The following is a 72,089-nucleotide window of genomic DNA, read 5'->3' on the forward strand; positions in this document are numbered from 1 at the left end:
GGCAAATGGCCCCAGACAACAAGCATGGAGTTTCACGGCCAATGGAAACACGTTTGGTGCCCATGAAGGTTGATGGTCCACTCAGCAAAGGGAGGAGACTCATTTGTTTGCAGTACAGTTCTAGCTCAAGGACTGAAGGCAACTTCTCAGCAAAGTGTAAAGCTGTTAAGAAAATATTAGAAAAAGACAGCTCAGTGACCACATTTTTCAGTCTTAACTGGCAAGTGAAAAGAAACATTAATTGTCTGTTTATGTCATCTCCTCCCACAGGTGCCTGTTGCAGAATACAGTTTAAGGTGGCATTAAAATGGAAGGTGGGTGTTATAATTTGCCTGAAGTACTTAGCAGTTTTTAGTTTTTGTTCCAGAAATTATCTAAAGGGTGTCATTCTACCAGTGTCCTTGTAAGTCATCTAGATCTTCTACCATTGAGTAGAGTGCATAACCCAGTGATTTACACAGTGTTTCTGGCAATGACAGTGCCTTAATAGATTATGTTTGTTGTTTTACATAACAAGTGTATCATAACCAGACAAGTACCAGGGACCGGGCTCTACAAAACCCAGCACCAAATTCTGTCCTGAGTTCATAAATGCCCCCACCCCCTGTCCTGCTTTCACTGCAGTGGGAGCTGCACATCTGCAGCAACGCTTAGATTGCATGGGCTAGGGCTTCCCATTACGTTTTAGAAGTAGATTTCTGGATCTGTATCTAGAAAACACAGGAACTTGCTTGATACCCCTTAAACAGGCGTGTTTCTGGTCTCCTGGCTTAAACTGATTAGTACAAATCAGGCATCCCCCTGCATTTTTCACAGCAGTGAATAGTTCCTTTGCTGCCTTGAAAGAGCTCTCCCAAGGACGAGTACGATTATGCCTCCTACTGCAGCACTCATTGAGATGCTCTGGCTGAGTGCCCCAAAACCGTTCGCACCACCATGAGTGCAGGCGGCTACAAAAAGAGCGGCTCACACTCCACTGAATGCAGCAGCAATCTTTTTCTGTACGTGAATCACCACTCATGGCTGTGCACAGACAAAGGGAACAGCTGTGACCACAAATCAGGCAACTTAATAGGTCAATACACTCTCCAAGTATTTCCCTTTGAGCTTTTCTCTAAACAATATAGAAGAAATGTCTGATCACATTGCTTTTATTAGGGACATAAACAAAGTGAATAAATCTGCCAAAATATGCTGCCCACTCATTGACCAGTGAGGTGTAACATCCACATCCTGTTAACATCACTTACAGTAATGTCACCACCAAAAATCTTCAAGTTAATCTCCAGGCTATGCGAACAGACTGTTGTTTTTTGTTTTTTTTTCCAGACAACAGTTTCCAGTTCATAACTGAGGTCTGCAAAAAAAAAAAAAAAAAAAGCCCTGCCGTATGCAAGCATAAAGACAAGTATATTTTATTGTCTTGGTGGTAATGGCTATAACCTGCTGTACACAGAAGCAGAGGGAGTTGTCACCCTGAGGATCACCTGGGTGGTGCCCAGCGCAGCTCTGACTGACGGTGCTGTGCCGACCGAACTGGTGCTGATGGGCTGCATCTACTACATCCACCCTGAAGCTGTGTAAAATTTACTTGGGGCTCCATGTTAGGCTGCATTTCATCAGCTGGCTCAGGTGGGAGGAGTGTCAGCTTTAACAATTCCCTCAGCCATAGGAACAACACAGACCACTGTTTGAATGTGCTGGCCTCTTTACACCCTTCCCACTCCTGGAAATGCAGCATTGACCCCATGCTTCACCCGGCTTCTCTGAAATCCCCCCGTTTGGCAGCCCCTGAGGTGTCAGTCCAACTAGGGACTGAGGGATGAAACCAAAATTTCTATCCCTCTCCATGCACACGCTCCTCTGATAGTTTGCATCCCCTTACGCTTACAGTCAGGACCCTGCAGAGCAGCGGCGTTGTTGAAACAGCCTCACTTCTAGGGCTGCAGGCAGAGCAGGTCCAGCTCGGTCACACTGGAGCTTTGGTCAAGGCAAAAAAGGAGTGAACATTGGGTGTTACCCATCCCTCGTAAAAACGTAAAAGGAAACAGCATCAGTGTGAAACACTGTGTAAATGAAGTTCAAGTCTGTAATTTCTGAGACTGGGAGCCCTAACAGGTTCTTCCACAGAAAACCCAAATGCACTACATGCCAGGGGAGTTTGTTCTGGTATGGGACTCTCAGACTGACTGTTATTGAAACCTTTAGGCTTTCAAAGGGGATATCCTCCACAGTATGCTGTGCAGTTTCATATCCATTAGGGTCCAGCAGAATGCTGAACATCCTAGGGCATGCAAAACCATGATAAAGTGGCTTTTATATGCCATTACACCTGTTTTTTGGAAGCATCTCTTCATCATGGAAATGTTCCCGGTGACATTTATGTTGCAGCACGGTGAGAGGTTTTCTCTTTATATTTTTCTCCTGAGCTGCACTTTGCAAACCAGAGCTTATTAGAGAGGGAATGGGAAGAAAGCAGGGCCTTTTACACAGTACATTTACAGTATTAATGAAACTGTTTACCCAGACAGAGATAGGAATTTCCACAACAAGACAGACAAATGGTCAATTGAATTCAGTACTATGTCTCTAATATTACACTAGATAGATTAAAAGGAAGGCATAAACCCCCTGAGGTGTGTCAATATGTTTTCACATCCTCTAGCCAATTCACTGAATGATTCCACTGGTGTTTTATTCTTTATTTTATTAAACAAATTTTTTTTTGTAAACAAACAATAACATAAACAAAAAAGTAAACATCCCATTATTTTATATTCCACCTTATTAACATGAAAGCCAGCTGCATGAGATCCACAGAAGAAAGAAATGCTCTTTTCAGGACATACATACAATTGTCCGGTGAGCTGTAGCTTTTGGTTTTGCACTTTTCAGGACAGTTTTTCCTCTTTTCTCATGACTTTTATACCTATCTTCTTCCACAGGTGGTGTCCTAAATCAGGACCAAAGATGTGAAAACATGAATTGGTATTAAGACTACTAATAAACTGTAGGGATTCAACAGTGGTTCTAGCTCTGGACACTGAAGGTCCCAGGGTGATCAGCTGAGCCACTTTGGTGAGGTCAGAGCTGTGTACTACTTCCTCTAATGTGTTATGACGGATTTGTGAAACAAAAATTCCTTGGATCCTTTCTTTTCAACTGACCAAAAGCCTTAATTGGTGGAGGGGGAAGAAGACAGACTGTAAGCCTTTTTTTCTAAGACAATGCAAAGGGATATTGTTGGCATTCCAGCTCTGAGCACCCAAAATCCATGAATCAGCTCCCTTCCCCCATTTTCTCCATTCATTCTATAGAATTAAATATCAAGGTATTTTAGCTAGTAGCATGTAGGGTCTCTTTAAATGACTCTCCTGTCTAAGCATCTGGGGGCACATTTTGCAGTTTCTTTCACATCCATGTGAGCTAGAAATATCCTCATTCAGAAAGGAAGGTGAAATGGTGGTTATGTTCTTCCATTCCTTCAGTTTTGATATAGCCCCATGACTGTAGACACTGGCACTTCTAGGAAAAAACCCTAAATATCATACTTTAGAGAAGAGCAATATCATCATGAAATCTAGCAGCAAGAAAAGGTGGTAACTGAAAATCAGTATCCTCTTTCCTCAGGAGTCTGGCCTGACATTTTCTCTTCCCTTTTATTTCCTTCCTTTGCCCCTAGCTGACCCCATCACGGAAAGCTGGGGAAAGCCTGAGTTTCCCTTTGGGGCTTTGCCAACACCATTCCTCCACAGCAGAGCTTGTGCTGGAAACGGCAGCCTCCTCCCCAGCTCAGCTGCTTTTAGCTGAGCCGTACAGTGTGGGAGGAGGACGGAGATGCAGGTAAAGAAGGACAAGGAAGGAGCATTGCAGAGGAGGAAGGGAAGGGGTCCTCCTCCAACTCTCAGACCAGCCACTCTCCAGCCATCTCTGCAGCCCCACCTGCAGCTTAGGGGCCACCATGGGGACCCGGGAGTCCAACCCACACGACCCCGCAGACCAGCACAAACCCTTCCCATGAGCACCACGTGCCATCAGGAGTGGGGTTTGACAGGGGAGGTGGGTGGCAGCCGTTTTGCCTGATAACCTGTACTTTGCGCTCCACGTTGTCCCCTGCCGCATGCCAGCAGTAATTTGGACTGATCAGACACCATGGGGCAGCTGCTTTGTAGAGGTGCAAGCAAACATTTTCTACAGGTAGGTCCATACAGAAAATGCAGCCCCCAGTTCCTATTTATTCTCATTTTCATTTCCAGTAGCTGCCTACTCTTCTTTTTTATGACATGTCTCCCCAGGCAAAAGACTTGTGCTCCCTGAAAATCAGAGGATATTATGGGTTCTCAGGTTTATTTTTTATGAGAATATTCTGTCATATGCTACCTCATGGGCTTTCTGTGAGCTCCCACATGGTTTTGCTTACACTGTTTCCATGACCTGCACAGTTGCTGCTCAGAGATGGACTGTGTGTCATATTAAAGCTCAGAGGACTTTTGCCAGCCCCCTCCACAGCCTTCACTCCAAATTGGAAAGAACTGCTAGCAACCTACATTTATCAAGCTTATTCGTCTACCTTTCCAGTGCCAGCTGACTGAAAGTTGTAGTTATCCCCAGGAAGACTAAGCCAAAATCCTGGTGAGAAAGTAAGGACGCCATCTTATGTTGATCTAGTACAACAAGGACTTGATCTTCTGCTACAGCTAGCAACCATCACAACTCTGTATTCAATTTATAAGCCACTTTTCACCATGGTGAAAAGGGGTCAACACAGTTCCCTAATAACATATTATTGTTTGCTATAACACATGGTTTTCACACAGCACACAGACTTCCACTCACACAAGATCCATAATAATCCTCTATGGCCTCTATTAAAAAAAAATTTCCCATAAACTCATTTATGCCCGATATTTGCAAATGACTAAGTTTCTATCTCATTTAGATTTGCTTCATGTTATCTAATTAGATCAATTACTAGGAATTATCATTACAAAGGAAGCTTGACAGGGAGATGTCGTAGCGAAATCTCTGAGCAGAGCTACCAAAGGAGAGACACAATCAGGGGTGTAAAAGTACCAGGCAAAAGCTCCCCCTGTTGCACTGCAAGTGGAGTGAGGAACTTGCAGAATATGGATCTCCTATAAGTACCTGTGTGGCTGGTTAAATCACATGATCAACTCTTCTAAATTACATTACAGGAAGTTAAAAAGTATAGTAGAAATATACATTTTACATACAAGCAACTGCCTGCTTTGTCAGCAGCCATGTGCTGATGAGCAGGAAAGGAAGCAGTTTGGGCAATTACAAATTGGAAAGGAAATGCCTGTAAGGCAGCCTCTCTAGGAGGTAATTACCCAGCTGGTGAGGAAATGAGAACCTTTGATCTAAGGTACCTTAACTAAATTTTAAAGCAGAGCTATACCTGTATACCCTCAGGTGTTCTTCAAGGGGAAGGGCTTGCACGTTTTTGTGGTTGTTCGCTTGTGGTGTGGCAGACATTTTTCTGCGTGAGCTGTTACACTTGTTTTTTTTAATATCATTTAATTAGGGCACCAACCCCAAACTTCAGTCAATGGCACTTCGAAAAGCTCTGAAGTTTGGGGTTGGTGCCCTAATTAAATGATATAAAAGAGAAAACAAGTGTAACAGTCTAAGGAGAGCAGGAGGGTGACACAGAGAATCAACAAAATTGAGTGACTAGAGTTTTCCTCTGAATACCGGAACAAAACGTGAGACACCTGGTCAGAAAGAAATATGTTTAAGAAAATTAAAAGATAACATCACATTTTCTCAGCCTAATTCCTTGGCTGAACACAAGACCGAAACTCTTTTTTGTTGGTGGTGAATTTTTTATTTTTAAGAAGATGGTAAATCAGAACAGTTAAATGAAATGAAAAATGATTTCTTCCCACTTAAATGTAGCTCATTATTAATAACCAGGTCTGACTCACTGTACAGGATGTATATTTGAGTCCACGTATGCTATTGTGACAGTCACCATGTGTGCTACAGCACAAACACTCTGACGTCTGCGGGCTGCAGCAGACCCGGGTACTACCGCTTGTGTGCGAGGGAATGTAAAACATACTTCTGGCTAAGACAGATAAGGGAGCCAATTTAAAAAGCGTTTTTTTTAAGCAGTTCTAAATGCAATTCATCTTTTAAAAGTAGGCTTATATGAAGGCTGTGGTGCAGCAATGCAAAGCTTCACGTCAAAAGTCAATAATTTTCTGACGTTGCTGACTGCTGATTTGAAGGCAGTAAATGACCAAGGTAAAAGTTAAAATGTTTTAAATATGTATCCATTAAAAGCAATTTGCCATTTCTGATTGATTTGATTGTTTAACTTTAACTGTCCCTGCCTAGAAAGTACTGGAGGAATTGTTTTTAAAAAAGTGTCTGTGTTATTAACACTTCAACAGGATTTGTAAAAGGGTGTGTGGAAAGAAAGGGATGCCACAGTAATCACCATGGTAAAGTACATGAATGGATAAATTCAAGAACACCATCCCTGATTGTAAAAATAATTTGTATCATAAATGCAGAATAATCTCAAAATTACAATCCTTTTTTTCCATATAAGGGAAACCAAACCAAACACAGCAACTAAAACAATATTTTTAAGGGGAAAGAGGCTTAAAAATGGGACAAATAACAAGGATCTCATAAAGTTACCTACTTAACACAGATTTTCTTAAACCCTCATTCTTAACTGATACAAAGATATTTCTTTGACAAAGAGCATTTCAGACCCTTTTACCTCTGGAGAAGCTACTGTGCAAGCCAGCCTGTCAGGCTGTTCAGCGTTAGTCACTGTCAGCTAGTCCCACAATTACAGGTCGTGGCTCTCCCGCTCGCATCAATACCACTTTTGCAAAGATGGGATGCCTACAGCCACATTTCCAAAGATGTTTAGACACTTTGAGGTTCAGACCCAGAGGGCGGAAGAACAGAGGAACAAGGTCCTTGCAGGGCTCAGCGATACAGATACCTCCCGTGCTGACGGCATCTCCCACCTGCAGTCTCTGGTCAGTGCATGAGAAAACAGCATGAACAAAGAAGTTTGAAATCTTCTGACCTAACAGCTGTTCTCTGTGTGAGAGTCCATTATGCAGATCCGAAATCCACAGATCTTATTGCGGATTTAGGTGCAATCATATGGTCCAAGGTGGCTTGTGGGATTTTCCCACGCTCTTAAGCAGCCCTGACCCCTTGGGACTTTGGCAAGCGGGTGCTTGAACAACCTCCACCACTCATCCCTCTGCATGTCTGGGCACATAAGTGTGTTTAACAACCTGGTCTTGGTTCTCCTGTGAAAGTCTGAAGTAATTCAGGCATTTTGCTATTCTTGCTGTCAGTGTCTCCCTGACGGCCAGCCCTGCATTGCGCTCCCGGCAGAGCAGAATCCGTGGGTCCAGCTTGTCTGTCCTCCTCCAAGGACCTGCTCCTCCTCTCCTTCCCCACGAGCCTGCATGGAGAGCGTTTCACGTGCACGCAAAGCATTGAATGCATCAAAAATGGCAAGGACAAGAAATCAGTCTGCCCTCACACAAAACTGGACTGAGAAAAGCCAGGTTTACCCAGGATAGTGCTACACTATTTATTAAGTGGTACCAGAGGACATCATACCATTTTTTCAACAGCCTTATGAATGGCCCTATGAACTATTCCACACAGAGCCATCCCGTAAACTAGCACCAAAACCTCATCCTAGCTCGGGCCCTTTGCTTTAGTTCAAATGAAGTAAGCGTTTCACTGACCTGGAGTCAGCCAGCATCCAGTTATAACCTAGCATCCAGGTGCCTTTCCTCAGGCCTGTGAATTAAGCTTTATTAAGCTAGCCCAGTTTTTAACCTTAATTCACATTCATACCGCTGACTAACCTGCATGTAAAACACAGGTCCAACCCTGCCTTAACCACTTTCCAAAAACAGTCCTAATCCTGTTGATCAGCATCAATAATCTAGCCCCAGACTGAGGCTGAAGTTAGTGCTGGACTCATCCTGCACCTTCAAGATGGGACTTGCGTGGGGTAAATTTATAATCTTGAATATAGTCAGAGGTCAGTGTGAGTTAAGGGGCTCCAGCCAGAGCCTGGTATTGATCACTGGCAGACAAGAACCACTTGCAAGTCTGGGTTAAATATAGCTTGGAAGATTTGTGGGGCCTGGCAAGGACTTGGTCATTAGTGAGAAGCAAATAACTTAAATTATGAAGAGCTTAGCAAACATGCATACAAACTGGAAACAAGATAATGTTGGACTACATACTTTATAGCACATTCTTAATTGCTGTATTCAGAGTCTATAAAAAGGAGGCTGCAGGTGTGCTAGGACTACTATTTATCCTACTCATCATATTTTTTTGTTATCTTGAGTTCCTCCCACTTGCTTTCTTTGCTTTTGGGTGGACTATCTCTCTAGCCTAGGTTTATTTTTTTATAAAAAGACTGGAGCACAATGAACCCCATATCTGGAGTCTCCAGGTGCTGCTGTAATATAGATAAATAAATGACTGATAACAATACAGCCAGATAATAAAATACACTAGCTTGATATGAACTACTGCATTAGTTACAAAGGCAATTTCCGCTCAGTAGAAATTTCTCACACAGGGCTCTAACCCACTGAAACAAAGAAAGAGTTTTTTTAATTTGCATTAGTGATTTGTGTTAAATTACTCTTTGATCATTTATTAATAGGAAGCCATTGTTAAATATTAAAATTAAACAACCAAATCTGACATTATTTCAAATTATGATGTGATAATCCAGAGTTTTGAATTATTGACTGAGACCAGACACTGAGTTGTAACCCTGGGGCTCTCAGAGAAGTATTGCAGGCTCATATGCTATCCCCAAGTGAAAGATTTTGCATTTAGATTTCTGCCTTTGCTGAAATTCATGAGGAAACCCATTTTATTTGGTCATCCTCCATCTGGTTCACACACAAGATATCCCAGCCACTGTATAGCTGTGGTTTGCTTTTGGGGCTTTTTTGGTGCTTTTGAGATCAGTCTGTGGACTGCAGCATAGGGTGATTTGCAGGGATTGATACAGACTATTTGATTTATGCCAAATCATGTCTCCTTTAAGGGATACACTTTCACACTCATGAAAGGTGTTTTTCAGAGCTGCACATACACAAAAAGGGGCAGTCCCACTTATAAAACTTAACCTTTTCTCATTCCTCACACGCACTGTGCAGTTCTCAAGACAGATTTTGAATCTGTGACAAAAAAAAAAGTAAAATTTGCTTTGGATTTAATTTTAGAAAACATTTAAAAGCCTTGCCGAATATCACTAGAATGCTATCAAGGTCCAGCAAGGGTTGCACTAAGTTTGTGAAATACTTCAGATGTGTAGAGTGGGAAGGAATCCATTGGCATCTTTTCCTCTCAGTTGCCATGTGGAAAAGAATGTTCTGTATTGTTGAATGTCAAGTGATTTTACCCTGAAAGTAATCAAAATCTATAACGCTTTTGATTTCAAGAGAAAACACAAATTCATGAAAGAGAAGATGTTCTAGAAAACATGTCCTAATAACACAAAGTGTTTCCTTAACCCTTGAAAAATTAAAGCCCTTCTGAAAGGAATTTATTTTTATTAGATGTTTTGGTTATGTGTTTTTAACCTGGGGGGGGGGCAGTTTTAAAAAGGGAGGAGGTGCTGAAAAGCATCTGTACAAAGGAAAGAGCACCCACTCCCTGTAATGATTTGTTTTGGAAATGTCGACAGGGCACTCTCTCCTCCTGACTTCTGCATTACAAAGCCGTGGCTGCTCATTTCCCCTGTTCTGCCATTCCTTGTGCTCCAGCCTCAGCTTTTCACAAGCTGTTCATGAAAATTTCACAAGACAGCTACTGGCTGTGCCACGGTCAATTCTTGCCTCTCTCCTTCTGAATTTTGTCTTAAAAGGTTTGCTGACTTTTAGCAGTTAGCAATCATTGGGTCATAACACAGTGCTGGGGTGCAGGGAATGGATGGGAAGGGGGAAAAAAAATCTCAGGTTGTGCTTACATCGGAGCTCCTGGAGGTTGCGCAGCCATGTAAGAGCAGCCAAAATCCCGAGGGAAATGCAGAGATGGGTCAAGCACTCAGCTTAAATATCCCCCTCCCACGCATGTGCAGAGCACAGTTGGTGAGCACGAGGGTGAGGGAGGGCCAGGAGAGAGGTGGAAGGTGGTGCAAACCACTATGGAAAGCATTTGATGCTATGAAGCCTGGTATTTATTAGTCAGCTACCAGGGAGTGTTTCCATAGTGCAAGCGTGGCACAGGGCGGCTGCAGGCTGCTCCAAGCAAATACTTAGGTGAATCCTGCCAGAGGAGGTAATCTGGGAACAGGTAGGTCTGAAAGCACCCTGCTTCCTCGGGCCAGCTCTCTGCTATGGGAAGCTCTAGCCCACACACCAGCTGTGATTGATGAGGGGCGTGTGAGCTGGATTTACGAGCTGGAATACGCCCAGGTTTTCCAGGTACCTGAAAACAAGCTAGGCTCCTCTCCTTCTCCAGCAAGGTCTGGAAATCCTCCAAATGCATGAGATCTTCCAACTGTAGGCACACAAGATGATGTAGCTGAGGGAAGCCACCATGAGTAGCCTGTTGGCTGTCTAACGCTCTGGTGGGCTCCCCCAAAGTGACCTCCTGCAGACATTCTCCTCCAGAGCATCTTAAGGCACTTTAAGACCAGTACCAAGGCCCCAGGGTCTCCCTTGCCCTGTCTTGCCGGACAGGAAGCTGTGCCACTGCTGTAGGGTCGGGGTGTCCGTGGTGCCTGAAGCACAATCTTGCTGCCGTCTCCAGGCTGCCTCGCATGGCAGCTGCCAGCTCTGGCTGCGCATAAAGCCAGTCCCTTATGGCACTGGCTTTCATCAGCTCCTGTCCTGTTAGCATCACGTCTAAATCTCTACTCCCCCCCCCCCAAATACAACAAAATCTTAACTTAGTCTTTCCCCTCCCCACCAAGGGGGACGTTGACCCCTTGGACACTGGACCTAAACCATGACAGAGATTTGGGTTTTTTTTCTAGATTACTGTGTGAGGAGAGAGAGGGTGTTTTTAATTTTGTCCTCCTACAGCCACAGTGGGATACCACAACGCACATGGCTTCCCCCCCTGCTGCCTCCCTCCTCACAAAATGCAGATCTTCCAGCTTTTCTCCAGACCCTCAAATTGCAATTCAGTTGTTACACATGCTCTCCCCTCGCTGGCTTGTCTTGTGCAGGCCAGCAGTTAATGTGCCTGTCACCTGTCAAGATCATTCCTACATCCACTGCCAAAGCAATGCGCGCTTGGGCCCCCTTCCCAAACCTGCTGTGCCCATGTCATCTCCACCTCTACACCACCAGCATCTCCCAGGCCTCCCTGCACCTTCTGACAGATGACCACAGAGACTTTAATGGGGTTGTTGTCTCCTCCCTGATCAGTCACGGTCTCCCCATTCCAGGCGGTCTGGCAGAGCATAGCTGCCTGTCTGTAGAGGGCTTGTCCATGCCATCTCCCCACCACCAGAAACGGTTTCTGCCTCTTGGTTAATAACTTGCAGATGAGAAAAATCCAGCTTGACAGCCAGCTCTTTACCCTTAGCTAGGGAAGGGGAGTGGCAGCTGACCAGCAGGGCAGACAGCAGGCGTTCATGGCATCAGGTCCAACAGTGGTCACAGGGACGATGTTTCACACCACGACTATGGAGAAGGGAAATACCTATCAGAGGAAGACTGAAGAATTTGTATATTTTGTCATGGAAGACTTTCAGAGCTGAAAGCATTGTGAAAGGCTGGGTTTCTAGCTACTGAGAGAGAAAAGGATAGAGAATTTTTCCTCTCCTGACAGAGAAGACAATACACGGATTTATGGGATCATCTAGATTCCCCTCTTTGGTTAAATCAAAGTTTAGAGTAACTCAGAGACATATATTACAGAAATTGCCAAAGGCAAAGGTAGACTGTCTTTTAAATGTTTTACACCTATCTACGTACATTCCTCATGATTTCAAACCCTCAATAAATAAAGAGAATACTCTCACCTACTTCTACGGTTCTCACTTCTCATTGGTTTCCTTGAAGCACCCTGGTTTCTCAGAACCTTTCTCAGATCCTGTCATAAATTTCAGCCTTTGTTTTAAAAACAAGGTTCTATTTCTCACAGTTACAGAGAAAAAGATGAAACTGTTAATCCTAAAGTCAAAACGCAGAAGTCGAGCCAAACAAGTCTAGCATTTAGCTTCATTTCACAGGTCATTATTTTTAAGCCTATCCTGTGATTTAGGGAGTTGATCCAGTATTTTGAACAGTGTGGTGTGTCAGGTGTGTCAGGAGCGGCATATGAAGTACACGGGGAAAGTAAGCCATAAGCACATTGTACTTCTACGGCTGTTTGCCACCAAGAACACAGGAGGTGTTTCAGAAGAAAATCACAGCTCTGTATGGATAGATATATGCTGTTTGACTGCTTTGCCTTGCCTCTGCCACTCACACTTCATTAGGCAATCAACCTAGCATCTTATCGTTTTTTTAGCTTTTCTATTTCTATTTTCTTTTAGCTTTCTTTTTCTTTAAGTTCAAGAAAATTCAAGTAATTGAGTGGAACTGCACAGCACAAGCAATTAGTATACACTAATTCTGCCTTAACTCTTTCTTCCTCCACTAAGGCAAATTTGTAATGAGAGTAATAAGCAACATGAGTTTAGTTTATCATTTACCTACACTCTTGATTTTATAATTTACACAGTCATTAATGTGCCTATATATAAATTAGTTATCAGGTATTATTAGGAATTAGAGCTATTATATAGCATATAACTCACTAATCTCCAATTTTCTTCTTAAAAAATATTCCAAGCAGAACTTAATATGGACTCGAAGCAGCAGCTCCTGGCCTGCGGCTGATGGACTCCCACCAGCCCCAGAAAGCCATGGCTATCCTGGAGCCCCACTGAATGGTGTCATTTACTGCCTCGTGTGATAATGGTTTATACCAAGGGGGCCCAAAACATTCATATACTACTGCACTGTTCTTAATCCTCACAGTTTCACTTACTGTACTGTGGAAACATTACCAAACCCTCTAGTGAAAATAGCGCTGCTGAAAGCAAAAATTTGTCCATTCAAATGACACCCAGGTGTTTTATTAGAAGGAAAAATATTTTGGCTGGCAAATCTTGGGAACCTGAAAACTTTTAACACCACAAACACGCCCAAAGTGCATTTGTAGAGATCTAGAACTTACTTGCAATGATGCCTTTCTCCAGTGGGCAACACCCATGTGAACAGATTTGAAAAGCAGGAATGAGATGTAAATGCAATAAACCTTCACATTTTCTGTCTTAGAACCTTTTATATGCTTCGTTACTCAATGGCCAATCATGCCCCTGATTAAATAAAAGAAATCGCACTTAAACATTAGGAACCAATGACCAGAATTTGTGCCATGCTGTATAACAGGCCCAGGGTAGGTCCTGACCATACTGAAAGCTGAGTATCTGAGAATTAAAACCACTAAAAAATAAAGGCAACATGTGCTACCTTTACATTTTGTTAGCATTAACTAAAAAAGTTGAGGGTTTCCTGCGAGGTCACTATGTCTAAGTAACTCCACCCCTAAGCTAGTGATGAAATTCTTAAAAAAAAAAAAAAAGGCAATAGAAAATGAAAAACTGAAGGCAGTTCCCATTGTCCCTGCTCCAGGTACCTTCCCGTGGTGGAAACAGGCACCATGAATGACTCCAGAGGAGAGAAGCTCTGAGTACTCAGAGCCCAGGTATCCAAAGCTTTCTGCTTAATCCATGTGTTCCTGTGATTAGCACTGTGCGCCTTTATAAACACTTAGGCAATATTAGACATTTCCTTTCTGGCACAGATACCTGTAGAATTGTCCTGTTTTGTGAGCTCACCTCGATATTATTTTCTGCTGCTTCTTTGCATATTGCCAAAACAAAGACACTACATTTGTTTCGACTAAAACTCCTAAGCAAGCTTACATCAAAGTTTCAAATCAGTTTCAAGGAATTAGCAGAATTAAGGGATTACTTAATTACTTTGTATTTTGAAAATGTTATCAATTCTAATGCATTTGTCTGTGTAAGGAGTAAATAGGTTTTTCATATGGTAATTTTGAAAAAAACTCCTCAGAACACTCTTTTCCTAAATTCTGTAGTGCATGATAAATTATTTGAAACAATTTTGTGTAAATCAAACAGCTGAGCTGAGATTGAGGCTGCAGTGAATGACATTATTATCTCACTTTGCATGCTAATTACTGTAAAAGCTGTGGCACTACTGTTGTCCATACTACTTTAGACTGCAGGAAGGTTATAATTCAGTTTTAATAGTTTAAAACAACTCTTTGCTATACCAATAACAGGGTGTGTGTTTTCATTTAGTATGGTATATTTTGGAATGCACAAATAATTTATTTAAATAAAGGTATATACAAATACAATGAAGGAAAAACTCTACAGAATTCAGTACAATGGCTGCATGCACTGGGACTGATGCGCTCCGATTTGCCTTAGAGGAGTGGAGTATGAACTGAAAACCAGGAAAAGTTTGGCGGTGTGCTGCAAATTCCATCACCACATCGAGGGGTCTTCAAACCTGTAACACACATTATGAATAAAAACCCATTAAACACATTTGAAAGTCCCTTCTGAAAAATCCAGAGTTAAAACTACGTAAAATTTTCATTTTAATAATAGCAGCAACAAGAAATATGTATGCAAATTTGCAGTTGAAGACTGTATATGCAACTCCCACCAAAAGAGAGGAATCCTGGATAGCTAAATCTCTGCGTTGGTACTAGAACTTACCCCTCCACGCTGCTGTCATGACACCATGTCATTATACCATTGAGACTTGCTGCAAGACTGTTTTAGGTTGACAAGTAGGACTTAATGAATTTCAGCTAGAAAACTGTGACACGTTAAAATACAAATACATTTTTAAGAGCTATTTTTAGCTCTTACTAAGGAGTAAACAGTTTCCAAAGAGAATTCACTGAGCCAAACAAAACTCTGTCATGCTGTGAGGGCCTTCAAACAAAACTGAAGCCCATGGCCACCATCCTAGAATATTGCAGTGATATTCCACTGCTCAATATTGTACGTTTGAAATATTTGTTGAAGGGGATGCTGAGGACAGAATTTGATCTAAAGGTCTTCTGCTTGCAAATAGCTCTTCTGTCTAGAAAGAAACACAAGTGGGAGAACATGGAGATACAAGGGGAAATGCATTTGCTGTAATTTGTGCCATCTAAAAGTTGGGTGTCCAGTCTGCACAAAGTATCCAGGCTCCCTGTATAGTCACTGGAGAGTCACTTACATTTTGACAGGGCAATCAATCCTCCCCATTTTAAGATGAAATGATTCATTTTGCAGATGTCCGTCTCTCTCTTTGACTACAAGGGGAGTCTAGACAAGTAGGGACTAGATATCTAACTTTTGAAGAGCTAATATTGGGGGAGATGCATCCCTTTATTGAACATTAAAAGTTTTCTCATGACTCCACAGAATCCACAAGATGAAAAAAACATTCCCTCAGGTGTTTTTGTTATAAGAACTTATTTGTACTGAAGTCAGGGCTTCCCCTTTTTTCACTCCTTGAACTTTCTGTTTTTCACCTGGTTTCTATTAGAATCTACCTAAACTTCCGTCAGATGCTCAGGCATAAACCTAGAATTCAAAATGCTTTTGGGCATCTTTTAGTCAGCAAAAGTGCAATATGAAACCTGGCCAACCAAACTGAACACAGTCAAGTTGTTTCTTAATACCTCAATATTTAGTTACAAAGTTCAGTTTCAGAGAAGTCATGAAATGTGTCTTTCTACTACTGACACCAACCAGAAATTCCATCTGCTCCTTAACTGGCTGCTTGTCTAACTATTTCTAAAACATATACATCATTAATTTAAGTTCAAAGTAATATCAGCCTGCCTTTAATTCTTTCCGCCTTTTTTCCTCCAGGAGGAAGGCTTGTGCAGCCCTGCCGTATGGGCATATTCGGTGCTTGTCTCTCTGTGCCAGCCCCTCTGCAGCTCCCCCAACCTCCCTATGAGCTTTTGAACACTCAGGGCAATTTCAACCAGGTCTGACAGAGGTACAGTAGTCTCACAGATATTAAGTTTGTGATGTATCATGACACACAGGACTGTGGAGAAAGAGGATTTAATTATTTCCTCTCATGGAGGAAAAAGCTGAAGCTGGATTCAGAATCCATGCAGGCTTTTAACCTAGAAAACATACCCATAGGAAACCAGACATGAGTGCTTCCAATACTCACATAATAGTCATCAACAAATGACAAAACACCATGGTTTTTTTCTCAGTTTAAAGTGTTCTTACAGGGGGTATGAAATAAAAATCTGCTTCTCATCAATTCTTGATCTTAAATGCAGGCTAGTTTGCTATTTTGCTCATGAGTTTTAGCCCCCTGGTGCATTATAAATAGCATTATTGAAACAATAATATCAACCATAAAGTTTTGTTGTGAAGGAGGGAAAATTAGAGAGAGGATTAGACTTTGCACTACCCTGTGTGTTGCCTCAAATTCATGGCAGCGGAAATTTCCCATTAAGTCAGGGTTCTGCCTTGTCATTACGGAACACAAAATAGTCTAATACATTTCACTGCACTCCGTGCAATTTTATACATAAGCATCTGCAGAGAAAAATGTATCACACCAGCTGCAGTTAGTCATCAAGCCATAAGGCAACATTCTCCCTTGTGTGCAGAACTGCAAGTCTCATGGATGACCCCCCTTGACAGCAGTAGAAATTTTGGTTGCCTTTCCATTACAAGGTCATGCCCTAAATTCCATGCTACAAACTATTATACTTAAGTGTTTAACCAGTCTAACTGATCTTTTGCATAACTGACTAAAATGCACAGCACTTGCTTGTAGACTCCAGAGATGACCACAGCAGAAATAACTTTGAAGATGTATATTAAAGGCTTGAACTGAGCTCATTCGTGCTTTACTATGAGCAAAATTAAAACTAGTATTTTCCTTCTCCAGCCAAAAAACTTATTTTTTCAGCATAGGCACAGGGAAGTAAAATTTTTCACAGCTGTATAAATCACAGTTACTACTACAGTACCGTATATTCTAGCTGAAGTGTCTTTACCTCAATAAATATATACTACATACATTTGAAATCCCACTATTGCTTGAAACACCACTTTTCTTTTAAACCAACTTTGAACAGAAATGTAAAGGTCTTTTTTACTTTGTAAAATACTAGGTTCAAAAACAATGTGAAATATGGTATCTTAAAGAAAGTCATAGCGTTGCATCTGCACATAAGTTAATACATCTGCATATTTACCATTCACACCTCTTTAGAGGAAGAATTTAAACCTGAGAAGTAATTGAGTAGAAATATGCCACCTTTGGTGCTCCAAGATGTACGTGAATCATCATCAGGCATCAGTGTGCAATTCTGCGTAATAAAGCCCAGTAAGTGGCAAGTGTTTTGGGAATGCCTCCCTTCCAGTCAAACGGCAGGGACTGCCTGCTCCCAAAATCAGGAACCACAAAGGGTTTGGACTATAGCTGATCTGGTAAGGCATTTCTTGTGTTCATAGCATGGTTCTAGTTCTTAACAACAAAGGAATTAAAACAGTTTTTAAGGACATGTTCATCCAGTTCTTGGCAGTGCAAGTTTTCTGCCTGTAAACTCATTTTTTGATAATAAATGAAACTGTCAAATCCAAATGAAAAATTAAAGTCACCACAAAATATCTTCATACATACCTAGATCTGGGAATATTTTCTGTGTTTTCTCTCAACAAGAGGTCTGAGATCAGTGTCTCTGGGCTTGATCTCTTTCCATATCTAAAGAATGAAAAAAAAAAGTATATTTTTGCATATCTCAGTATTTAAAAATCAAGACTAACCATAGACCCACAGGGCAAATCTTTTCAGAAAAATTGAATAGAGCAGACATAAAGACTACTTTCCAGCAAGTATTTTAACTTGATTTAGTCATGTGAGAACATGTTCACGCTTCAGTAGTTCATTTGTTATAAATATTCTTCCATAATCACCTTATGTGATAGTATTGAGACACCCTGAACATTTCGTGATTTGAGGGCTGTTCCCAGATATTCTAGGACCCTGCACCTCACTGATGTGAGCGTGCAGAAAGGGGAAGGAGGCTGTCCAGGACATCGCCTCTGAAGCATCGCCTCCTTCTTTCCTACAAATCCAGTTCCATTTTCTCATTAACTTGCTCATTCATTTAGATGCTATTGTATCCTTCATGAGAAATTATGTACATGAGGAGTCAAAGACCATCTATTAAGGGAATGCAAAACAGAACTCACTTATGCCATATTATTCATAGAATGGGCCACAATTTTTCAAGGTAGCTAGTATATTTGGGGTGTCCAACACATACCATGTTAGGGCCTAAAAACTGAGCTTCCCCAAGCCACTAATCTCTCTTGAATTACTTAGCTACGGGACAGAGAGTTTTCTGAATCAGAAGTTTTTTTGGTTAAATGGGATACCTTCCACCTGCTACCTCTGTGTCTTTCATTTTGCATTTTTTTTAATCCTGAATATTTTACTATACATTGCTCAATAGCTGAAAATATTGCAATTCCAGCTTCTTGGGAAGGAATTTGCCCTCTTTTCCTCTGAAAACAGAAGCCACAATGAACACCCAGCTTGACACACACTTCATCACTACATTCAATAGCTCAGGAGTGATAACTATAAGCAAATGCTCTCTTTGTTAGAAAGAAATAACATCACAGTTTATAACTTGCATATGTAAAAGTTTGAATCACAAACTACATTAACAGATAATAGCTTTCTGAATGCCATTTGAGTGAAATTCTGGCTCCAGAGAAGTGACAGGTGTAACTAAGGACTTACATTTTATTCATTACTATCAAGATGTTTCTTCAATGACTTTATCTAAATCTTGAAAAATAAAAGTCTCAATACCAGCTATGTTAAAAAAGCTAACATTTCATGATTTTATGTCCTCCTGAAAAGTGGAAACATATCTCACTTTTTAATCATTTTACTTAACTATTTGTATTTTTGCACTGCATAAAATTCTTCATTTTAGTTCATCACCTGTGCTCCAGAAAGAGGAAGTTGAAGTTTCAGAATTTTAAAGCAAATTTTTTAATCGAAACTGACTGAAAGTGAGTATCTGAAAAGAACCAGACACACACAGTAAAATGCTGTTACAGTAATGCCATCAAGAATGGTGCTGAACTCAATGCCTTGCACTCCACCACCAAGAAGGGACTTCTTTCTAGTTCCCTACTTCACTTAATATGGGTGAGATTTGGGCTTCAACTGAGTGTGAATCTAATTTGCCTTTTTTTTAAAGAAATTGATTTAACGAATTAACAACTTGCTCCAACAGCTGCACTTGGGCAAACCTGCACTAAGCTCTGAGAAAGTTTTGTGTGCCTACGAAACAGGCAGCACCCCGCAACAGCGCAGAGGCTGAGTCAGATCAAGAGGACTCTCTTGGGAGTTGCTTTTTACACCCAGTCCCATCAGCACCTGGGCTTGGCTAAATCAGCGTGCAGGTTTGGATGGACCTTGTCCTCACAGAGCAAAGCTGTGAGGGAGGCAATCACTGACTGCAACCAACTGCGGCCAAAAAGTGCCTGCTCTTCCTATGTGAGGTGCCTGAGCCTCCAATCCACCGTGTGATTTTGTCACCTGGGAAACAACCGGGCTACAACAATAATAAAAAGAGGTCATAAACAGTCCTGAAAGCAACATCTCAACGCAGAAGTCGACTGCTTCTTACTGAAGCAAACACCTTGTGAGATGTTTGCTCCAGCTGCCTTGTGCTTTCTCCCCATTTGTCCTGCACAGCTCTGAGACACCATGGACACAGGAAGCCAGGCCTTTATTTGCTGTTTGGGAAACACTTTATCAAATGTCTTCACCATTTTAAAAGAGCAAGGCTCCAAGCTTTGTGAAAATATTTGGTCAGGTTTTATGTTCAGCTTGAGATACCAAGGCCTATTTCTCAGGCATGCTGATAACCCACAACTCCAACTGAAAAAAAAGGGATCTAGGTGTAAACAGCACTTATTTTGATTAGGGCCATGGTATTGCAGACTCAGAAGTCTCAAAGCTTCTTATGAAAACTTCAGCCTCGGGAGTCAAATCCTATCAATGCCCAAGGCTGGCAATGGGAGCTGAGGGATCTCAGAAGCATCTGGTGGGCAGATGCCAGGTGCCAAAAAAAACCCCAAGCTCTCAAGATCTGCTCCTTTTCACATTAAAGGGTGTTGAGATGAAGTCAGAGCATGAGTATTGCCAAAGTCAGATACACTTTCAGATATTCTCTGCTCTGCCTACAGTTCAAGCTGCTTTCCAGCAGGAATGGCTGTAATGTTTTGCTGCAGCACAGAACAGACACAATTGCAAGAACAAGCTGCCAGGCACATGGAAGAAAGAGGGCCTGTCCAGGACAGGAAGCACAGACAGGACTAAGTAGCAGGCCAGGACTGCTTAGGGGAAGAAGGAGGGATTCACAGAGAGATTGGCTCTGAAAAGACTCCCCTGAACAGTGCAGTAGAGGTGTATAAGGCAAGGACTGGACCACAGGATGATCAGGACAGAGGTGCAATTAAACCAAACACACACAGAAATCTACAGTGTGGGTGCCTACATCTGTGCTGATCTCCTTAGGCTCTCTTTATAGTCAGTGAAGATCTGGCACCTAGGGAATAATTGATCTCATCTGAAACTAGACGTCTGAAACAGGCCAGGTGACTTGCATGCTACAAGTACCTATTGCTCTCAATTAACCTCAAAGGGGTACTGAGATGATTGGCACAGATGTCTAAAGCTAAGTGAGATGGAGCTGAAGGGGATGGATCTGAAAAGAGAGAGGGAGTAAAGCAGCCACACAGACAAGGACTGGACACAAGAAGAAACAGAGAAATATGGTCTGGAAGGAAGAAACTTCATGGGAGCTGGGGCAAAGGCTGTGGGTTATGGTGGCTCACAGGGGAGTGACAGTCTAATACTTTGGTTAGACCAGACACCAGGAAGATGAGCCAGAAGATTACACATAGCCACAGAAACATCCAAAGAAAACAAGACAGATCAACCTGGAAAGAAAAAGCATTGACCTCCACCTCATCCTTTCCCAACTTTTACTGCTTTTACTGCTACATCTCACCAGTTGTACAGGGACCTGCAAACCCTGGGCTGGCTCCACCAGGCTGCAGCCACCACATCTGGTGAGAGGCTGAGCACAGCCTGCTCACAGTCCCCCATGAGAAGCAGGGAGAGCTGCAGAAACCGCACACCTCTTTTAATTATGTTCCAATTGTGTAGCCAGCTCTAAAAGGGGGTATCATGAAGTTGCCAGTGAAGTGTTCTCATCTGTCATCTTTCTTACTTCCAGGTGAATTCTGTTTCCCTTAAATGTGAAATGGTGCATGGAGGGGAGGGAAAGGGGAAAATCTCCTAGTTGAAATCTGGAGAACAAAAGTGAAATTCTGCATCATTTCATTCATCAGCAACAATAACTATTTTGGTTCACTTTCGAACCCCTATACACACATAAGAATAAAAGTAGTCTCAATCTCTGAGCTGTGTACTTGCGCCCCAGAATTGAGAAAAGAAGTTACACATTTGACATTAAAGTAAGCACATAAGGAATGTGAAACAAATACAAGAAGGGAAGGTTGAATAACAAAGTTATTTTTTTCTACGACCTGGTTTTGGACAGGGACTACCTTTGAAACTGGACACAACAGACACAAAAGAAGAGATGAGAAACCAGCACTGAGGTTCCACTGAAATAAAGGGAAAGGGGCTGTAGGGCAAAACTTGAGGAACAGATCATTTTAGCAGTACTCTAGAAAAAAAGTTATTAGAGCACAGACTAACCCATAGAAGCATGCCATACACATGAACAAGTTGCGAATATTTCCATAAAAGTCCAGGACTGAAGAATTGCAGTTATATCAGCCTCTTCATCTGTTTTATGATATTAGTGCCCTGGCAGACAATGCTATGGGTTTGCTGGGAAAGCTCTCAGTTACACGATAGCCTCCCTTCTAATTTAATTATTCCGACTTCTAGAGGGACAAATGAAAGCCTAATTATAGATTTCTTGTATGTTTTTGATATTGAACAAATAAAGAAATATTCCAAAGCTTTTCTGGGTCACACACTGTTCAGGGACCTCAGGGGAAACTTCTATTAATCGTATAGTCTAAATTGGACAGATGTTCCCAAACAAAAGAATTTTATATTATAATTCTTACTTTTTTCAGACTGAGCTTTTACTACTACTCTAACAAGAACAGTCATTCCTAGAAACCCAGTTTGGAGCAAGGTAGGTTTGGATTGCACGTCTTTTTCTTTTGGTTTGCACTTGAGTTTTTATTTGTGGGCTGGAGAAAGTTTTTTGTTTGGACTAGTAGGTTTTTTGACAATAACTGCTGTCTTAAGTAGCTAATGAACCATAAAGCTTCTCAACTACTACAACTCCTCAGCAAGCATAGAGAAGCACTTTCTCCGAGCGAACTCTTCAACAGACACGGTGGCTGCAATGAAGGGTGAAACTGCTCCTGCTGCCCCGTCTCTCCCGTCCCCGCTCCCAGGGTTGTCAGTGCTACTCTCCCTTTTGGGGGAATCCTCCCCACGCTGCGCTGCACTGCTTGCTGGTTCACATGCCGAGCACCCAGCCTGTTGGACAAGGGCTAGACAGGGCTGAGAGAGCCGAGGCAGTGCGGATACCCCTTCGCCAGCTCCTTCTGCCAGCTTAGATGGCTGAAATTCCCCTGCACCATCTGTATGGCTGCGTCCGTCTAAGCTAAAGGGAGACGGTCTCTCGGCCCAACTCTTTCCCCGGCGGTGATTTTCCCGCGTGCCAGCGAGCTGTCCCAGCGGAGCGGTCTCGCCACCCGGCCAGCCGTGACCCGGCTCCGCCCGGGGCGAGACCCCGGTGGTGCTGGGCACCGGGAGGGGGCGCCCCGCAGCCAGGGCCGCCCCGTCGGGCTGCCCGCGGGGCACCGCAGCCGCGAGCGGTGCCGCTGCCTACCTCTGCCTCGTGATGAGGTTGATGTAGTGCCTCAGCGCCGAGTAGTATCTGGCCATGTCCTCTGCGGGGGCGTCCTCGCCGGGGCTGTCCGGTTTGGAGGGGTACGCCTCTGCCAGCGTCCCCAGGCACACCAGCAGCGACAGCGCGAAAGTCAGCACCGACAGCCACAACCTCACGGTGCCCTGCATCTGCGCGGGCAAGGGCGAGAGCCGCCGTCAGAGCCTGCCCGGGCGGCGGCGGCAGCGCCCGCGCCGCCCCCGCGCCCCCGGCGCGACCCGCCCGCCCCCTCGGGCCGCCCCGACGGCCCCGGCGCGGCGCGGTACTCACGGCGGCGGCTGCAGCGGGGCGGCTCCGGGCTCGGCGACGCGCTCTGCCGTCGGGGTCGGGGCTCCCGAGTGCGGGCTCCGCGCCTCCCCGGGCTGTTTTAAGGCTTTCCCGGCAGGCAGGAGGGGCCTCGGGCGATCACGCCTCGGCGGCGCCGGCCCCCCCGCTCCGCCCGCGCCCGGCCCCGGGAGGGGCATCGCGCGGGGCGGCCGCGGCGGCGGGGGCCGGGCGGCACCGAGGGGGCGGCCGCCGCAGCCCGCGCCGGCCCCGCGGCCCCGGGGGAGCGCAAGGGGGGAGCCCCCGAGCCGCCCGCACTTCCCCCCCGGCTGCAGCGCGGCGCTGCCCGCCTGCCCCCGCTACCCCGGGTCCTGCCCTCGGGTGTCCCGGGTCCAGCCCGGGTGTCCCCGGTGCCCCCGGAGCCCTGCCCCGGTGTCCGAGGGCAGCAGGGGAAGGAGAACGAGTACGGGCCCTCCTGTCGTGCCCACTCCTTGCTGCACCCTCGCACCTTGGCCACAGAAAGCCTTCGGCCTGCACCCTCCTATTTCTTCTTCTCACAAGCCCAAACCTCACCAGTGGTCTACAACACAGGTTTGCCCTGCTCCTGCGGCACCAAAGGGCCCAGAGCTAGATCTGCTTAGCAGCAGCACTGTCTGAAAAAAATCGAGCAAGCAAATGAAGAGGTTTGGGACATCCAAAAATCCCAAATCAGTGCCACAGGCACTGAGATCCTACCAACTAAACAGATGAATCCCAAGGCTTAACTGCACTGGGGACCGGCAGCACAGTGGCAGCGATGGAATTGCACCTCCATAGCCACACATATGAGCCTGCACACCGCAGCATGGGGCTACCCTGCACAGGCCACCCTGCACACGCCTGCACGGCGTGATCCTGCACACCGGTGCCATGAAATCCTCACGGCCTTGCCAGTAGCTGTCCCGAACCAAGGGAACCATGGCTGAATCCGAGGACAGGGCAACTTCTCATAACAGCATGGGATTACTGGGATTAATCTGGCCAAGGTGCCACATTTAGGTGTCTGCCTAAACTTGTCCAGACTTCTTCTAAAGTCAGTGGGGAGAGATGGGTCCCCTTTGAGTGAGCTGATCCACCCTACAGCACAGGGGTCTAAGATAAGCGGTGACCTACCCTTCTCTGACCACAGCATTACCAGGTTAGACTAGACGCCTGACTTCCAGAGCACCTGAGGCTGGATAAGATGAATCCCACCCTAACAAAGTTTCGGGATCTGTTGAAGAATTTGGTTGAGTTGGAAACTATTCATACATATTAGTAAAATTAAGTTAATTTAGAAACAGGTAATTTGATTAGCATCTTGATGACCAATGACTAATTCCAGTTGGAATGACAAATCCTGGCTCTGATCGTATCTTATTTTTACTTTAATTTGAAAGTAGAATAAAAAACCACCCAAGTAAGAACATTAGGCATACTGACAGAAAGCTTTAAAACATATTCTAAAATTACATTATACACATACTATTATAAATGCAGTTATGAATCATTGTAGTTATTATATGTAGCTATTGTTTTAATAATAATCCAGCATATACTGAAAAAAAAAATTCTGGCAAGAGCAAAACCAAAAATCACTCTCATCATTCCAAAAACATAATCTTAACTTTGCCCCAAGCCCCGTGTCAAATAAACAGCTCTTGCAGCATGTGGGGAAGCTCACTGAACTGTGCCCATTTCACGTCGTGGAAGCAGAGAAAATTGCAGAGTTCTTAACGCCAAGAGATATTTTGAAATCTTCCTGATTCAGTTGTGTATTGACCACAGACCTTACAGCAGGATTGCAGGTTGCATTTTATCACATATTGAGGGAAGAATTTTAATGTGCTCCTATTCCAGCTTATTTTCCACGGCATAGTCAGCAGCTGGGGCTCCTAATTTCAGCACACCTGTGGATAGGGTGACACTGCACCCCACAAAGTGGCCCCGGTGGCCTCTCACATCCCCAGGCATGCTGCCCTGCCACCCATGGCACTCTGGCACCCAGGTGTTCATGTCGTCCTGTTGACGCTACAGGAGCAGCTGATGTGACTGTCCGACACCTCGGACACTGCAGATGCCCCAGAGAGCACTGGGGCTTTGGCTCCATCACCTTCCCCTTGCCACACTGACTCCAAATCTGGCACTGATCCAGTTTATTGGCTTTATGGGGTGTAGGGGACAAGCAGTGACAGCATTGGAGACATGAACAGCCAGGAAAGGTGCCACGATGACAGCACTCACCAGCTCCCAGCCTCATTCCGCTAAAACCTCTCCCACCAGCTCACAGAACCGGAGGCGACTTTCTGACCTTTTGGCTTTTTCACCACTGAGAACTGAGGTTGATTCTCTCCCAACAGCACCACTATTTTTACACTCTCAATCTTCAAGACAGCTGAAAAAAAAGAGGAATATGTTAACAGAATAGCAATCAGAACAAGATGTTTTTGAAGTCCGGCATCTACACGCTTCCTTGAGGTATAAGGATGATACAACCCTCCTCGCAGTCACATGTACGTTTGCTTTGCTCGACGCAGGAGCGAGCTGCCGCACGCTACACTGTCGCTCTCGGCACCAAGCAGCACCAGACCACCACCACCCGGCTAGTCGGCTGTCGGCACCTGCAGAAACGTCACGAGAGCCACTGCTTTCCTAGTGGAACGATGCAAGCAGTGAGCTGCTCCCTCCAAGGTAATGGTTAATGAATCATTTCTGCTGTGTCCTTGTTAAAAACGCTGGATCGGGAGTGGCAGCTTCTCACAGAAATAAGATACTGACTACACTAAAAGTCAGCTTGCTCTGCAGCGAGGAGGAGTGAGGAAGCCCTTCTCCTGCAGGAGGAGGACTCAAACCGGCCTCCCATATGAGACAGCAGCTCCTGGGGCTGCCCGTCTGTTTGGCAGGATCTGGGGAGAGGTTTTCTTCGCAGTGGCGAGATGACCCCTATCAACTGCTCCGTTGTGTCTTACCGACGTATGAAACAGCATCTCCTGGCCTCTGCTGAGTTTGGACTCATATCCCGACTCTGAGCAGCTCAAAGACTCATGTGATGTCAAGCCTTAAAACTGTTGCTGCTCCTTCAGAATAATGTTTCCTTCTTACAGTTCCAGCATTTCATTTAGGAAATCTAAAACCTTCAACCCAAATGTTTAAGCTATTTGAAAGCAGATTCATCAGTGGGATGCAATGACCTGGGAGGAAATTCTGATGTTAATTTCTGCTGTCGCTTTAAGTGGCAAGAAAAGAGCTCAGAGCTTCCTCACAAAGGCTGGGGATCTGGGAAGACACCTTGCATTCTGCAGTACCTATTTCTGTACCAGTATTAGGCATATGCTCAGCATTAGATGTGTGATTGTGCCCCATTTCATCATTTAAGGTTAAGCATACACCTTAGAGCTTTCTTGAATACAGACACTTTGGTGTTTGGAGCCATTCTGTCATTTATTACTAAAATTTCCTCTCTTTTCTTATGTTTTGAAACACTGAAAATCCATACAGGCTCATCCAGTTCCTACCATAAAACATGTATTAAGCTTAAATAAGTAAGATAAAAGATGCTTTGGATCCATAACGTATTCATCAGCACAATCCCAATGCAACAAATACTGGCATTTTTAAATGGATGAAAACAACTCTATACCTATAGTTAACATATGTAGGCTCCTGCATAATTCAGTTGTTCAGCGAGACTGTGTCTCTGGGTCTCATTGATCTTAATGGGTGTTTAGCAAGTGGTTTCCAGAATCCAGGTCTCCTACACCTTTGAAGACACCCATTCGTGATTCCTCCATGTGGATGCTTGCCCAGCATTGCTGGTTTTGCACGGAGCTGGCAAGCATTTGCATTCTGGCAAACAGCAGAACTGTACTATCCACAAGCAGCTTTTGGACACACTAGAAAGGCAAACAAGAAGAAGGTGAGTGTAGTTGGAAAGAAATGAGTAGGACTCAGAAAAGCTGATGAAGGAGGTCAGGAAGAACTGGATGGAGTTAAAGAGTGGCAGGTTTTTTCCAAATATTTACTTCCCCAGTGGTGCAGCCACATTTCTTCTCTGTATAGCCTTCCTGCCCTGGTCTGGATGAATCTGGCATGATAGTGCCTCTCCTCAGGGAGCAAGCTCAGTGTGGGCACAGGGCTACCGCGGCCACTGCCAATCAGGGCTGGGTTTGCAGATGTGCTACTCTTAGCGCTATAGCTAAGCACTCAAGAGCTCTAACAGTATATACAAAGAGAAACACAGGAGTTTCAAAGCTCTGAGTAGGTATCAGTGCCAGGTACAGCACTGGAGGAAAAAAAAGTGAAAAGCAACACAAGAATCAATTTTTAATCTATGTTTTAGTGTCATGACATTTAAAGATTCAATAGAAGGCTGTTAAGCCTACAAATTTCAGACTACATTAAGAACATGAATACTTCCAAGATATCAACATATTAAAAATAAGATAATGTTGCTTTGCAAGCAACATAAATGAAGAAAAAAAAAAGTCATTTATTAATGGTAATATATATGACTGCATTAAACAGGGAGCACGATATCTGTCTTGATTGAACTAAAATTTAGTGTGATTAAGTTTGGATAGAATATTATTCATAGCATGTTTTCCATGGTAGACACTGAATTAAACCTTTTTTTGTATTATTATAAATATGCATAATGTCATTTTCTCATTGAAAGAAATGGAGGCTGCATGCATCAGTGATCCTAAACTAACATTGCATAATAGCTCATTAACAGTGCTTGTTTTAAATACAAGAAAAAGATACCTCTGTTATCACAAGGCAAGTTTTAAAAGCAGGTGTCCCAGTACAAGAGAGTACATTTATGAGATCCTGGAGACCTGGAAATGGCAGATATTATCAGCTGATGCTGCCTGTGCTCTTGCAGTTAAAATGTCTCGCTAAAGGTTTCCATAGCTGAGGAAACCTTCCAAAAGTGTTGAATCTCTAGGACTAGAAGTTCAGTCAGATAAGCACTGTATAATTATTCAGTAGTCACATGAATTTATTTGAACCTACTTGGACAGAAAATTGGGCTGTTAATCTCGTAAAATCAGGCTCTCACACACTTTCCAGTATTGCTGATTTCAGTCTGCTTAGAAATACTTTCAGAAAAGCTTCTTATTGTACTCTGATTCATCATACCAATACCTACATTTCCAAACTTTTACGGTTCCTTTTCAGTGGTTTTATTTACCTACCAGTGTACAGACCAGGAAGACTTGAACAGAACATTCTGTAATCCCACAGCGATGGCTTCTTCCTATCTGCTTAATACTAGTACTTTTTTTGAGAAGCATCCATGTGAGTTCAGCAGGTCTGCAATATTCCACCAAAAGTAGGGCTTTGGCTAAATACAACCTACATGAAAACATAAGAAAAAAGAAAACCCTGCTTGATCAAGCCAAAGGCCCATCTATCCTGTCTCCAACAGCATCGAAGAGCAGATGAGAACAGGATAAGCGTGTTGGACTATTTCCCCAGTATCCTTTCCCAGCCTCTAGAAAACTGTGGTTTAGGGCCTTTTGTATGTAGCAGTAAAGGCACCACCAGCCTCCTGTGGCGAAGGGCCACCTAGCTTCCGGCACGTTGTGTGAGGAACCACCTACTTGGTTTCTCTCCAGTTGAACTTGGCAGACTATTTTTGATCTACGCTCACTCAAGCCAGCATTGAGAGCTAAGTGACCAGAGATAGCACCACACGTTCAGGGATCAACTTAGTCTGGCTGGAATAGTCAGACACCGAGGCCCTGGTTTCATGGCCACCTCTGGCCAGCAGAAGACAAAACTACTGCAGCTTTCTCCCGCAGCTGCCATGTCCCCTCCTCCTCCAGCCACCACGCACAGCTCGCACCACATACGGCTCACACGGCTGCCTAGCAGCTTGGGTGCAGAGCAACACCACTGAGCTCCAAAATGCCAGCCCTGCGTCTCCTGCTCTCTGGTAGGGAAAGAAAAGGCAACACTCCTGGAAAAGAACCAGCTGTTTCTGGTGGTGGATGAAGGACTCTGTTGGAACTACTCAGCTGTGAGTTGCAGACCCAAGATTTAATACAAATAAATGTTATACTGTTTATAGCGATGTCATTCATAGCTTCACAGCAAAGGCCCTGCAAGCATTTGACTCACAATCACAGCAACATATGACTGGAAACTGGAAAAATAAAATCTCATTTCAGTGGAATCTTAAAATGAACTTTTTTCTTTTTTTTTCTTTTTTTTTTTCTTTTTTTGTGGAAAACACAGCCAGAGAGACTTCTGAAATGTTGCAGCAAGGTCAGAGGGGCATCAACAATTACCCTGAGGATATATGGTACAATGCCTGGTTTTGACAGCAACACAGTGATACTCAAATAAGCAACAAAACCAAAAACAACATTTGCAACTGTAATGACATTTGTTTTGTCCTATACCTTCTCCCCTTTCTCCCTCCCCCAGGACAACAGTGAAACACAGATGGGTTAGTAGCATGGAGAGATCATAAAACTGCCTCTGGCAACATGTCCACAGTTGAGACCAAAGTCAGTAAGGAACAGCCTAGAACAAGGTAGAGATTTAAAGCAAAGGAATCAAAAAAAGTGTTTATATCAAAAATAAAAAATTTCTCCAATCTGGAAGAAGGTGATTTTTCATGAGTATAAGAGGAGGAAGCTGGCAAAGCTGTTTCTCCTTAAGGACAACCTGAATTACTGGAATTAACCGTTCACTTCTGCAGCATATGTCTTGACTTCAATCCTGTTAAGATAGGAAATGGAAGAAAGAGGAAAAGTGAGAGAAGTCTGAACAGGCTCCACTACAAGAGTCTGCTGAGGTGACTGCCAGAAAACGAAACAACAAAGACTTGCCTGAAATGTAAGAGATATCAGAGGCTGATGGGATTGTGCCAAGGACTGAAGAAATGCAATCACACTCATACAGAGAATTGTCACACGTCTTACCTGCAGGGAGTAAATTAGAGAGGCAGATATAAGGAAGACATCTGCAGGGGCTTCTAAAAAACCCCGGCTATGTGTGTTCATTAGTAAAACATTCTCTCTTATTGACACGTGCACAGAAATGCATTCATCTGCATCCAAGGCACAGGGCTGGAAAACATCCCTATGCTTAAAATGTGGATATTATATAGAAAAAATGTCTTCTCTCCAAGCAGATTTACAGCCCAAGCATAGAATCATATTCACTTATTGTCCTGCAACATCAACCCATCTAAGAAAGCATTAACTTCAACCTGGCTGGTTTCATAATTGCATATGTGTTGAATACTTTATTCCTTGTCATGGCACGTAACACAGGAAACCTTCAGTGCCAAAGTTGCAGCACTTATAAAAGCAGATCTAAACTTGGAGACGAGGTGACAGATTGATTAACTGAATGGCAGTACAGGATGGGATTTGCCTCTGCTATTTTTGGCTGTCTTAAATGTAGGCTCCTGCTTTAAGAAGTTGTCCAGGCTCTCGCTCTCTGTGGTCAAAAAAGAGCAGCAGGCACCAGCAGAGCAATTCACCTCATCCTAAGGTAAGTGTCTGCAACAAGTGGAACCCCTCCAGGAGGTGCTTCTCTCTTCCTATTCTCTTAAAATACAGAGAACGTGGAGCATCTGATTGGGTACAGTCAAAGGAACTGAAGAAGAAAACTCATATGGGTGGCAGGGAATCCTTAGCCATCAAAAGGGCTTAGATACCACAGAGGACAACAGCAGTTGTCTGTAACAGAGATGATTTTTCCCTTGTACCCTGACCTGCACATTTGAAATAACCAACAGGCATAGGACTTAGGGAAGGGTCATACATAGGGTAGCATCATACAGATGGTATTGATCTTACAGAAGCAGGGACAAATGGTACTGAGGATCATGGAAATGTCTTCATACACTCCTTAAAAAAAAAAAAGACCAAATGGTCCTAGCTGTGCACTGGCCTGACAGAGTTTGATTGTGTCTTAGCTAATGGCTTTTCATTTTCACTCAGATTTAGAGTCTTTCCTAAATTGAAGAGTTCCATCAGATAAATTCCATACTTAGCCATTAATTCAATAATTCTGGCAGCAGGAAAAGGAGACTCATCTAGCCATTATTTTGTTTCTTCTCCTGTCTGGTTGCCCCAGTTTGGGGCAAAAGAGCATGACAGCTGTAACCATAAGGGAAGGTTTATTTTGTGTATGGATATATGAATAACAACAATATGGATTGTAAACTCTAGCTTTGAAACATATCCCCTCTAAAAGGTACTTACAGTGTTAAAACTAATTACCGCATCTATTTCATATTTTAATTCTCATAATTTCTTCCTAATCCATTCACATGACTTTCTGTCAGGCACTGAAGTCTTGGTAAAGTCAGTCAAAAGACATCTGCAACAAATATGATTGAGAACAGACTCTGCCTCATACAAGTCCATTTACTCTTCTTTCCTTTGTTTGTGTTTTGGCAATATGTTGTTATTTATTAATTTCATAAATTATTTTCTTAGAATTAACAGTCATATTATTTATGCAAATAGAAGCAATCATGCAAGAATTGATACGGTGCTCCTCAGCCTACTGCTGTGTTGTCTATAGACCCTCACTTGTTAAATGTTGCCTGCTCAGAGAATGCATAAGTCAATATGGAGTTAGCCATTTCATAATCATGATGACTCTATTTGATGTTAAGATCTTGTGGAAATGCCTTTCTTTCTACACCCTCCCTTCAGAGACAGAACAAACTTAAATACTCTTGGCTCCCTCTATGCATTAGCCTAACTTCCACCCAAAGCAGGAAAAGACAAAGGGCTTTATTAAACCAGTAATACTTGAATGGGAGCCAAATTCTGGGAAGTATCATTGTGGGTGGGATGAAGGAATACACTGCAGGCTAGAAGCCAAAGGTGGCCTGCTGCCAGTCACGCTACAAGTATGATAGTGGGGCTCTGCCGATAGCTGGAGAGATGGTCTGTTGAGAAGACAGCAGATCAGGGGATGGCCCTGCTTTGATTTTCAAAAATTTCAAGCAATAGTTTCATGGGAGAATATTTTGATTCAGCTTTCAGCCTTTGTTCTGCAAACCACACCTGGATTCGCTGCACAGGGTGTCCATCCTTTGAAACTTGAAAGGTCTTGACATGACATAGCACTGTTGTTGTTTATACAGTCTTGCTCCTTTGATTCCCATTTGTTGCCCATGTGTGTTTTGAAGCAATTGATGGGATTAAGCTGGTTTTTGCCAGCACTTTGCCTCAAAAAACCAATGATTTCCTGGCCAACTGGCAACGATGGAGACTGTCACATCATTGCTGAAGAGTTAGTGCTCATTCACAACAAATGTTGGCACAAAACACACAACTTTTACACACAGATTAAAGAACCATTAGTCAAATAAATCTCATCAGAAATCAGTACGGAACTGTATTCTTCAGTGATTCTTACTGAAATCTGCTGGTTTCCGGCATATCAAAAGAGACTGGAAGAAAGACCTCCAGAATACCAACAGATTTTTCTAAGGTAGTTGTGCCCACAATATTTGTCTTCAACCATATAAAGTATGCATATCTGTGAAATTATCTGTGTGTGTATACCTACATCTGGGCATAGAAATACAAAGCCTTGGAAAGAACTTGCTAAACCTGTGATCATTTGCACACTACCATATGTTCAAACGCTACTGATAAAACATTGTTCTCAAGAAGCAAAATGTGAACAGTGCAGTATAATTTCCCAAACCTTATTTGTTTGTTTCACAGAAGACCTGGCAAATCTTTGTAAAACCAATCAGTATTTCTCCAGCTGTAAGAACTGATTTGATTACTGATATTGATATGTTGCAAAGATTTTCTGGTATTTGCTTGGATGACTGTTCTATCCTTAGTTGCTCAGAGAATAGTAGAGGCTCCACATTTTCCAGAAGTTCTCAGATGACATTTTTTTTTCACCAAGTAAAGGGAAGTCACATTCAAAAGAGGAACTATGAGTTAAAGGTGTTTAAGATCAAACTAATCCCTACTTTAACTTTCTCAAATTCAGCAGTGCTACTGAATTGTGACGGATTTATCACTGTGATGAACTAAGATCTCTGTGTTTAATGTGGTGCAGAATTAGTATATTACTTTTGCATTTTCATGATAATATAATAATATGAGTTTATATTCCCGGTTTTGGTGTTTTCATAGTACAGATAACAGCAATACGTGGACAAAAGGCAAACATCTTCCCCAAACCCAACCAGACAGGTGGAAACACACAGGCAAACCCTGGGGTTATAGCTTATGTTGGGGCTAGAGCTGCTGCGTGGTTCTCCTGGATTGCTTTGGGCTTCCGCGGGCACAGCCATGCTGCAGTGCAGACTGCACAAGGATCCTGTGGGATCTTTTTGCCCTCCCCGCTGGGAAAGACTACTAATTTATCTGCCATCAAAACTGTATAACTATTAGTGGAAATAATTTTAAATATGGTGTAACGGGACATGCTAGTCTGTTTAATTACCTCATGGCTAGCTGCTCAGCTCATTACAGGCAGGACTCTTATCAGCTATGTTTAAAGAACAGCCTCAAATATATTTTCAGGTGCAGCTTTAATCTAGTGTTTACTATGTTTGAAACCAGTGCTTCAGCATGTTTCTGCCTCCAGAACATCTTAACGTGCCTGTCCTGTAATGAGAAAGATGATAAAAGTATTAGTATAGGAAACAAACTAAAAGGAGACTCTTGGAGCCCTGGTTGCCCACTTTGACATATGTTCTGGAACTGGTAAATTTACAAAACAGGTCCCTGCCTTTCTAGGGAGCCTGAAGAAGAGCAGGATAACCCAAGCCCAGTTAAGTACTGAGGACGAGCCACGCAAAGTGGGATTCTCATTACAATGTAGTGTCCCTATATCAGGGAGGTTTTTAGTCCTGTGCAGCTCTTAGGGACAAGTTATTCCCATGAGGGACTCCCAAAGTCTCATTAATCAGCAGCTCTGCATGCTGATGTGGTGTAAGTGTTAGTACTGGTCAGACCTACTCGGGGTGTATTTCGCTGAGACCCCATTTATCTATTAGCTTGTCTGCGCTGCTCATTGCTAAGTATCCAAGCAGCTCAGAAACAGCAGTGGATTCAGCTTCACGGTGCCCTGTGAAGTGGGAAGGTGCTGGCCTTGCATTTGGCAGATGCATAGTTGAATCGGGGGAGATGGCGAACCTTTGCGAAGGTTCGACAGGGAGTCCTGGTGGGAGTGGGCATGGCAACGGCACCCCTCAGAGCTTCAATCTGCCAACCCCATGGCCCCACTCCCCCTTAAAAATAGATGCCCTAATGAGGTCAATGAGCAGCACCTTTCAAAGAAAGAATTTGTAACGCCTTCTGCAGGGATGCAGTAAGTGTGCCCTGTTACACCACATTCTCCATGGAAGAGAAATGCAGCGCGCAACCTCTCAGGCTGCCGCTGCGTGAACACGTGGTCCTCCGGGAGCCAGGCAGCCTCAGGGTAATCACACACCAGGGAGCTGCAGCTCCAGGAAGAAACTCCTTGGTCCCAAAGGAAATTGCCCTGCACTGAAATGCAGAAAAAGCTCTTTGTTTGAATTGATTTACTGCAATATAGCAGGTGGTATCAAAGGACCAGAACATTTCATTTCTTGTCAAAGACAGCAGGATGAATGTGCATTCACAAGGAGGAAGAAATTCTTCTGACACATGTGAAGAGTCATAGATCCTGACCCTTGCTCCACAAATGGTGCATACTGTTTATACCAAAATATATATGCCACTTAGAGCTTAAAAAAGCATTGTGCGCAACAGCCAGAACACATGGCTACCCCTCTCCCTAGAGAGTTCCTCTCCTACGGGGCTGGAGTCAAATTCTTTTATTTTTTCCTCCCTTTTCTCTTCCATTCTCTTCTGAGCAGTGGCCCAGATCTAGAAATTTGGTTATTTTAGTCCCCTTGAAGGGAATGTGTTCAGAGTACTCCAACTGTGCCTACTTTCCAGGACTCAGAAGGAGTTTAATCACCTCCCTAACCAAACTGCAATTGCTCCAAATAACAGGGGAGCTTGATGAGCACTAAGAAGTCTGCTGCTTGCTTGTGTTTCAAAATGGAGCCACCAATTGACTCTGAGTGCCTTCAGCCCTGCTGCTGAAGCACAGCACTCTAAATCTCGCCCGATGGCTCAGGCAGCCATATCACACCTACATTCCAGGTTAGGTGGAACCGAGGCAGTATGACCTGCCTTATTTCAGTTTGCTATATTAAAATTACACCTAAGATCAGCATGGACTTCAGGGTCAGATTGCATTGCTTTTCTCTGCAAGCATGAACATTGAACAGCTAAAATCACTTCAAATGAGAAGCCTCATCCTTATAGTTCTGAGGAGGGTTCTGCAATTTCCCTGTAATTTCAGATTTCTAGGGGACCAGGCTCACATTGTGGCAAGGCCACTGTAAGAGTTGTATCTATCAGTGATTTCAGAATTTCACTCAGCTGGCTTCAGCACTGCTGATAAATGTGCACTTACTCTTATCAAAAATACATTTCCGTATGGAGGAAATTGTGTCCACTAAATGAAAAAAAAATTGCTATTGCAGAGCATGCTGTACAGAAATTATCCTCCCATGGAAGGTGTCCAGATGTCAGTCTTACATCACTTTATATGAGCTACATATTTTGCAAGTGTTTAAAAACCATCATACATGCCATTATAATGTTTAAAATATCATAAAACACAGTTGAAAAAAGATCTATGTGACAGGATAGATGAAGATAATTTTCTTCTCATTGTGTTCAGACTCCAGGGGTATTGAGCTGCAGCATGCAAGATAGTATCCTAAAGCACCCTTTCCCAAGCCATGGTCTTGGTGCAATCAATCACCAGCATCTGGCCCAGCTCTCCTTGTTTTTTTGTTTAGTGTCTGCAGTCATTTTTGACTCTGTTTGAAATCCCCAACTCTTCTTATCATTCTAAAGCAGTTTAACACGTTTGCATTTCGTTCTTGGAACTAAAACATCTATTGCATCATTTATCCAGCCAAGAATTACCACTAAAAATCATCTGTCCGTGCCAAGATCTGATTAGCAGTCCTCAGGAAGGGGTTGTCTTGGCCCAGGTCCATTTAGCCTTCATAAAAGTATAACAGCTCCTACAAACATGCTCCCATGAGGCACTGATGAACCTGCTCAGGGAAAGGAGACAGACAAAGGCAAAACTTCATGTTGCTTTTTGTCTCTGTTTTATACAGATGTTGTAAATATTGTTGCGATATTATCAAGAAGGACGTTTCCGACTGAGAAACTGCATCAGATTAAGCCTCACGAACAACCCCCTTACCTTTTCTTACTTTACAACAGGTAGAGAGAGAAACCATCGTAAGCTGAAAAAAAAACCCTGCTATTTAAATCTATACACTAATCCCTGGGGATAAATTCTGGCTCCCATACTGGAACAGCAAGGACATAGATGCTGCAGGATTTCTCCTCAAACATTAGCTGGCCTGGGGGGTCCCTACGAATAAGTCCAGCCTTTTGCGATCCGCCAAGCTCCTCTTTGGCAGCTGCCTGCTCACAGCTACTGGAGGTGGGAGCATCCAGGGAAACAACAGAAGGCCAGGCAGCATGAGTGGCCACATCTGTATTAGTAAATAAAATGATCCAGGGGCTGTTTTCTGGCCTTGAAGCCAAGAGAACAGAAGAGCTAAACTGTTTTCTCATCCCTAAAACAGAATGGTCTTGTCCAAACAGCCTCTCCCTTTTCTGGTAGTCTCTGATAGGTGCCATAGGTGCTTGGAGGCTTACAATTTGTACCAGTCTAGGCTTTTGTTTCATTTATTGCTTTATCTATTCATTGGGATTATTTTTAAAGGAAGTTTCTAGCCCTCATGTGTCCAAATCACTTGGGTTTAAAAGGATTGGTGGGCAAAATGTGAATGATCATTTGGGGATGTTCAAGATCATAACCAAAAATGAGCAATTTGGCCAATTCATGAAACTTCACACCAGCTAAAAATCTATTATTGATTATTATAAAAATGAAGGTTGCTATCAAAAAAAAAAAAAAAGAAAGCCATATATAACAAAGAGAAGAAAGAAGATGGGTGATAGATTATGTAGATTATGAGCTAGGAATTATAGCACAAGAAAACTGGTAACATGAAGCAAAAGGATGCAAATCTATGATCAATAGGGCTAACAATAGTCAGAAGGACAGTTGAATATAAATGGAGCAAAAGGAATCCCAAAAGTGGAACTGGAAATTCTAAAATTGCCAAAAATAATCCAGAAAAGGCAGAAGTGTTCAATAAATAGCTGTTATATATTTGGCCAAGGATCAGGGCATGTTATCATTTCAGAAGGAAACTGTGAAACAATTTTCACTCCAACATCGCATCAGAAGGGTATCAAATAAGAGACCTGTTTATATCAGTAAGTCTCAAAACTTAGGTATGAGGGTTTAAAAGGAGCTAGGTGAGGACCACTCTCAACCATTAGTGTTGATTTTTCAATAGCTTTTGTAGTACCAAAGAAGTTCCAGAGGACCAGAAAAAGTACTGATATGCTAATATTAAAAAAAAAAAAGTAAGAGAGAATAAATGGCACAACTCAGGTAATTACAGGATTGTCAGACTAACATCAATCCCAGGCAAAATAAAGGAATGGCTGGTAAAGGACCCAATTAATACAGAGTAAAAGGGAGGCAGTGTAATTATTGTCACTCAGCAGGGTTTTTTGGCAAGCATATCCTGTCAAACTAGCTTGATATTTTTTGTGATGAGATAGCAAGTTGGCTGGTAGAGGTAATGGTATTGCTATATTTGGGCTTCTACAAGACATTTAATGCAGTCAGAACCATATATTGCAAAAAAAAAATGTTGATTAAAATTGCTATGAATCAACACTGCACACATTAAATGGTTTGAAACTGGCAAGCAGTTACACACCAGCATGTCACTGAAAAGCTGTGTGTTTTAGCAAGGTCCAAAGGTGATCCAGTCTTAGTCCTACACTAGTTAAGATTTTTATCCAAGATGCATAAGGAAGCATAAAGTCATCATTGATGCAAACTGTAGATGACACAAAGTTGGGTGTGAAGTGTACAGTGAAGATGATAGCAGGCTGATGCAGCAGGTGGTGTATGATGCATCAGAGGTGATGTACAATGTTACTGCAACTCAAAAAATATGCACACACACTTTCTCTCACACACACAGAGGCAAGCAGGAAGACACATAAAACAGGGAACATAAAAGCAAACATTTAATGCTAAGCCAAATTTTACCACTTGGCAAGGTGGACGGAAAGAAACAATATGGTATGAAAACCGGCTGGTGCTCATATGTCTAGAAACAAGGAAGGAGGGCATCTCTGCAGGACGGGGACGCAGTTTTGAGGAACAGCATCCCTTAAGAATATGAGATCTTATTCCAATATGAACATAATTCCCAGGAAGGAACATTGCCAGGAAGGAACGTGAACACTCAGTTCTGTGGCCAAAAAAGGAACCTCAGATGTCCTGAATGGAGGTGGTCTTACTTTTGCACTGACCATTGACAAAACCACTGGACTGGAAAAATCATGTCCAGCTCTGGTATCCAGACTTTGCAGAGGTCATTGATAACCTGGGAGGGATCAAGGCAGGACTGAGAAAGGTTAAAGAACTAGAAAAATCACCTGCTAAGGACAGACTGCAGGAATTCAATCTATTTAGTTAATGAACAAAAAGGTTAAAAGGTAATTTGATGAGTTTGTATGTACCTATGAGGGATATAACTTTGATAATTGGTTCTTCAGCCAATAAAGAAAACCAAGTAGATGAAAGTTAAGGCTGGAGATACTTACCCTAGCAGTGAGATGCAAAAATTTCTTTTGGTGGAAAGCAGTCTTTGAAGCACTTTTTCCAGCAATGGTGATTTTTAAACTAACATTGAACGTTGTTCTAAAAGCCAATACAAACCAAAAGCAACTTAGGAGAGCCTGTGGTACACAAGAGGTCAGACTGCAAGACCTCCTTCCAGCCTTGCTACCTGTTTACTGAGTGGAACTGGCATGGAGAAGTCTTCCAGAGTCTGCAGAGAGCCTGAAATAAATCAGAGGCATAAGCTGCCACTTGCCTCAGCAATGCTGACTCCAAGGCTCTCTGGGCTGGAGCGCCCAGTGCAACACCAGCAGAATGGTTGTTAATCTGACAGTAGGAAAGAAGGAAGCAGACAACCTTGCTCCTGTAGGTGTATCACGGTGGCTGTGTAAGCTGCAAGCCGCTGGAGACCCTACCAGCCCAATGAGGGGATATAGCATAATGGGGAAAGGGATGAGGCTGTAGAACAGGACCCAGCGATTTCTCTTTTTAAGGGACCCTAAGATCCTGAGATCTCTTTAGCCCTCCATGGAAAGTGATGCTACAGTGACTCATCCTTACAAGAGCAGTGGATTCTGCATGGTGCGCCTTCCTTCGTATGTCATTACCGCTAACACTGCCCTTGTACTGCAGGTATAGGAGAAAAGGAAAATACTACTAGCTGTGCGAGAATAGTATGCAGCAGATAAGCAAAAAGGAAGAAATCAAAACCCTTCCACAAATCACTGAAATAATTTTTATACCTATTATCAAAAGACAAGAGCACTGTAAAGGACAAGATGATGCTTGTAGAAGGGGTGTGGACATGGGAATCAGGGAAAGAGAAGCAAAAAGCAGCAACAAAAGGTGTGATTCTTAATAGAGGCAGTTTTTAATAAAAGGAAAAAAATCTATCTAAGACTGTGCTGTATGGTATATAATTCAAGATTTAATCTGACTGTGCCAATTTCCATTGCAAAACAATAGGTGAAGTTCTAAATTATCAAATTAAATGGAGGAAACAAATTATCTGCCACCCACTGTTTCCTGCATTTCTGTAGTTAAAACCTTCACTATACTTGCACAGCACTATAATTTGAGCTGTATGTTTTCAATTTCTCTCCGATTAAGCTCTTCATCTCCTTGAATTCTCCGCAGATTCAAGGCTGGGGTGAGAATGACAAAGACAATCACTTGCCGTTAACAATGACAAACACAAAACAAACTGGAAAGAGACACACTCCCTGCCAGACCTTGTAATTACAGATTTGGCTTGGTGCATGCAGGTTCAACTCAATCCAGATATTTTTGTAAATGTTGATGATCCAAATCCAACCGAGAAATGTTGCTGGAATTACACAAAGGATGAATTTAATCCAGACTGCTTATTGCCTGTGTATTTCTCATGTTCATGTCTCGGGTTGGTTTTGTCATGCAAGAAGTGAGTACACAGATTAGAAACCACCAATAAAAACATTTTAGGAGGAATATCTGGAAATTTTTGCCAACTCCAGAATTTTTTGCCATACATAACAGGTATGGGTCTCTCCAGTCAAGGACTCGTCTAGGACTTTTAGAATTCTTTTTCATGCCTTTACTCTCTTTATTCTTGACCAAGAAGAAAAATAAATAATTTCAACTTTTCTTCTTTCTTACTTATGCATTTAGTAGAAAGGAACTGCATTTTTTGTAGCCCAATCAAGTATATAAATTACCTCCAGGCTGAGAATTTTACAAAATCAATTAAGAAATAATTATTTTTTGACTAATAGTACTGTCTCTTAAATGCTTAAGGCAGGGATAAGAAAGGCCAGGATATTTAAGGAAGTGATCAATTTCCTTGGTGTTAGCTAGTAATTCAAAGGTGTGGTTTAGCTCCTTCCTAATCTGGACAGCTTTGTTAATGTTCCGGGAGTCTGAGAACTGATTTTGCTCTCCATACTTGCTTCTTCTCTTAGAATATATGTGATCCTTGGTCTCAATTCTCATACTCAAATTCTGGAGAATTTCTCTGTCAATGTCTTTTGTAGACTAAAAGTATCTATAAATCTCTCTGTAGGCTGTTAAAATATAGCAAATATTTGAAACCGATAGGGAACTTCCCATTTTATTCTGTTTTTGCGACATAGAAATCTCCAAGTTTCAGTTCAATAGGCATTAGCCAAGCCTTCTCCTTTATGTTTGAGGAAGCGAGTCACTTTGAAGAAATCATATCTTTTAGGTCTCTTGCTAAACAAAAGGCTGAAGAGCTGTAGATAAAGCCATAATCTCCTGATAGAAGAAATATCTCTGCTCCTATAGCTCTACTGAGCTCTCCTATAGCAAGGCCATCCTGGGCATCGTCATTATCCATGTGGTTGAAAGCAACCCTGAACTGGCTAACATTACAGATTTCAGAGACTATATCATCAAAAAACAGGGTCGTGAGCTCATGAACAGTCCCATCAATAAAGTCATTACAATGAGGTACCTAACTGATTCTGGGAAATTGTATTCAAATATTTCAACAAGACTCTTACCATCCATAATGACTGTAAAAACCCCTACAATGAAGCACTACCCACTTGTAAATGCTGATTATATCCTGGGGTTTTCAACTGAGGCTTTTTCCTTATTTGCCTTATTATCACAAAATTGGGCAGAGATAGTTAATATAATGCACACAAAATAATTAGACCTTGCACAGAGCAATGTGTACTTTCCTTCTTCATTTCTAGGTTTATCAGGGATAACACTAAGCAATTTCATGTTAAGGCAGAGTAAGGAGTAATTGAATGCATTTTCTATCATGTCGTGCATTGTTTTATATAGCAAAAATACGAAGAACAGATTTTCATTGAAACAAAAAATAATGAACTCTTCATTAACATCCTAAAGCCACTGACAAACATAGAGGCATATGTGCACCTGTCTGAATTCTCTGTTTTTTTTTTTTTTTTTTTCTCCTCATAGCTTGGACACCCACATGGTTAAGAAATAGCTTTGAATATAGCTATGCCTTCAAAACAACTCTCTTTCCAGGACACAGAGCTGTTTACATTATAGCAATGTTTATCCACACAAAGTTCTGTAACACTTCATTAACTGCTGATGTATAGCACGTACATCGCAGGAGCAGCGTCATCATACCATCTACCTGCAAGACAAGTGAGGACACGTCTGTGGTCCTGAAACAACCTTCATCCTTAGTTTTACACATTGAGTTTCAGCCTTGAAGTATCTTCAGTGTTTCCTGATAGCCTTTAAAGGCAGCCTACAAGAACAGAGGGGAGGTGGGTTTGGGAATTTTTGCATTAGCTTGCTCCCGGTCCTGGCCTAAAGAGGCTCTATGTTCTCTTGGAGCAACATGCAGATTTGGATGTTGTACACTATAGGCACCATAGGCTCCCCATGTGCTTTCTTCCCGAGACTGAACGTTACCCTTTTAATCAATTTCTTAATGACAATAGTTGGGTTCCAGGGTTGGAAGTGGCAGTCTGTAACCTCCTTCTGTTGCACAACAGCATCTGCAGGACTATGTGTTCAGATATAATGATCCCACCATGTATTTTTGTTGAATTTTCACCAGGTGTTTGCTCGATAGTAGCCCACTGCACCTCCAGATTCAGCTCAAATAAAGGAGAGAAATGTTGCATTTCAGCAAAGCCCATAGACAAAAGCATCAATGGCCAAATTCCCAGTATGAGGAAAAGGAAAAAAAAACAAAAAAAGTTTAGTCTTAACCAAACTGTTTCCACTGGCAGCTTTATGCACTGTTATCTTAGTTGTTCCCTATCTACTTACCTTGCCCCCATCCAACTGGATGGAGAGCAAAACCCTCCAGCCTGAAGATCTCTGTGATGCTTGGTCCAAGCTTGACCCTGAGCACGGTTCCTGCTTGTGGAGCCGGCCAGCCAGGAGATGCAGACGGGAGTGGGAGGTACCAGTGCTGGGTACCTCCAGTCACTGGTCAGAGTAACTTGTTGTGTAAAGGAGGAGAATAAAGTTCACCCTCATAAGGGCTGCCATAACTTATTTTTCCTTCCTCCTGACTTGAGAAAAGAGGACCAAGAGGAAAGTCTGAGACTAAATAGGTTGTGTCTGTGCGAGTACATGTGAGTGACAAATAGACACTTCTCCTCTTTAGGACGGGGAGTCACTTATTCTGGCTTATACTGAGTGTCTTCATTGGTAAAATGATCACTGCAAGGGAGTCTCAAATGCCCTACCAGATGTGGGGTTTATGTAGATTTTCCTGAGCTATCTCCTTCTACTCATTTTCGGCCCCTTGTCTACATATTCCTCTTGATCTCTCTCACCTTTAGCCACATAAACATGCTTCACCACATACTGAGAATGATTTCATTTCATATTTTAAGGAAAAATCCAATTTCTCATGCACTTCCTATTGTTTCTGTGTAGAAAAATAAAAGAATCTGTATTACTGAGTATACTGACACTCAGATTACTGAGTATCTTCCTTTCAAAAGAGGAACTGAATTCTTCTTCCAAGTATAAATTTAATAGAAAAAGTATTCGGAAGTCCAGATGATCTGTTGTCAAAATTAAACAGTAATGCATTAGGATACGAGTATGTCTGTATTAAAAACATATAGGAAAAATAGTACAATCTGCAGCAAAATGTTCTAGTAAGCTACTAATAAAAGATAAATTAACATAATGTAGCCATTCTAATTTAATAATTTCAGCTTTTTATGACATGCACCAGAGTAAGCAAACCTCATTTGTTGCCTACACATACACATTTTATATGTATAAATATATTTGACATGAATTTACATGAACAGTTATGTACTTTCCTAAGGATTCACATATCAAATGATATTCAAATTATATCTGGCTCCAAAAAACCCTGCTGGGACATTCAGCAACTAAATGGGTTAATTCAGAACTATTAGTGATCATTTTCAAACAGGAGTTACAGAAATAAGGGAATATGCATATTCTGTGTGATTAATCGGGACATTTTATCTGCCAATGGAAATATGCTTTTCCGAATAGCTAATTGGTTTTGCAACCTCCGTGCATGGTGGATCTTGGTTAGCTGTGCATTAACAAAGGGCAACGCACTGACCCTGCACAGTCAGGCATCATTATTTTCAATCAGACCAGTTGGTTTCTAGGGTAAATTACAAATCCACTGAATATTTCTGTTTGTTGTGCCAGTCAGGGAGCTCATATATTTGACCCAAATGGAGCCTCTCTCGCTTTCTGGCACTAAGAGATAAAAACTGAACTGAATTTCTTGTTTGTTTGATGATTTCTTTTAGACAAATTACTGCCTGCCTTTTTGTTCGGAGAAAGTCATTCGTTTATTTTTTGGCTTAAGGTGCGAAGAAAATACACCTATAATAATATCTTGTGTGCATCGCCCTACATCTCAAAAAGATACAACTATAAAGGGTAAAAAAAGCCTGGACTAGATTACATATTTTGAAGAAAGTATTACTCTGATTATCTCTTTAAAACTTCCTACTGAGCAAGGCAACTCAGGAGCAGTTCTGGCTCGCAGGAGGCATGTCTGCCTGCAAAAGCATGTGAAGTCTGGTTCTGCTTTCAGATATGATTATCCTGGTATTTTGGCTCAAGCCTGCAAAAGTAAGTGGGATTATTTACATGTTTGATCTCTTCCCCACAGCAAACAAGCAGAGGAAATGAAAACATCCTTGAAAACAGTCCAGGTCAGCAGCAAACCTCCCTTTTCCCTCCCTCTTCCCACCTTTCCCTGATTTCCTCTCTTAAGAACAAAGAATAAGTACAGAGGAAATGCGGAGAAGGAGGGCTGAAAGGAGGGAAGAAACAGCTGAAACTTTCTGTTTATAATGCTACCTTTGAAATGAAAGCCATAGTAATGATGTGTATTAGAGTCAATTATTTTTCCTCGAGCACCTGCTACAATTTTTCAACACCTGGTTTAAAATATTTACAGATTTTTCACTGAGCGTATCATGTAACCCTTCAAGAGAAAATGTTATGATACCAGTAAGATCATCCTGCTCTGTAGTCAGGAGTCAAGAAATGCCTAAGTGAAGGTTTCCGCTTGCCAGCTCTGGTGCATGCAAGGCATTTCCTTCTCTTCCTCTGATTTCATGCTCAATATAATGCTGGCATTTGTGACTAGGTACTGGGCTGCCAATTAACTTCTGTGCTCCCCAGGGTTCAGGATACCAGTCTGCTTGCTGATTATGGGTGCCTGAGGACAGGAAAATCAGAAATCTGAACTTTGTTCTTTGAGTTCCCAAGCACAGAACGGACACCAAATATTGTGTACTAACGCACCAAGGTGTCTGTGTTTTAGGTGCCTTGTCCCAGCCATGCAGTCATCAACGAAGCACACACAGTTCCTACACACTCAGTGGAAAAAGGTAGAGACTCCTCTGCAGACAGTCAAGGCCATCTAAGTCAGGGCTTCACCTCTCTCCTCTGACCACCTCTCTGACTTTATACAGAAGCATTGCAGAAATGAAATACCCACATCCACTCTGCATCCAAGCTGAGCCTTCTTCTACAAAAAGGTACTAATGGAGAAGTCAGGCTTTTTTAGTTAGTAACAGCAGGAGTGTCAAGGAATGAAAGACACTTCAACCACATTTCCCATATCCTGAGTGCGTGACCGACTTGCAGGCACTCTGGGAAGGGATGGAGAGGGCCATTCCCCACTCCTCCCATCAAAGCTGGGCCACCAGCACCGTGCACCCAGAATTTAAAAATCACAGAGTGGGGCAAAATGTGACCAGATTGTCACCTATGAGGTGCAGAATTGGTGTTCCAAATTCAGCTCTCTGAAAAGGGGACATCTCAGAATAGTCCACCATGCTGAGTGCACCATTAGGTTAAAAAAAAAAGGGTTCTGAGGGTCAGGACCAGAATCACACCTATCCACTTGGTGCTATACTACCTCCTTGGCCATATTCAGACTTCCACATGTAGTCAGGCTCCCACGTGTAGTCAGACAGAGGTCCTCACCTTCTGCCCAGCGGCCCAGGGTCAGTAGGGGTGAGGAGCATGGTGACCCAGCTTTCTTCCACACAGCCCACTGGGGAAAAGACGCATTCCCACCATCCAAGGCAGCCGCAAGGCTGGAATAGGTCTGTTGTTTTCAGACAGGCACTCTTTAATGTAAAAAGTAGGTGGTGATAGCAACTGCATCTGCACCTTCAGAGGTGACCAGACCATGGCACATACATGAGGTCCCCGGAGGGAGTTAGGAGTTAAGCAGAATTCAGGAAGAATTTCAGAAAACTGGACTATCCGACGTATTGTTCTAATAAAACAATCACTTACTTCCCTCTCCTTCACCCTCCTTCTAACAGCACATTCAGATATTGAAGATTAGTCATCTATGAGAAGGGCACAGGGCTTCTTATGCCAGGGCAACCTCTTCCAGTGCTTAAATGTTCAAGCTGTTTCAGAGCCAGTCTTCTCTGTGTAGGCCAGGAGAAGCTGCTGTCTTAGGGATGGGTATTATTGGCTGTAATCAATGATTCAGAGCCAAAGACCAGAACCGTTTCCCAGACAGATAGGATGGCCCAGTTATCTGGGCATTAGCCTGGGATTTAACATATCTGGTCTTACTTCCCTGTTTCATCACTGATTTCTCTGTGCCCTTAAGCAAGACACAAATTAGGCATTTACATACCTTTTGGGCACAGACTTTACCTTCCCCATGTTCAGATTCCCACTGGCAAAATAAGAGGCTGTTGCGAGGATATGAAGAATTGTGAAGCATGACAAACATGAGTATTTAGGAGAACATCGGAAAGTATAAAGCTCTCCATGTTCCCAGGTTAACTTCCTTTTTCAACCTTTTATTGCTGATGAGTTGAAGTAGAAATTGTGTCTGACATATTTCCCTTAACAAGTTGCTAAAGCCATTTCTTCTAACATGGTGATAGCTACACGTTATCCATTTCCAAGCTCCCATCTGTACCTCCAGTTGCAAGGTCTATTTTGTGACTGAATTTCTTTTCAGCTTGCAAAGCCAGCTGGGATCACAAATGGCTATAGCTTTGCCAAACCACTCTTACAGGAAAGGTTTCTTGTTTCCACAAGAGCAGGAAGCCTTGTTTAAATGCAAATATTCACTTCCAATAGTACTAGCAGTTAAAACAATGTGGTATTAACACAATACCACAAAACTAACAATGTGATGGTATTTTTCAAGCAAAAAAGTAAGCAGAGGATGAACAATAAATTTGAGTCACTGTTAATGAGATTAATCCCTTTCATAAAGGTATAATTTTTAACTTTTCCTCCCCTGATATATCATATATCATTGATAAATATATCAATATTTAAAGTTGTCTTATATCTCAGTCCAGTTTATTCAGTCTAAACACCATGTTCTCCCACAACTCTTGTAGGACTTGGGTCTTGAGTAGGGTCTCACCGATCTTTGCCAGGGCTGTGCTGCTTCAGTGATGGAGAAGGTGGCCCAGGCTGTGATACTGTTGTATATATGCATTAAGTAACATCAGGCTGCTGTTATGACCTTTTTCTAAAACATACTGTTGTGTTTATAAAATTGTGAGTAACAGGGCACATATTTTGAAAGAAAATGAAGAACAAACAGGCTTGTTAGTTTATAATTATTGTGTATGAGTTTCTGGTTAGTTGTTTTTATTTCACAGGCAAATAGGATGCACTTGAAAGCTTCAGCATTAATTCAGCTCCGATGCTGGTACAGCAGATGAATATTTTCAAGGAGAGGTAGAAATGTCAAGTCCACTAACAAATTTACAGTACAATATAGTGAAAGAGGAAAACATAGTTTATGGATTGCTTTATGCAACATGGTACTTTTTATCCAGAACAATAACACTTCAATGGCGCATTGACAAAATGTTTCTCTTCCCACTGAACAGTCTTGATTTTTAGATTGGATGTTTATAGCTATATTTAGATTGATGTGGCAAAACTAGGGAGCAAATTACACTGAGCAAGTGCAAAAGTGGGGGTACACTGAAGAAGGCAAAACAGTTTCATCCTCTAAAACCAGCCTGGGCACAACGTTCAAAGCAAGGTTGCCCACCAAGCGCAGCACTGGTGCAGCAGGCTGGCACCCAGGCCCTGGCTGTCATTCAGCCATAAAACCCTGAGCCATATTCCTAGACCAATGGTAAAATAAATTACCAGCAAGTACAAAAAACAGCGGATGGCTGTATTCAGAAGGGACTTGAGCATATTGCTGGGAATAAAAGCAAGCATCCCCTAGCTGGCTGGCTGCTCCGCGGGGTGAGCATCTGTACTGACCCCCACCATCAGGGCCTGCTCATCCCGGCCAGCGATACGAAATCCAAATGGCACAAAGATGCCCAGAATCCAGAACAGGTCTGTCCATGCGGGGAGCTGATGCAAAAAGTTACTGCACTTCCAGTGCACAGCTGACATTATCCCTCATGAACTTGAGAGTTAGACAGACACTTGCTAAACCAGCCCTCTAGATTTTAAACCTGAAAGTATACTGGAGAGCAAGAGCAAAGAAAATTAATTTTTTGAAGTCCTTATCACATTGGATTAATCTAATAGGCCATGCTTCTGGTCTGTTTGCGCTGCCACAAAGTGTTTGATTAACTTTGACAAGAGAGCAAAAGAGATGGATATTAATAAAAGGGTACAGATAAGGAGCTAGAGAGACAGATACTGGAATCAGATTGTTCATCCTTTTACACTCATACTTTATACACATGTCTATATATATAAAAAATTGCTTTTGCAAACATCAGAATGTTTATTACACTATTCAGAAATGGAGGTTTACTGTGACAATCTGCTGAAAACTGCCTCTGGGATGATAACAGGAAATCAGTCACTTATTTTGCTGGATTGTTCATAAAACTGACAGACAGGCTCAGGCTGAATCCAAGAAGCCTGCACCTGGTCAGAAAACTGTGCGATGTGACAACAGTCTCGCTGCTGCTAATAATTATGCATCCAGTTTAATCACCAACCTCGTGCTTAACAAAATGAAAGCATAGAACTGGGTAAATGATGAAGCTATAGGTATTTAAATCATACTGCATTTTTTTGTTCAATTGGCATGGAGATGAGTTGCTGCTCTTTTTTTTTAGTTCTAGATGATGCTGACAGTATTTAAAATTAAGGTTAGAAATCGCAGCAGAAGAATCTGACTTGTGACATGTGTCATAAAATATGTCATTTTGCTCCAAACTGAATACAGACTGTGGACTGCTTAAATCAATAGCTCAAAAACCTGTGATGCAAATAAGATTAAAAAACTATTAGTCCTTTCTTATGCATAATGGTCACTTCTTTGATTCCTAGTTTGCATTAAAATTAGTTCAATCAAGAAACAGAGAGTACAGATGCAAGTTTGATTATATCATTAGTAAAGTTCTCCTGGATCAATTTGAATCTATTACTCTTCAGAAAGAATTGTGAGAGATGTCAGTGGGAAGATAAAAGATATTTCCAGGCATAAATCGAATCTATTGTGTGCATGTACGTTTTATTTTTGCTTTTTGTGCACCCCCCCCGGAAGATGCGCTATAATTTCTTTTAAAACTTTATGTTCTTTTAACTATGCTACTTGGTCTCAGCAAAATGTGTTCATTAGCATCATGCGTCATATCCGATGGGTTTTTGACACTGGCAACTACTCTCAAGGACCTAATTTTAAGCCGTAAGTGAACATTTCAATTAAGTACACTGAAAAAGAAAGTTAAAGGAAAAAAAAATAGAACACTCGTTATCATTAGGGACAACAAGGACACTGATCTAACGTCAGTCTTAGTGTTGCTCTAACACTAGCGAGTGTCCAAGAACCACATGCGAGTGGCCAATGAAGACACCAGGCTGCTCTTGTGCACAGTGCACAGTACATAATGCACTGTGAACTGCTCATGAATTTACTTTTACTGTAAAATTCAGGGATCTGCTAACACAGGCTGGAAGTGTGCACTTGAATTGCACCCTTCCTTTGACTATCATACACGTGTTTCCTGAACTGCGCGGGACGCTCCGTGTTTTGCTTCCGTAGGCCCTTGAAGGACCAGTTAAACCTCAAGGCAGCAGCTGCAGGAAAAGAAGAGGAAAAGGAAGGAATGGTGGGAGACCTCCCGCGAGGCTCACTGCTCTTGGAAAGGGTGCAGGGGAGGCTGAGCCAGACTCTTCCTGCACCGGTCAGGACAGAAATAAGGAAGAGCAGGCAAAATCTGCTGGTGGACCAGGCTGCCTGCAGTGGCAGCCTGCCCTCTCCCTCCCCGCCACACATACACGCAGCTCCAAACGGCAGCAGCCAGCCGGGCTCTGCCTGGGCTGTGACAAGCTGGATGAGGCGGTCAGCTGTCCTAGCAGCATTTCAGAATAATCTACCAAGTTGCTTAGCTTTATTCCCTCTGCTACTATAAGCCTGTCACATACATACAGAACTGGGGCTATTTAACATCTGACAGTTCGATGTTTTGATCAACTAAAATACGTATGCCAGAATAAGACTACTTCTATTTACCCTAGGCCTTTAGAATACAGAAAGAACTTAAAATAATAGAAATTAAAACATGTCTGTATGACATGCCAACCTCTGTCTGAGTTTGCCCAAAAGCACCTACTGAACTGCCCACGAGGTGACTGCCGAGCTCAGGGAAGCTACTGCACGCAGGAGGACTGTGTTTGACAGCAGCCGAGATCCATCAGTTTTGATTCACTTTCAATTACTCTCATTCCTCAGGAATAATTTTTCTGCACCCACAAAGAAGGGGCAGGAAATGGCTGGAGCTTTCCAGAGGAGCACATGACGAGCCCCAGGGACCTGCTCGCGTGGAGGAGGTGCTAGAAAGACTCTCCACAGCCTCGTATCAGAGGGACGCAGAGGTGAGACGCTGCCCTGACGCTCAGGAAGTGAGAGAGAACACCGGAGAGCTTGGTCTCCCACCTCCTGCTATTTTCAAAGATGTATGGTTCTCAGTGCTTTAAGCATAATGCAGGTGTGGCACAGAAATATTTCTACTGGTGGTCTTTTCTGTTCTGTTATGCAGCTGCCAACTAGATTAAACCAGCAGCACAGAGATCTCCCAGCCTAGAAAATTCCCCAGGTGGGTGCCTGTAGTGATGGGCAGGGACACCAGGGTCCGGGGTAGTGGTGCGTGTTGGCAAATACACACAAGATACACGAGCCAGGGTGGTTGGTTCTCTCTTGGTCTTAGGACTCCCAGCAAATACTCCAAGCTTCGGAGCACATCCTGCAGTCTCCGTGCTAGAAACAGAAATCAGACTACTGAGGCTTGTCTATCCGGAAATATGTGAAACCTAAGAACCAGTTACATCAAGCAGATGATCGCTCAGAAGGTTAATGGACCAGTTCTTACCCACATCTGCAGTGAGGAGAAAGGCTGTGATGTTGCACTTCGCTGATGACTAATTTCTAACTGGTTCATCATGTTTAACCACATCGGCTGCCGCAATGCTGATTATATCAGAACCAAAGAGCACTAAGAGATATTTAACCCCATTTTAATAAATTTTAGCAGTATTCACTATGTTTCATTTTATTGAAAAATTCATTGTTTGGAGAAAACAATTATTTTCAGATTTGGGAAAATCAGAGCAGTTCATACAGTAGTCTACATCTTTAAAAAACTATCACAGCAGGTTAAACAAAAGACTCTCATAGACTTTTAATGGATTATTAAAGACAAAATTAATTCCTCTTATCCATAATTATAACTGTTTATGATCTGTTTTAAAAGAGATGCTTTTGTTTTAGAATCAGGCTGCTCCCAGCTCTCTGCACTTCTGTTTGAAAGTTACCATCAAATGGCCAAATAAAATACAATGGTTAACGTTACAGACTTGCTGTTCTATTTTATTAAATTGTAGTATATAACATATCTGCACAGGGACCTTCCTTTAGTATCTCCTAGCCCACTATCTCATGAATTTTGTGTGGCAAAGAAAAGCCCACATCATTAAGATCATAAAGGATGTATTATATTAGTGCTTATTGCAATAGCCACCACAAACCAGGACCTCGGAAAAGCAACAAAAAAGGACTCCATTTAATTAAACAATCAGTATGTCCAGAGTTATTCTGTTTTCATCTGGTGACGGATGATAACAAACATAGACAACAGAACTGCTGGGTGTTCATGTGAGAGATGTCACAGGCAACACTGCTCTTGGTTATGTTTTTTTCAAATGATTTTCAGACACTTCCTTTGAAAAAGAAATGAGACGACTTTTACTGGAATCATAAAATAAGAGCAAATCTGGGACATACACTCTGAAATGGAAATCAGCTAACAATAAATTGAAATGATCTGCTTATTTTTGTAAAACTCTCTCAAGAAGGCCATGTTGGCATCATCAAAATAAAAGGAGGTATTTCCTTCTGAAGGATGTTTATGGAGACTGAAATATATGACCGAAAAATCTAACAAGAATTAAGAGTCCTTTCACTTCCCATCTGCAACAACGTTCACTTATATATTTAAATATAAATTGTTTTATAATTTTAAAAACCTTGCCAGTTATACTTTGGTGTTTATATATGTCTATATTATATACATCTCCAGAATTCTGTAAATGAACTAACAACAGGCAAACAGGCAAGTAGAACCATGAAGGATCCCTTTAAAACAACAATATTGCCTGCAATCTTTGTCCTAATTCTTCCACTGGATGGGTATTTAGGTCTAGATGTTCAGATTTCACCCACTCAAAGTGTCACTGTCTTCCCTCCTAGGGACGCCGCAGAGTAATAGCTTTGTGAGTTAGTTTAAGGTGTGCCCATACCTCTGGGCTCTGTTTTTCACCATTGGTACTCAGTGTTACTGCACTGACAACAGTGGAGTCCTATGAGCACAAATGCACATAACACAAAGGGGACAAGAGCTTCAGCACTACCTACAGTACCATATGCAGCTTCAAAATTTTCCACAATCTCTTCAATGCAACTTTAAAGAGGTTTCTTTAAAATTAGCACAGATTTATTTACATCTCCCCCCTCTTTTTTTTTTTTTTTGCACTAATATACCTGCTCTCAGGTATATTCGCAGAGCACAGGAAGGTCTTTGGGCTCTTACCTTTGACTTCTGCTGGTGCCAAAGAAGCATCTCCAGAAACGGCAGCCAACACAAAGTTAATTCAGTTCTCCCTTGCAGCCTTCATCCATCCATCATCAATTTAGCAGTGTTGCTTCATTTGATACTTATCAGACTTTTGCCTCTTGGCCTGAAAAAGGAAGTAGTGTTTATGAAGTGCTTTGAGAACATCAGACTCACTCAGGGGCAGATACGCTGATAGCCAGGGAGATAACGCAATCTGTGTAAATCATTATTATCAGGACACTTGATGTGAGCTTGTCTTTACAAGCACAAATGTTTCATATAAGGTGATGTGTAAACAAGGGGCATCAGAGACTGCTGAAAGGTTTTAAAAACCTTAAAAAGCTATTGCTTTTTGTCTCATAATGGAGATGTAACGTTTTCAGCTAATAGGTCCATCTTGCAGTTCACAGAAATTAAGTGTATTCAAGTTCCAGATAATTAATTGTATGGCATAGTGTAACCTCTTTAAAAGAGATAGGTAGTAGATTTACTGTCTGGCTGTTTAATGGATTACTATTTTGTCACATTACTAACCTTGGCATGCTTAAAGTTCTTTGATTTAATGTTTAATGAAATGAATGAGAAAGGGGCAATATGGAGCTCAACTGGGGAAAATTGCACAGAGATAATATACAAAATTGCAAAAAATTAGATGGTACCCTACAATTATAACAATTACTAACAAAGGTGGAGAGAAAAAGTGAAATATTTCTTCACGCATGCAGATGCTGGAAACTGGGACTTTAGAATGTAGACATAATGAACACTCGTTATTTGAATTCATCTTTCAAAAGGTCTAAAACATTGGCTTTCTGAAAATGAAAGCATGCAAAGACAATCTGAAATTTACCCTTCTTTTATGTATCTGGAAGCACAAGGTTTTGAATAAAATCTTATCTAAAGCATCGATACCATTTGCTATGCAATTACACACTGGCGCGCAAACGCTGGGAAAGGCAGCTCTCCCAAGGTGCTCCTGCCCCAAAGCCGGATAACAGGGATCCTAAGCAGAGAGTCAGCCCAGGGGTTAAATGTCTCCCCCATAAGTGATAGCAGTTACTTGCAGTACTCCATAAGATCTGAAAATAAGGTCTTAATGTTCTTATATGGATAAGAAATAAAGGCCATCCTGAGAACTTAGAATCAAAAAGACGAAACATTTTTCATCTCCATTTTGTAGATCAAGACATGGTGAAATGAGGCTGTAGCAGCCAGAACCGGACCCCAAACTGCTCCAGTCCAAGCTCAATGTCTTAACTGCACATCCATCCTTTCACAGAAATGGAAAGGGTGCCCAGCTGGAGAAATACAGGGGCTGGGCAAAGATTTAGCTCTAATCTGGCAGCTTTTGGGGGTTATGATTACCAGGAGGAGGTTTGCTTGGTGAGGAATGCTGCGCTCAGCACTTCTCAGGTTTCAGGCTGCAACTGCTGCTTTGAAGAAACAAAAAGCTAAAGAAGGAAAAAGATTAACAAGCTGCAGGGCTTAGCAACTTACCAGCTGAGCTAACGGATGAAACTTTCCGTGAAAAAATTAGTGTGTTTCAAGGAAAAATTCTGTAATGCCCTGAGAAAATCATCTTCTAACCTGTGGCTGTAGCTCCAAGGCAAACGAACTATATTAGGTGTCTCCAGCCCAGCTCACCCTGTGAAAGTCCCTCAGAGTTAAGGGCTAAAATGCTCAAGTTTGACAACTCAGTCATGCTGCTATATCCACATTTCATGACCTAAGTACACTGAGCATCTTTGAGTGCACCTTGAACTTCTCTAGAATACAGTAGGATTTTTAAAAATCAGGTCATTAAATGCCTTTTTATGCATCTATTTATATTCATCTAATCATTTTTATGCATCTAATATATAATTATACAACAGGCAAGCTTGCAAATGGCTACCTTCATGAGCTTGTGAGGGAACACATAGCATAAGCACAGGGAGGGCAGTGAAAATCCTGAGCTGTGGTAGGTTGCGTCAGGATGTAGGTTGTGTTGGTGAGCTTGTTGAAAGTGCATTATAGGAGAACCAAAAAACAGTCAGGGCTTGACTTAATCAAAACTGGGCAACAATCTGAACTGTGTATTTTAAAGAAAAATCAGAATTATCAGAATGAAGAACTGAGGACACTAATGAGTTGCATGAACTTTTCTGGCTGAATAACAAAGGCCAAAATATTTCACGACTTGGTATTAGTTTTAGTTCATTGCTTTGATTAAAAATACAATAATACTGAGAAAAAAATCTAAGTATTTCGGGAATAATTATTTATATAATAACATTCAAAGATTGGTATCCTTGCTTCTGTCTTTAATTAGAAAACCATATGTGAGAATGGGGCTATACTTTCAATGAGGAAAGAGCCAAGAGTTCCTAGATAAAGGATTCAGATTTAGTATTTTTTTATTTTGTCTGGCACTTAAGCTTGGCACATGTGAAATTTCCTGTCCACTATGAACTCAGTAAAGTACCTCTGGAGCCAAATATGACAAGATTGAAACAAGAGCTTGATTAATTTTGCAGAGTCCGTATTGCTCAGGCAGAGCCATGCAGCTGACAAGTAGGAAATGCTTTACATATTTTCCTTCTCACAAGCCACGTTGCAGGTGGTTACACGTTCTTTGCTCATGACAAATTCCCTGAGAAATCACTATTTTACTTCCAGACTGCACAACGGAGGTTACTAATAGCAGCACTAAAAATAAAAATTCTATAAACCCCACACTTTTCACCTTCAAATTTCTTCACAAATAGTAATTAATCTCCACAAAAGGAAACGACACTTTCTCCACACTGTTAGACTCCAGGAAGACTTATGACTGGAGAACTAACCTCCAGTGTAGCAACGTTACTTCCCTTACAGATCCCAGTCATGGCAAGGTTCATCAAGTATATGGTTTGCTCCAGTGGCCCACAAAGAAATCAGAAAAAGCTTTTCACATCACCCAAGGCAGACAACTGCAATATGATAATAACACAAAAAAAGAGCAGGTGGCTAACAGAGCTCACCTTGCCCCGTGTGCCAAACACTGTATGTGCAAGTAACAGTTAACTTTAAATCGATACTCGCTTGAACAGAGGGTTGCAAAAATGAATGCTCCTAAATCTGAGGCAAAACCAGTTGCCATGCAATTATCAGTAAATATATATCCTGCCATTAAATCTATCCATCAAACAATAAGAAACTTCCATTTTTTAATGTATGCGTCAGCAAAAAATGGAAAGTCCAGAGTCCAGTTCCAGAGTCTATAAGCATTAAAAGTATGTAAAATAGATTTAGGGTTTTCTAATTCCAGTGAAATATGTCCTATTTAAATGGCACCACGTTTGCTTTTTATTCCAATGAAATAACCTGCATTCTTTGACCTTTCATTTTGAGTGTAAAATTTGATCAATAAAAGCCTCATGAGACATGCAAAAGAAAAAAATCTGAAAACTGTGCTAGTGTTTGGTTTTGGCATATATGTATGTGCTGAGTTCTGACATAACTGCAACCATTCAAGAAAAAGAGCAGCTGTTCTCACTGTATATTCATGTTGTAAAGCTTGGCTGCATTTCCATATGCAAGAGGAGAGATGACTATGGTCCTTCAAGATACTTAAAGTTTGAATGAAATTTCAAAATTTACCAGCCTAGAAGCATTTGACATAACGTCATTTTGCACAAGGAATGATACATGCCTTTGAAGGAAAATGGCTTTTTTTTAAAGCACTTCACTTAATGAGTAATAAAGATAGTCTCTAAACATGTCTTTTGAAATGTCTTTCCCATATTGTAAGGAATACAGACGTCATCTCATAAGGATGAAGTTTATGATAGTTTCTCTTTTCAGCAATATTTATAATTATCTGTATAAATTCTCTTCTGTATTACACAGAGGAAACATCCCACTCTCACTGCACTGAGGTGGTGACACTGGTTCACATGAGCAGTTTCAGCTGCTGCAGAGGTAACATCTGACTTCTCCCTCGATGCTGCTACGCAATAAGTAATCGTATCTGAAGGCAGAGACAAGTTACCTACAGGTTTTCCCTGGAGCAAAACAAGGGGGAGCGTTTACTTTTTGACAGGGTGCCATTGCCAAGTCACACCACACATGAAGAATTCACTTAAGGTTTATGAAGCAACATGAGATGGCAGGAGAGACACAAATCTCCCAGGATAAGATCATTCACTTCTACATGAACTGTTAATGAAGAGTCATTCAAAGCAAGTATCTGTTGAAATGAGGCAAGAGAGAAATTCTTTCCAAACTTCCATAATCAATGCAATAGCAGTATTCAATTTAATCTTTTAACAGAGTAAACTGAATAGACAACTGGTCACACTCCCTGTCTTGAGATCTTTAGCATCATGTCTGTCGTTTATCTGTCATGAGGCCTCAAAAGCAGAGATCCTGCGGTGCTCCTTAACTGAAGTGTTAAGGTTTAATTTAACAGATTCTGAGGAGGTCTCATTAAAATATCTGGATTCTTGTTGCAGCCATTGCTGTGGGAGTTGAGCAAAAGCAAAATATTATTACTTGCATTACTCCAGCATGCAGAAGCCCCAGTCAGAGTCCCACTGTGCCAGGCACGTACAATCTTTGCACATACAGTCTAAGCCACACACTAAAAGATCATTTCTGCAGGAGGCTGCCAGCAGTGCCAGAGGGATTTTGGAACGCACGTAGCACTGGTGTTTCTAAACTCTGCATTTTTGCAAGCCGCCCTTCTGCAGAGCAAAACCGAAAGGGCGGGTGAAAGCAGCATTGCTCCCTTTTGCAGTCCTGCTGAACTGCTCCATCCTCTCTTGAGGCTGGCACCGATGCCACCGCAGTCCCGACATGCACTTGCACGTGCTCTGCAGGGGACGCTCTGACCCTGCACCCTGGTGACTTTGGGAAAGTTGAAGGACACCTGGGACACACGCAGGAATTGAGCGCAGCCTACAGTCCAGCGCCCAAATGAGGCACGGGATGTTAAACACGGCTGCCAGTTACCTTTGTTTTTACACAGCAAATTCCAGTTGATTAGATTTACCACTTTAGTTCCTAGGGAATTTAGTAGCCAATTTTCCCAGTTAATTCCTTATCCAACTTTAAGATGATTGGCTGTTTCATGATTGCTGTTTCTATGGAATTGCTGTCTGCAACTTGATGGGAGGTTTTGGGTTTTTTTCCTTGAGTGGTTACCCCTAATTTAGATCCCAGCCATTCATTTAAGTAACTCAGATCATAGCTTTGTTCATCTTTATTCAACACAGAAGTTCATCTACCTTAAACTTCAGCTGTCACTGTGATGACCAGTCAGCCAGCTCTGTTAGGTCTCTAGAATTCCTCATATTCTTTTTTAATTTCCACCTAAGTCCTATCTTCTGTACAAAGTATGGTACATCATCATTTATACTCTCCAAGACCATAAAATTATGAGATATCAGCTTCAGTGCAGAATATTGCAGCTCTGCCCTGGCTCACTTGTTGGAAGGCTGAACATTTTTTGTATTTAATCCTGTTCTTTTACTATTGCCTAACATGCACTGAATTCATTGAAACACATTACTTCACATCTTGTGACTTTTTAGGCCTTACTCCTACAACAGCCTCCAGTAATGTGAATTCTAACATATGGCCCTCTATTTTCAGGAATATTATTTAATTAGGGTTCATAGATCATTCCAGCACAGCATTATTCCCTCAGCACTAAGATCTAAACCTATCCTTACCACCAGAGCCTCCTGCACTTCACTACAACTTTCTCAAAATGACTTTTGCAGTCCTCAAGTCCGCAGATAATAAACGCATACACAATTTGTGCTGGATTCACATTTCTGGTAACCCAGGACCTTGTTACTGAGGTTCTCTGCCAAACCACGATCCTCCGTCATCTTCTGCAGAGACTTCCCACATTCGGAGGAATAACCGGCCTTTGCTGGAAAGGTGGTTACCAGTTGACAGAGATTTGCTGCCTGCCCAGCTCAGCCCTCTTGCGGCAAGATGAGGCTCTGGGAGGGGAGGACTGCTGGCTCTGCGGCGCAGCTGCATAGCCACATTCCCCTGGGCTGTAAATATACATAATTTAGGATAATTGTCAAGCCGGCAGAGCTACATTGGTCATTGGGCTGTGAGGAACAGCACTTAACTGCACTTCATACCCAGATGTGCTAGCTGGTTTTAAGGTTGCCACCCTTCCCTTTCACTCTGTTTGGAAGTCAGTTCTGACTTGTCTTCTCCCTCCTAAGTTTTGCAAATCTTTGACAGCCTTCCCAGGAAGGGCTGGGACTTAGCTCAGCTCTAGAAACAAAAGCGTGTGGGTTTTTTTTCTGATTTTACATCCATTAGCACTTACGTAACTAGCTGATTCCTCTCGGTGCCGGACTGCAGGACAGTCCAAATACTTCTTCACTTTATTGTGCCGTTCCTCTCATTTTGAGAGAGCACTCTACCAGTGAATCAGTTACAAACTACCAACTGGTAGCCCAAAAAGCCCCTTTGCGAATCCCTTGCATTGCCCAGCTCTTCAAGCAATCTCTTCCCTCTCCACTTTAAACAGTGCTGTTTCCTACAGGAGCAGAGGAGAAATGGATGCTGCTAAAGAACTAAAACCAAAAAATGTACCGTGGTCTCCAGATAACTCTTGGCAGAACAGCTTTAATGTTTATTTAAAATAATTTGAGACAAGTCAAATATATTCAAACATCCTGTCAAGGGGTGAGTCCAGTGAAGGTGGCATTCCTGCCTTAGCTAACAGCATGGAAGCTGCTGGCACTCATAGTCCCACAAAAGCATTTTCATTCAGTTAAGCCTTAATTTTTCTCATAATTAAGGCAAAAGTTGCTTTCTTTTCCTCAACTCTGTTCAGTGAAAGCTGAATTTAAGAGAAAGTTTACTGTATGTTTCTGAAAACACTTAGTTTTGAACATTGGAGGTTCCTTTGTTTTTAACATCAATAAAGGTCAGCCCCTCTGTGCTGTCATTGACAGGCTCCTGTTTCATTTGGCTAACACATTCCACTTAGCATCATACACAATAATCAGACATGTTCTTAATGGTAGGAAGTTGCAGAAGAACAAACGGCTTGTGTGTGCTATCTAAGATCTCCTTGGAGTGAATTACACTGGATAAATTATTCGGAATTATTCAGAAAAAGAAATTGTTTACTATTCTATCATAACAGATGCTCCAGACAAAGAAGAGAGGAAATTGTTGCGGCCTCTGGCTGAGCCATAGCTTTTCACAGCTGAACATGGTTGTGCAAATTAGCTGATAAATTTTATGGAAGAACCCAGAAAGAAGCAATTAGAATTATAGTGCCAGTCAGAGAATCTGTAGTTTGTAATCAACCAAAATTGTGCAGTTTTCCATATTCTCTGCTGATAATGCAAATGTAACCTTTGAAGGAAACTGCTCTGCATGTAGCACATACAGAAAGTAGGGGAAAAAAACACTAGAGTCCAAGCAAATAGCTTTGAGGAGGGTAGCTTGTATATGTCTTGGTCAAGTCACATATGGACATTATGGAGATTGTCAGCAAGCTTTACAAGCATGCCTCTTGGTCATTGGTACAAGTAAGAGGACAGAGCAAGACACTCAGAGCAAAGCAAGATCTGTGAAAATATATGGACTGGCTTGAGACTGGGACTAGAAAGCCCTTGAGGAAAGATTAATACAATCTGAGCTTTTCAGTTTAGAGAAGACTCAAGGGAGACATGACAACAGCTTTCAAATATGTGAAAGGATGCAGTAAGAGGAATAAAACAAACTACCCTGGAGACAAGGCAAAGAGCAATGAGCTTGAAATGCAAGCAGAGAGAACAGGAAATTAGAGAATAGCAGATTAGGAAAAACCTTTTAACAGAAAGAATAAATAAGTAAAAGAATGGATTGTCTAGGGAGAATGCAAATTTTCCACCAATGCGATCACACAGTAGATCATGTTTGCCGGGAAATAGTTACATAGAGGAGGTCCTGCTACTCCACAGAGGAATGCCACGGAGCAAGAAGATGTCTGAATGTCCTCTTACAGTCTCCCCAGCTCTATTTTCTTATGTTGCATTAGACAAGGGGAAGAGGAAATCATTACTGAGTTTGTCTCATTTCATTCAAACATCTCTGTGAAAACACCTAACTGAAGTTTTACTTGAATTTTTGGTTTTGTTCAACATCTTTGTTCAAAGTCAAGATGGAAAAATGGACAAGTGCTCAGGCCCAACATCAACCCTATGAATCCTTTGGAAGACAAAGATAATATTTAAGGCATATTTTCAATATTTTCTAATGATTAGATTGTACCTCCTGTTACGCACACTGAAGATCAGTTGCCCATTGCATGTTACACCAGCCCAAAGCAACTGGTTTGCCACCACAGGAAGCATCCCCTCTCTTCAACCTCTTATGCTTGGCCACATGTTTCTGCCACATTTCTTTTGCAAAATCAATTGATTGCAAGGTCCAACACAAGGCAGAGAGAGGGCTGATGGTGATCTGGATGGTCAGACCAATCCTTCTGTAGCACCACTAGCTGGTCCTACAATGGGATTACTCATTGAAAAGCTCTCCGAGGCTACTGAAGGTTTACAATCAACCCACACAAACATACTGCAGGATCTGGAGACTGGAAATTCCTACAAGTGTAACAGAAGCCTTGCAATGCTGCTGCAAACTGGCTATGATTGCCAGGTAACTCCCCCGGGGAACCAGCATGGGTTCAAGGGCTGAGTCCGAGCAAGAACTGGCACTGTCGCAACCCTTCAGCCACACAAATGGTTTCAACCGCTGATACCTACAGGATCCTTTCTGGCACAATCGACATTTGACCATTACTACTTACCTCACAGGGAAGAGAGCAGCTTTAAGGAGTGCTGTCACCTGCTTTGAAGCCCATTGCTCAGTACAATGCATAATTACTCCACTAAGTAATTATTATACAAAAGTAGTTTATTTCTCCTTCCTAAATACCTTTCCATGTCATTAAGTTAAACTCTGGACTTTTTCAAGACTCAACCTTACATCATTTAGGGGTTCATTTTGCTTTACTATAAATCAGCGGAATCCAAACTCCTATCCTTATACCAGGGCCAGACTGCACCATAAAACTTAGCTATCCTCCTAAGGTTTAGGGTTGATTTTTTTTATATATAACTATTCTGAATCCCAATCTCTGGGTTTAGTTTAAGTCCTATTTGTTATTTTTTGTAAGGTTTGTTCAGTTGCCCAGAGTACCAGTTGGAAACATCCTTATAAACTGAAGTGAATATTCAATTACATTATGTAGCACAGAGATATGAGTTCATCAATCCCTGGAACAAATTAAATACAAATAATTGCTTTCTTTTTCAGTGCCACTGTTGCAAGATTTTCCCCTTCCATGTCTTGAGGTGTGTTGTTGCATGCAAGAGAATTTCTAAAGAGAAGAAGGGATAAACATCAAACATATAATGATGAAAAAACATTAAAGTATTCCGCATTATTATGTGTGTCATTGCTTTGGCTGGGAAAGAATATTTGCTCTCAAAGTATATTGCCAATACTCTGAAAAATTGTCTGGTCACAAGAACATTTTATTATTGTCCAGATATCTTAATAATATTGCATACAGTTAAGTTCCAATAAGCTGTACATAACCACAATTCAGCTCTATAATATGGATCAAAGAAATATTCATAAAGAAAAATTTTCTGCAGTCTAGACTTCCAAAGATTAGAAACATGTCAGCATAAACAGCAAAGGCTAAGCCGGCAAATGGCAAACATCTCGCTGCTCATCTCTAATTGTTCTTGTTACGCCCTATTACATATAGCCTAGCCGTTTCCTTAGAAACGCAGGTGTTTTGCTTATTGTGACAGGTTTAAGACAATCCTCATATCTCAGGCTTTCTCTCCCATTCTTGCAACTGGCTGCAGGCTCCCACTAGCACTCGGCCAAGGGATACATCTCCCTGGGTGCTTCAGACCGCATATCCCCACGCAGCTCTCAGGCTGCGCAGCTTTGCGAAGGGATGCCCCCTCATGGTGTACGTGCGAGTAAAGGAAAACACCGAAGGTGTCCGCTAGACCTGCAGAAACGGAGCACACAGAGTTTATCACATCACTCAGTCACTGTGATTATTAGACTAAGACTTTAGAACAAAATAATACCCTTATTTACTTTATCAAATTACAGACTGCAATACACATTTAGAAGCTTGAAGAGAGATACAAAAGTCAAAATTATAGATTGTGTACAATTGTCTTGCTTCCCATATCGTATCCCAGGACTGGTGCACTCTGGAGAGGTCTTTCAATAATATTTTTCTTGTTCCTGTTACGCAAATGGCCGCCTCCTCCCTGAGGCTCTGGGGGGGGGCACAAAGCCAATAGCCTCTTCCACAAATCTCTCCCACCTCCTGTTCACTCCCATTTCAGAAAAGCCTGCCTCCGTTTACAGTGACTGGGCATTAAGATATCAAATGCCAATATGGGGAATAATCATTTCCTTCCACATCCTCTTTAAGCTCTCTTAATTATCCTGTCTATTGTGCTCCTTATTCTGCACATCTCTTCCTCTCTGCCTGGCTTCTCCTGTTACAACCTGCAGAACGCAGCATTAGAAACTTCATAAATCATGTATCTTGGGAAATAGTAATTTCATAATCACCTTACTGCACTCATAACATTAATTTCCCTGAGAGCTTAATTTAAAAGCTAAACATGACACGACAGATGTTGAAATTGGATTTAGATGCTTAAATTGAATAAACACAACCCAATGCCCACGTCGTGTTCTGCTCATAAACACCAGTTGTTTTAGGGTGACCCTCATCACTTTTTTAATACAGGGATAAGATCTTTGTTTGAATCATCTTCTACACCACCCAGTACTTGGTGTAAAGGAATGGAAATGGAAATAAAATTTTTGGCTACTTAACATCTAATTTAAGGCAGTTAGTACGGCATTATGAATAAATATTACAAAAAAGAATGTAAAAATCAAGGTTTTCTAATTCTTCTATCCTCTAACAGGTCACAATTTTCATTACCTTCTTTGCTCTGAGCTGTAGAGTGGAAACCTTTAAAACATGTAATTAATCAATACAAGCACATCTTTTAGCTCAGTTCCAAAAGATCAAGAGGAAATATTATAGGAGACAGAGAGAAACTGCCAAGGCCGCAGTTAAAGTTAAACCAGGATGCGAGAAACCTGAATACAAATTTTGGCCATAATCAAAGTTTGAATGTTTCACCTCTCATTCTAGACCAGCAGTTCCCAAACCACAAGGTACATCCTCATCCCTGGAGATGCCCCAGAGGATCAGCAGTGCCCACGATGCAGGGCTGGCAGTGGGGAAGGCTGGCCCAAGGGACGGACCGCGTCGCTCGGCTCTCTCCGACTCCATCCATCCTTGGCTTGGAGAGAGCCAACGCTGTCGCCCAAGGCACGTGGCCTCCTGGGAGCCTTTCACAGACAACAACACGATAGCAGCTCCCCCTCTTCATCATGAGGCGTCCCTTGTTTGAATACCCTCAAATCTATTCAACTGTCAATAAAAGTGGACAGATCTTCATTACTCCTAAATCTTCCAAACCTTCCAGTCCAGGCATATTCTGCCCGGAGTGGCTGTCCACCCTTCACATTAGCACTGTCCAAACTGGTGCATGTTCCCACACAAAAGTATGCAATTTCCTTAACAGAGCCATGGTTATTCTTCTCCCCTTTTTGGGACACTAAATCCCCCCATACCCACAGTTGTAAGGTTATGCCAATGCAGACATCGTCTCATAGATAACCATATCCAGCCCATGTTTTCTCAGAAACTTTCCTAGTGGTTTTATGCACATAATTTAACAGTAAAATCTTAAATCCTAGCCAGAAATTTTCTTGCAGCCGGTGAATACCCCAGCACAAGACTATTTCCTAAGTCAGCTGCAGCACTCCGCAATAGCTCTGCTGTTGAACTGTCTCAGCGTGCAGCCACACGTTTTACAAGCTCGCATCCTGCGCTAGGCCTAGCTGAGGCAATATCTGTACTGAGAAGTGTTTCCAGGCTCGCTCCAAGCACTGCAGACAGCACTGTCACCTTTGTTACTGGCACATCCAGATGCTTTTCCCGTACCCAATTATCACCTTGCATGACATGTTCTGCACATCTACGCAAAGTAGAGCAGCCATATAAAAGCTGCTGTCTCTTCTGGCAGCTTCCTTCAGCCCACCAGCAGTTATCGTCACCTTCTCCAGATTACACTGCATCTAATGAGCTCAATGCAAGCTACAAGGTGCTAGTTCCTCCCTAGTTCCTGCCCCACGACTGTGGGGCCACCATTCTCCTCAGTTTGCAGCAACACAACTTGCTTTACAAAATTTCCCATTGGTCTCTTACAACCCCACCAAATAAAGGTGTAAGAAGATGGAACCTGTCAATACCCTTAAGGGCTTGTGTCAACTGGCTTTGCACCAGAAGAGGAGCAACCACCACCACCTGTGCTCCACAAGGCTCCTTGCTTGCAGTACCCCAACTCCAATATGCTGAGCAGGATCTTTGAAACCTGAAGACTTAAAAAAAAAAAAAATTGCACAGCATAGTTCTCACTCCCTCAGCATTAGGTACTGATGGACAGGTAGCCAGATCGCCAGCATCAAGCACTGTTGGACCAAATACTGATCTTGTAACAGTATTTAGAAACCATTGGCACTGGCCCCCTTCCCTCACACGTGGAAAACTGGACAATCTCAAACCACAATGGATGCACCAGCAACAAAGTCTGAGGGTACAGATCACACACCATTATGCAACGGCCTTCTCAGAGTAACCACAGCCCCACTGGGAAATGGGCATTGCATGGGTAGAGTAGATTCAACATTAACCCCTGTAAGCATGTGGGGCTATTTGCTCAGGAACTGGCAGCTCACAGAGTCCAATAAATTTTATCTGCAGAGCAACGTGAGCTTACTTCACCACGAAGAAAGCTTCACTCTGTAAGTGAGCAGAGACAGTGGGACACCCCAGGCTTTCAACACTTGAAACAGTTCGGCTGTGACTATGGCAGAGATGAAAAGACCTTTTATGATGTGAGATCCATAAAATATATCCACCTCAGAAATGGCTGCTGCGAGCACCAGGTTTATATGAGTGGCTTTCTCTCTGCCTCCTTTTCTTGTCTTCTCTGCTGTAGATCATGTGTAAATTGCTGTGACCTGTGAAACAGATCAATGAAGAGGAAATTCAGAGGCAAGCATATGGACACAAAATTATGATGATGTCCTACTAAACCGTCAAGAGAGGTGAAAGTCAGAAGAACAACCTTATCCCATGAGGCTGCTAGTAGCTGCAGGAAGCTCCATTAACTCCTAACGGTGCATCATAAAACATTACCTCTTACCCTGCGGGGTGGACATACAGCCGTCCCACTCCAGGAGTGACAAGCACCATTCTGCAACAACAGCCATTGTGCAACAACCTCAATACTGACACTGGGTCACAAACACATGCTCCAATTTATTAGCAGAATTTACAGTCACCCAGGGCTGTACCAGTCACACAGGCAGGCGCAAAAGCAAGAGTTAATATCAAAAAAAACTATCATGGGCAGCAAAATCGCCTCTCTGTCACAAGCATTATTCTCAGCCCCTGCACATGTGCTGAATACACATCATTTCTTTTCCTAGGTTTGGAGCTAAGAACTGCTGGGACTAGCTGCCAAGGTCTTCACAACTGACTCAGCAAGACCAGTCATTACAAAACCTTTGGTTTAAATTTAAAGACATAAAAGAGACCAGAACAAGATATTTTAGAACAGCATCACAGCATTCAGCCACTAGTTGACATAATTCATGACATAAGATTAAATCCATTCTAATTTATTGCTGAACAAAATTTTGATAGAACTGAATATTGCAGTGTGAACTATCACTAAACATTCACGAGGACAAATGCATGCTTGGAACAACTCCATGGGTTTCCACAGAATTCCTCCAGGGATTTTTTGAACCTAAAATCTTCCAAAATTTCTGCTAAAAAAATGAACACGTGAAAAACATTTTGGAACAAATGGCACAGACAGGGTACATCTAAATTACATCAATTTGTTTTGATCTTCAGTAATGGTGGTTTCACAGAAATCTGCATTACTGAATATTTGGCAAGCTCTGTAGGAGATAGAGATATTTTCAGATAATTTAACTGATTCCTTAAAATGTGTCATCCACTAGGGTCAAGAGTACACAGGGGCAGTGATGGCAAAAACTCATTAAATATACCCTATTACAAATGCTTAAAGAACGTGATTCGTCAATGATCACATTTTACTGACCTCTCTGGTATTTTTCCTTTATAACATAACTCTAGAATCATGCAAACGGCCCTGTTAGCAGGCCACAAAAGAAAGATGTGCTCCTTTTTTTTTATTGGAGAAGTTTAACTGCAAATTTCATATAGGCCAGGACAGTCTTCCTTCACAGTGGAGTATGTGTCATATGTTTCCTTTTAAACATGTCCTATTGAAAAGGGTATTTTCCATATATGGACTTAAGAACTAAAAAAACAGCACTTCAGAAATTAAAAATTGATTTTAGCCCAAAAAATCTGTGTATGAGAAAAAGAGTAAAATAAAAATAAAATAAAATATTCCTATCTCTATAGGCTGCTTTAAACATGAAAGGTGTTTGGGGGGCTTTTCTTGTTTGGTTGTTTCCACATCGCTCATGTATCTTCAAGTCTCTCAGGATGACAACACTCAGTTTTCAAGATACAATTTGTTTCACGCTGATATCAATGTAAAAGGAAGTTAGTTATGAAGATGCAAGATAGACATTAACCACAGCTTATTAGAAAAATGTTTTTAATAGTCTTGATAGGAATAACGTTCATTATCTTCTAACCCACAGATGGTGCATTAACAAAGAATAAAGAGTTACAAGAGGCTTAGTTTCATTTTTTAACTGGATTCAACAGTGTGTCTCTTTGGGGGGTGTCAGAAAAACTCAAGTGAGGTTTAACTTACTTATATATTTATATTGTCTTTATGTTCATGTTATAATAATTAGCAAAACTGGTTGGGCAATGTAAGTTTTAAAAATTATGTTTTATAATACAGTATTAATAAAAAATACACACCAGAAATAGGCCATCTTTGCTTTATAATTCAGAAAACATTAGAAGCAGGATTTAATTAGCTATTTTTCATTTTTGATTCAAAAGGAAGCACAGGTTGATATGTTCAACCCACCAAGCAATGGGTGGAGGTACTGCCATCCATTGCCTCCTACAAGTCCAACCTGGCAGTCCCCGAAAGCAGGGGCCGGCTTTGGCCCCCTGTCCCACGCAAGCCCCGTGGTGATGACTCCACATGCAGTGCAGGTGGCCCAGGCACGTGAGGCCCAAATCCTACATCCCTCCAGGCTCACCTTGACAGCCAGCCACCCACTTCCACTAATAGCTTCTCTCAAGGTATCTATTACTCTGCCTTAGAACATTTATTTTCCTTCTCCTTCCAGTGAAAATGCCTCAGGAACTATTATGTCAGTAGGGGATTTATGAGTTATATATGCTTCAGTCTATGACACTGGGACAACTATTTTTGCCTTATAGGCATTTCTTGGAAGATCCCAGTCTCCCTGAGGACTGCATAAAATCTTGATAATACTAATGAAGCAGATGCCCTCATGGCAAAAGAGAATAAACAATAGTAGGTTAGAGGAGTAAGGGCACCTTTCTTGCTTTTCACTGATTCCCTTTGAAGTCTTATTGTTTGAAGAGTCTGCGTGAAATCCATTTCTCTCCCACGAGAATTATTTAACAGTTATTCTTCTTCCAAGAGATATTTATTTTGAGTCAATGTTTTTAAAATCTATCTATTCATCAGGCTTACTCATGCATTAAGGATGATTTTCAGTGTACAATAGAAACTCCTGAAACAAGGAGCAATTAGAAACATCTGATTTCATGATGCATTTTCCCTCCATCAAACCAAGCAACTGTTCTCCCACAAGGAAAATATAAGGAGTCTGTGTCTTCCAGGCAGTTATCAAGTGTGCAGCAGAAACAGCTAAGTTCCAAACGCTAAAATACAACTATAATTTGGCTTGCAATGGAAGTTATCAAATGACTGAATTGAGTTGTATGACAGTAAAACAAAACAAAATAAAATAAATAACAGTACAAGCAACAGCAATCAAGAGCACAAGCCAAGCAAGCCAAGAGCACAGGTCCGAAAGTCTTGCCTTTGCCCTGAGCTCCTTGCCTAGCTCCAGGCGAGCTCTGCAGCTGCCTTGTTCCTGCCTGAAGCCTGGCAGCGGTGCCTGTCCCACAGCTACACGCTGCAGATTTACTAGCTGAAACAAGGCAGTGCTGAAACAATGTAAAGGGCAGTTGAGTGTTATTTAAGAATGGACCTTCTGAAGTCAATGGCGCTTTTTACTGGTGCTTCGAATTGAGCACAGATTCAGGTGTTATAGTGATTCAGGGACTTAGACCTGTTGCAGTCAATGCATCGCTGCCATGAGCTCCTCTTCTGTGCTACAACTTGTGGCGCGTGCGCAGCGGTGGCAGCAGGAGACGCGTGCCTGCACATGGATGCTCCAATAGCAGCCCCTGACAGGGACCCAAGCATAGAAAATGCCCAGTATCAAGGACAGAAAAGCAATTTGTTTCGCTTCATTATTTTGCAGGCAACAGCAACAGATTCACTAGCTTGCCATATTTTTATTAAACACCACAGATTAAAGGCAATTTATAAATGACTTTTATCCCTAGCAAGAGGATAAAAGAAATGTTAAATGGTACTTTCACCAGTATTTCAATTGGTAATGTTTAAAAAAAATAAAAAAGCAGGTCTCAACAATAGCCAGTCTTTCCTAAATACTGGTTAGTGGCTTCTGATACTATATAATTTCTTAGGCATAATCTGTAACTAATAGGTATAGAAACACAGCTTTTCATAGTCAAATTATAAAGCAGAGATGAAAGCAAATTCACCCACAAGGCTACATTGATATTGCATTGCACTTTTAATTGAAACCACGAAACACAGCAAGGCTAGGAGCATGAAAACTTAAACCCTGTGGCATGCTCGTTTCTTCTTTCTGCTTGCCACATCAGGGAGAAAGGCGCAACAGGCACCAAGGCAGTGATCTCTAATATGGGCCTTGGAAACAGCCATTCTTAAAACTTTACCCTTTTGGCTCTGCCATGCACACAGACACAGAAAAGTTGTGCCAGAAAAATAGCAGTTCTGCTTCTCCTATTCTCTCCCACTTGCTTTCTTCACACTTTCATTTCATTCCTGGTTTCCCCAGATACAGAAAACTGGCCCTTTGGACACATTGCATTGACGCAACCAAGCCAGGTAATTTTCACAGGTGAACAGTCCCTCTGGCAGGAGAGCAGGGAAAGTCTCCAGGGGGGAAATGCCAGTATAATACACCAGCGAGTAAATAAATGGGATTAGCAAGCAGGAACTAAATGTAAAATGTACTTTCATCTTAGCATCACTAAAAAAAAAGAGCAAAAGGAAGGTAAAAATGAAACAGGCAACAGCCTAGTTACTAAAATAAACATGAAAAACATAGAGAAAGAGAGAGAGAGAAGAAGAAAAGAGAGAGGGAGGAAAGAGAGAAAGAGAGAAAATAATTTCAACAAATAAATCTGAAATAATTTATCTTTACACAGAATCCAGCACAGAGACATGCCCTATCTGAACACAAAAGCAAAGTATTAAGCTTCCTAAATTTAATCTGGAAACGCTAAACCGTTCCATCAGCAGCGTTTAATTCTGCAGCGGGAGCCATGGGAGCAAACATGCTCATCGGCTGCTAGGCGGAGAAAGGTATTTTCCAGACTTGTGTGCCAGGTTGCCGCCAAGAGCAGCCGTGGCCCTGACTGAGGCCTCCTGAGATCTTTTCCACCCTGCGGCCCAGGGGAGCGCGGCGTGCTGCTCTGTGGGCTTGGCGTGGCAGCATCCAGAACGACCCCGGACCGTCTCACCAAGGCGAAGGGGCAGCCCTCCGGGGAGCTCTCCATCTAACCGTGTGCGCGGCAGAGCTGCAGGGACATCTGCCACTCCACAGTCAGCACCATCTGCCTTTCTGCTGCCAAAGTTTGCTACTGCTTCACCATCTTTTCGCTATCCGTAACGAGCGGCACCGAGATGCGCAGCCTGGGCAAAGCATCACGCCGCAGGCCCGCACTGAGGCAGCGCCCGGGCTCCGGCCAGGGCACGTTTCTCCAGGGCGCCTGGTGTTGCTGTTGATGCTGCGCAGTGTGTCGCTCTTCTGCTTAGCGCACGAGCGTACCACAGGGTTTGACAATTTAGCCACTGACGTGGGGAACCGGAAACATCTACAAAAGAGAACGGGGACACAGAAGGACTAAACGACTCGTTTAAAAATGTGTGGGAAGTATGTGACAGCAGCCCAAGCTTCCCGAGTCATTGCCCCGTGCGGTCACAACACTGCAGCTATGTGAGAGAGGCCGCGCAATGGCATCAGCCATGAGATCCTATTGCGCTCTTCCAGTGACTTCTTCCCATCATCCGATGTGGACTGCCTTTCTCTCCCAGTTCTTCAGCTGCTGGATATATCCCCCCAACAACTCCTTCCTCTGGCAAGTTCCACAGAAAGGGAGTAAACAGCAACGTTAATAATTGAAAAAATATATAGATTTACACAATAATTTATGCTCATAGTATGAGTTGCTGTCTGGCTTAGACTGTAAACTCTTCAGAGTAGACATTATTTCTTATCTTATTCCACACATGGCAGGCACCAGTAGAGATGTTCAAAGCCAGTTGCAGTGCTTAGCCAGATAGCAGCCACTGAAATTAAGGGGCGTTGTGCAGCTGAATCCCTTAGTCACCCATTTATGCTTCCCCTTCCTCAAAAATCAAAGTACAGGAAAGCAATTTAATCAGAAATACATGCAGAATTAGCAGTACA

The 72,089-nt window shown here is 42.2% G+C and overlaps 1 protein-coding gene across 1 annotated transcript; it reads right to left on the reverse strand.

Annotated features, from left to right (window-relative positions):
* Positions 1–14,368: 14,368 nt before the first annotated feature.
* NPY (neuropeptide Y) lies at positions 14,369–23,465 on the reverse strand. The gene is made up of 4 exons (XM_067292483.1): positions 23,365–23,465; positions 23,038–23,225; positions 17,745–17,825; positions 14,369–14,591 (listed from the first exon to the last, which is right to left on the reverse strand). Exons 2-4 carry the CDS (start codon positions 23,223–23,225, stop codon positions 14,567–14,569), a joined length of 294 nt encoding a protein of 97 aa, XP_067148584.1. The 5' UTR covers positions 23,365–23,465; the 3' UTR covers positions 14,369–14,566.
* Between the last annotated feature and the right edge of the window lie 48,624 nt (positions 23,466–72,089).

The sequence above is a fragment of the Apteryx mantelli genome, chromosome 2, assembly GCF_036417845.1.
Source record: "Apteryx mantelli isolate bAptMan1 chromosome 2, bAptMan1.hap1, whole genome shotgun sequence".
Taxonomy (NCBI): Eukaryota; Metazoa; Chordata; class Aves; order Apterygiformes; family Apterygidae; genus Apteryx; species Apteryx mantelli.

What these genes read in the sequence shown, in the direction of transcription:
- NPY (XM_067292483.1), bottom strand. Translation starts at nt 23,225, where the DNA reads ATGCAGGGCACCGTGAGGTTGTGGCTGTCGGTGCTGACTTTCGCGCTG. An exon ending in AACCTCATCACGAGGCAGAG is followed by an intron (nt 17,826 to 23,037) that starts GTAGGCAGCGGC and finishes TTCATTCTTTAG; the next exon opens with ATATGGAAAGAGATCAAGCC. An exon ending in GAAAATATTCCCAGATCTAG is followed by an intron (nt 14,592 to 17,744) that starts GTATGTATGAAG and finishes TGTGTGTTACAG; the next exon opens with GTTTGAAGACCCCTCGATGT.